Source organism: Stegodyphus dumicola, chromosome 11 (genome assembly GCF_044657685.1).
Source record: "Stegodyphus dumicola isolate Sdum_Otavi_A_Nest chromosome 11, ASM4465768v1".
Taxonomy (NCBI): Eukaryota; Metazoa; Arthropoda; class Arachnida; order Araneae; family Eresidae; genus Stegodyphus; species Stegodyphus dumicola.
In genome coordinates, this window is record NC_140778.1 from 101,852,144 (window position 1) to 101,924,232 (window position 72,089).

The following is a 72,089-nucleotide window of genomic DNA, read 5'->3' on the forward strand; positions in this document are numbered from 1 at the left end:
TGCCACTGCAGAAATCTTAAGTGCTTTGAAACGGGTTTTTCATTATCTGGCAACTTCCGTTCCTCGATATGGTCATTAATTTGCTGTCGTCATTGCTGGGAAATTGTCTTAATTTCCGTGCCCTGAATGTTTTGCAGTTCCTTCGTACGTGGTTTTCAGCTCCGCAATTAAAGCACTTTTGTTTCTGGTCACGCCTTTTTCGTTTCATGGCGTTTAATTGTCTTTTTAACTAGTGTATCTTATTTTCCGCGCTCCTTGGTGTTTTTCAGTTACTTCGTATATGGCCTTCAACTCCGCAGTTCCAGCACTTTAGTTTCTTTTCTCTCTCCTGTTCTCTCTCAACACACTGACTTGTCTGGTCAAATCATGTGTTTAATTTTCCGTGTCCTGGATTGTTCTGGAATGCCGTCGTATGTGGTCTTCAGTACCCCATTTCCAACACTTTAGAGCTAGTTTGTTCTCATTCCTACTCCATATCAAAGCTTTTACTTGTCTGGATAAATTATCTAAACGAGCCATCACTTGATCCACTGGTTCGTGGACTTGCTCATAGCTGATAGTATTCAATTTGCATTTGATAATGTAAATTAATTATTTAAAAAAAATTATATCCTTAATTGCTTGGTTAATAATATATCAATTTTCGAAGCTACCAACTGTTCTACAAGGGGTGCAGCCTTGGCTCAGGCACTCTGGTGTAGCAAGCACCGTTCCACAGCGAGGTCGAATTAAAAAAAAATTAACCAATTTGTTACTTACTAGTTTTTTCGTACGCTTTGCGCTATATAAATTTTAAACTACAAACTGTTATACAGATGAGCTTGCTCCTGGCTGAAATTTTTAAACGGCGCTTGGTCAATTTGAGGCGAAGCGTTGTGTTTGGAATACAGAGCAAATCTATTTCCTCCTGTGTTTGGCCTTTGCACATTTTTTTCCTCGTCTTCTCAACAGTGCTTTGAAGAACGTTGTTCAGAAATTTGATTTAGAGTTGTGCGTGGCGAAGATTTCACGCTTGATGTAAAACACAGAATTTACACGAAATTTCTAAAATCATTATCTAGGTTTGCCTTTTCGGGAATATACGTAAAGGCCCATTCTTTCTAGAAAAGCAAAAGTAACAATTTGAAGGTTTTACAATTTTTGGACAAAAAATTGATTTAAGTTTTAGAAAGCTAAATTATGTTTCATTCATGATAATTTTTGCAAAAGCCTCACGAAAAGGGTTTATAAACTAAAATATTTACTTAGCAGTAAATTCTTTCCGCTAAAATTCCAAATGTTAAAACATATTTGGAGTCTAACATGTTCAGTATTAATATAATTTTGTCAGGAAATTTTCTACATTTTTTTTAACTTCTCAGTCTTAGTTTCAGTAGTTTCAGATAATTTTGCATAGTAAATTCCATCAGCTATTAGATGGAAACTCTGTTAAGAACTAGCATTTCATAGCCCGAATAAAACACTAAGCCTGTAAACCAGTGATCTGAAACTAGAGGCCGGCGAAGAAAAGTTACGCTGCCAGGTAATATTTTCCATTCAGTTAATTAGCATTAATCTCATATTAATTATTTTGGCAAGGATTTGTAGGCATTTTAATCGTTTTAAATGTAATTTTACATTATTTTGGCTACCAAATAACTGAACATGAGTAACTCATTTAGAAATATAGAAATTGTGATAGAAATCTTATTGAAAGATTTGAGGATACAATTGCGATTAATTTATATGACTTAGGTTTACAATCGTTGTTAGAATATTTTATTTACATTAATTATGTTTTTACATTTTCTACAGTTTGTATAAAGATGAGTGAAGTGTTTGGGAACTTCGGGCATTAAATCTGTGCAAACATTAATTACAGACATGCTAATTAAAAGAAACTAAATTTAAGAAACAATCTGGTATAGTTCGACCGTCTGGTCCGTCAACCCTGGTTGGTATTCTGCCAAAACACATAGACTCGTCCAAAAGGGGCGGTATTACTTGCTGCGACGTTAAAGGTCTTCCCTTCTTCGGAAAGGATTGGATTGGATTATTCAGTTATGGCAAAGCACACGAGGGCTATCTACCTAAAGGGAGGGATGTTTTTTGTGGAGGACTTTCTAAGGGAAACTGGCTCGTATACACGTTACACATGGGGAAAACCACGAAAACACCCATGCAGCCAGCCCGTTCGCGGGATTCGAACTTCGGACCGAAGTGTTCAGCGACTTTACCGCTCGGCTGCTGGTGGGCCCCTGTACCTAGATGAATCATGTAATTTATGTCAGTCTTGTAGAGATAGATATAAAAATTATAAATTGAGATTGGGTCGTCCTGGAAATCACATACTTCGTTTGTGTTTCTAAAAAAATGCCTCATATTCTCGTTCGGAGCTATCAATCAATATTATCTTTTATCTGTGATAACTTTTTAAGAAAACCCGTCATAAGGCGTTACTAATTTCCAAACAAATGAATGCAGATTATACTGGTTCTTGCGGGATATAGCCTTTTGTTAAATGAAACTGTGGCAGAGCGGTGGCTTCGTATAAGTTGTAGCTGTCTTAATTCTGTTTTGTTTTGTACTTAAATTATTTCTTCAGCATGTTTTTCGTCTCGAAAGCTTTCTGGAACGTAATTCAAATAATTTGATTTAGAAGTTGTGTGACGAGGATTCAACACTTGATATACAATTGAGGAAATTTTATCGAAATTCCAAAATCTCTGTCCAGAAATGCGTTCCCAAATAAGACATACAAAAATACACATTTTTCAACTATTCAAGTGAGCAGTTTGAAAATTTGAAAATTTTTCAAAAGAATAAAGTTGATTTTGGCTTAAAAAAGCTGAATTCTGTTTCATCAGGAGAACGTTTCTAAATCACTACAGGAAGTTTTTACGATTAAAGTACCAAAATTCACTTCAAAGTAATTTCAAATTTTAAAACGTATGTAAAGCTAATGTGTAAGTTTTGTCAGAAGATTTACTACATTATTTAACTTCATGAAGATCCGTCCTTTATTTGTGATTCGACCTGGACCAAACTGAAGGTGTTCGGAAATTTTACGCCTCGGTTGCTGGTGGGTTCCACACTATAAGCGAAATAAGAACTAACATTAATTTTCCTTTTGCTCCAGTAATACAGGAATTTTCATATTTATTTTGAGAAATAATCGAAGAGATGGTAACTAGTCATACACTCGGATATTCGTTTGAATGTAGGACATTCAGCAGTTATATCATAGAGGGTGGTTTTTCTTTAATGCTTTACTGCAGAGGAGGGCAGACGTTTTGCTTCCCTGCACCAGACACTTAAGAAGATGAGATAATTTTTCTTACACAAATATTTTCTACCATTAGTGGCAACGCGTATGCTCCAAAATAAGCAAATCATACAACTGTGTACCTTTCATTCAAAATTCTCGGCTTTGCTGAGGTTTTGAGGGTTGAAAGAAATATTTGAATTTCCCCTCTATGAGAGAAATATATGGGTTTGACAGCGTTATTTCAAAATCTCCTCAATCTGTACTACATATAAGTGTATATATAGAAAATTTCAGTGAATCAGTGATTTATTAGATTTAGATGACGAGTCGTCACTGCCTAAAAATAAAGATGGTTGATGACAAAAAAATAACTTAAAAATATATTAAAATAATTTACAAACTTTACAATTTATGATTTTTTTAATGCAATGACAGCAACATAGAATTATTTTGATGTCTTATTTGACATTTTATGCATAAAATTTCATTTAAATTTTGGTTGTAATTGCATTCCACCGTAAATTTGAGAAATAAATGCATTTGTTCGATGTTATGCAAATTGTATTTCTTTCTTTGTACCGAGGAGCGGCGCAGACGCAAATTTGTTAGGTTTTTAAAGCTCGCGTTTAGAGCTTTGAGGTTGCTGTGAATTACTGGAGTTTCAACTAGGCAGAGGTTCTTCTGAGTTTGTGTTGGTAAGCCGCCACTGAAGTCGGAGTTTGTGTGGTCTTCGCCGTTCCTCAACTAACTTACTATTTGAAAGTCAATAAAGAAGTTTCGGTCAACGTTAGGAGTCTGAGGTTTTTTGAGTTCTATACTGAAGTAATATCAAGTTAATTTACAGTCCACTATTTTTAAACAACGGAACGTACATGTTTTATGGTCCGTCGAGCCGGAGTCACAGTAAATTTGGTGAGTCAGTGTGTTTTTTTATCTTTCTTATTAGATAATGGAATTTACAACGCTTAAGACTAAAAAGCGTGTAGCTAAAGCTAAGTTAAGTAAACTGAAAGAGAAAATTGCAGTGACTTACGATTCTGCTGATGTTGATCAGTTGGAACTTTTTAAATCTAGATTAAATGACTTAATGATCGAACTTTCGGATATTTTTAGTAACATATTTGTAGTGTGTGAAGAAAAAGATATTGATGTATTTATAGAAGAACAACAGGTCATACAAGATACTGTTGATGAGTTAATTTTAATGCTAACCAGAGCTAAGAATGTTAAAGACATTAGTGTGGAAACTAAATCTTGTGAAATAGCGAGTATACGCTTACCTAAGCTAACTCTTCCTGTATTTAGTGGCAGTACTGAAGAATGGTTATCATTTTTTGATTTATTTAAAACGGCGATAGTGGATAATGACCGTTTATCAGGTGCACAAAAGCTACAATATTTAAAGGGTTCTTTAAAAGGAGATGCTTTGCGGATTGTTCAAGCTTTAACTATTTGTGACAGGAATTTCGAAATAGCGTGGCATTTATTGTGTCAAAGATTTTCACATAAGAGAGAATTACTTTCATCGTTATTAAAGAAAATCTTGTATTTATCAAATTTACAATCTGAAATTCCTAGTCAGATATTAGCGTTAGTAGACACTGTAAGAGAGTGTGTATGTTCGTTTGAAAATCTAGGATTCAAAGTGGAGCAATTCGCGGATACTATTTTAATGTTAATAGTTCAGTTTAAATTGGATTCTTCGACGAGTGGATGGTGGGAAAGAACGTTAAAGAGTGAGGAAATACCAACACTTAATAATCTGCTAGAGTTCTTGAAATCTCATGCCAGAACCGTGCAAGCAGGTAAAACGCAAGGTGTTAAAAAACAAGTTACAAAAGACAAATTAACTTCATTGGCTTCAGAGATTCGCGCGCAGTGTACGTATTGTAAAGCCGGTCATTCAGTTTTTAAATGTAATAAGTTTTTAAATCTGAATGTTCAGGAACGCGTTAATCTTGTCAAGAGAAATAATGTTTGTTTTAATTGTTTGGTTTCAAACCATAAAGCTTTCGAGTGTAGAAGTACACATAAATGTAAAAAGTGCTTTAAAAATCATCACACACTACTGCATTTCGAAAGAGTTCAAAATGAACCAAAGGCACGTAAAGGAGTTACAAACAGTTCGAATGAATTATCAGTGACGGCTAAGCCTTTTTTCCCCGGGCCAGAACTTCGCGCTCAATCGGCTGGGTCAGGGGAGAATATCGCAAGTTCTAGTCCAGTAATTAAATCTTGTGTTTCAGACTTTAATTTTCAGAGTGAAGTTTTATTATGTACGGCTGTTATTAAAGTGTTAGATTCATCGGGTGAATACCAATTGTGTAGAGCCCTCCTTGACCCTGGCAGTCAAGCAAGCCTGATTTCAGAAGATTGTGTACAAAGGCTAGGGTTAGCAAGAAGAAATGCCAAAGTTTTTATTTCATGTTTAGGGTCTTTGGATACGAAAACTAATGGGATTACGGAAATAAAGTTCGTTCCGCATTTTCCGGCGAAAGTGTCATTTAAAACACCAGTATTTATCATCAATAGAATTATTGGAACTTTGCCGCATTTTACATTGGATAAGAAGTACGTTGAGGAATATAATGATTTAATGTTAGCAGATCCAACATTTTACAAAAGTGGGCCTGTTGATATACTTTTAGGCGTAGATATTGCCTTACCTCTTTTAAAGGGAGAAATAATTAAATGCGAAGAAGGTAAACCGGTAGCTTCTCGTTCTGAACTAGGATGGATTATTTCAGGTAGTGTGAATAATTCAACAGAAATTAATCCTACTATCTATGTTAGTAATATACAAGTGGAAACTGATCAGATGCTGTCTGACTTTTGGAAATTGGATGCTGTACCTACGTTTGACATGCTTACTAAATCGGAGAGAGCATGTGAAGATTATTTCAAATCTACATATACGAGAGAGGAAAGTGGGGTACTGTGAAATTACCGTTTCACTCTCCGCCTTCTCAGCTTGGAGATTCCAGACAATTAGCTATGCGTAGATAACAATCTTTAGAAAATTCACTTCTAAAAAGGCCTCAGATATATGAACAGTATAAGGATTTCATGAGGGAATACCTTGAGCTGAGACATATGGAGGGAGTGCCTGAGGGAGAGATTCTTATTGACTGTACGTATTACATGCCTCATCATGCCGTATTAAAGGAATCAAGTACTACGACTAAACTGAGAGTTGTTTTCGATGCTTCAGCTAAAACGACATCGGGTATTTCATTGAATGATATTTTGATGGTTGGGCCAAGAGTTCAGCAAGAGCTGTTTCTAATTCTTCTACGGTTTACAACTCACAAAATTGCAGTATGTGCCGATGTAGAGAAGATGTTCAGACAAATTCGTGTCCACCCAGAAGATACAAATTGGCAACGAATGCTTCGGAGGGATAGTCCTAGTGAGCCCTTGAGTACATTTAGATTAGTGACAGTTACATATGGGACTGCCTGTGCGCCATATTTGTCTACTAGAGTAATGAAACAACTTGCATTAGATGAACAAGTGAGATTTCCTTTAGCATCAAAAATTGCCCTTCGTGATTTTTATGTTGATGATTTGCTTTCAGGGGCAAAAAATGAAGAGGAAGCGAATGTTCTAGTTCTAGATGAAAAGAGGTGGATTTCGCTTAAGGAAGTGGATTTCAAACAGTTCAGCTATTTTAGAGAATATTCCCGAGTGCTAACGAGAATCCAATATTTCTCTTGAAATAAACAGTGACAAGAAAGTAAAAGTATTGGGAACAACTCTAGTGATACGTTTCACTTTTCGGTATGCATAAGTGATAAAGAGTTTACTAAGAGGACTATTTTATCAGAAGTAGCCAAAATCTTTGATCCAATGGGATGGTTAGCGCCAACAATAATATACGTGAAAATATTATTGCAAGAGCTGGGTTGGAATGAACTCGTTGATAAGAGAATAAGTAGGAAATGGAAGCGTTTCTATCTAGAATTGCCCTTACTTTCAAGCTTACAATTTCCGAGGTATGTCTTGTGTCCGAAGGCAGTAGTGATTGATATCCATGCTTTCTGCGACGCTTCAGAAAAGGCTTATTGTGCAGTCATCTATCTCCGAACAATCAACCTTGATTCGTCAGCCAAAGTCAGCCTTCTGACATCGAAAACCAGAGTAGCGCCCTTAAAAACCCAGTCTCTTCCGAGACTAGAGTTGTGTGCTGCGTTACTTTTAACCAACCTCTTACATGCAGTATTATCATGCATAGAACTGCCTATTAACAATATTTACGCATGGACCGACTCGCGGGTTACATTGGCATGGGTTTCGTCCGAACCTCGCCGTTGGCTACCTTTTGTGGCAAATCGAGTTGCAAAAATCCAGGAAGCTGTTCCAGGTATTCAATGGAATTATGTTGCTGGGAAAGAAAATCCTGCAGACTGTGGGACCAGAGGTTTTATTCCATCAGAATTCTTACAATGTGAGTTATGGATGAAGGGACCGCAGTGGTTAAACGAATCCCTAATTCATGTACAGCAAAATTCAAGTGTAGAATTAGAGAGTGAAGTTATGTTGAAGGAATTGAAAAAGAGTTTCAGTTCAAATGCTTCCAAATTTGAAGAGCCTAGTGTGTTTTCAAGATTTTCATCATGGTTAAAGTTATGTCGAGTGTTAGCGTGGTGTTTAAGATTTAGAAATAATTGTAGTAAGTTACCTACAGAGCGTATAAAGGGTTATTTATCTACTGAAGAATTCTGTGAAGTTACTTCTATGATTGTTAGGATTGTGCAAAGAGCCGAATTTCCAGAATAATTATTCTGTTTAGAATCTGGTAAACCCTTGAAGACATCAAGTAAATTACTGTCTTTAGTCCTTTCTTGGATTCCGCGGGAGTAATGCGTGTAGGCGGAAGGCTCAGAAACTCTGCAGTTTCAAATAATCAGAAACATCCTATGATTTTACCTAAGAACCACAATATTACGCGTTTAATTATTAAGCATTATCATGACACGTATCTTCACGCAGGTACGCAGCTACTCACTTCTGTCGTACGACATAGATTTTGGATTGTGAATACTAGAGATATTATAAGAAAGTGTATAAACCAATGTGTTATCTGCCGCAGAGTTAGAGCGCAAACTGCAACTCAGCTAATGGCAGATTTACCCGCTTCAAGAGTTACTCAAAGTAGAGCTTTTTCTCGTGTAGGGATTGATTTAGCAGGACCATTTAACGTAAAATAACGTCCGGGTAGAGGAGTCAAAATCTTTAAGTGTTACGTATGTCTATTTATTTGTTTTACTACAAGAGCAGTACACTTAGAATTAGTTGGAGATCTTTCAACAAAATCATTCCTCGCAACACTTAAGCGGTTTATAGCTCGTAGAGGCAAACCGTGTGAAATTCACAGTGATTGTGCAACGAATTTTATAGGAGCTAATAAAGAATTAAGGAAAGCCTTTTCTATTGTTCAACGTGATGAACAGCTACAGGGTTATATTTCTTCAGAAAATATTAAATGGTTGTTTAATCCTCCCTATGCCCCTCATTTTGGAGGGCTTTGGGAAGCGGGTATCAAGTCTATGAAACATCACTTAAAAAGATGTTTAGGAACACTTATTTTAACATACGAGGAATTTTTGACATTAATAACCCAAATTGAATCATGTCTTAATTCTAGGCCTTTAGTACCAGCTTCAAGTGATTGTAGCGACTTGGAGGCGATAACACCAGGACACTTTTTAACCGGTGCAGCTTTAAGCGCTATTCCAGAATCTAACCAAATTCAAGAAACCATGAGCTGCAGTGACCGTTGGAGGAACGTGCAAAGGTTATTTCAACATTTCTGGAATCGTTGGAGCAGTGAGTATTTATCTGGATTGCAGCAGAGACCCAAGTGGTGCACGTTACAACAAGATCTGAAGATTGGTGATATGGTTCTTATTAAGAACGAAAATCTACCTCCGCTACGTTGGAAATTGGGTAGAATTACTAAAGTATATCCTGGTTTGGATGAGAAAGTTCGAGTGGTGAGTTTACGCACGTCTAATGGTGAAATAAAACGACCTATAGCAAAGCTATGTGCTTTGCCGTTTAATTCCTGATTTAGAGACTTTAATTTTTATTTTTCAGGTTTATGCAGTTCAACAGTTTAAATTTATTGTTTGAACCCCCTTGGGACTTCAAGGCAGGGGGTATGTTCGATGTTATGCAAATTGTATTTCTTTCTTTGTACCGAGGAGCGGCGCAGACGCAAATTTGTTAGGTTTTTAAAGCTCGCGTTTAGAGCTTTGAGGTTGCTGTGAATTACTGGAGTTTCAACTAGGCAGAGGTTCTTCTGAGTTTGTGTTGGTAAGCCGCCACTGAAGTCGGAGTTTGTGTGGTCTTCGCCGTTCCTCAACTAACTTACTATTTGAAAGTCAATAAAGAAGTTTCGGTCAACGTTAGGAGTCTGAGGGTTTTTGAGTTCTATACTGAAGTAATATCAAGTTAATTTACAGTCCACTATTTTTAAACAACGGAACGTACAGCATTCAATATTAGTTCGATTGAAGAGGTTGCAACTCTGAGGGATTTCAAGATATTCAGCCGATGTTCTGGTACTAATTTGACTATACGTAGTAAGAAATTCAAGCTTTAATTAAATTTTAAAGATTTTATACTAAGAGTTTAAAGTTTTATTTCAAAGGTTCACTATTGGAATATACTTACTGCAAAATAATGATGGCAATGAATAACGCATGACTATACAGCGAGGAATATTTAGCTTTCGATAGGCATGATTTATAAAAGTCAAAAAAAAAAAAAAAAAAAAAAAAAAAAAAAAAAAAAACATGATCATTTTTTGCCCCGAGTTGCAAACTTACAAAAAATTTGACCTCTTTTACGAAAATATTGAGATCTGTTTTCATATACTTGTTTCAAATCTAAAACTAAGGCTGCTTATTGTTACCCATTTTTAGCTTATGTTTGTCTAGGGTGTTGAAATGTAAATAATTATACGTACTTATTTGAGCTTGCCTTATATGGCTATTCAAAATCGATTTTATTTCAATTCACTTCGAAGCGTGAAATAGTCCATCCGTCCATGTTGAAGTCCAGGCCTGAATCCCGACCGCAACTGTAAGATTAATATTTGTATTACGCCTCTGTTTTAACGCTCCATTGTTAATTCAGAAATTCAGTGGCAATCTACACGCTGTTGGATGTCCCATATTATTAATATTTTATATTAGTACTTTACTAATGAAATTGCTCGATAGTTTTCTAAACTGTTTGATAGTTTTATTTTTCCAAGTCTGAAAACTGAGGCCTTCTGCATTTTCAGGCTGTCTTTAACCCAGCCGATTTTAAAGAGGAAAATATGTTCGATACTTCATAAACGCTTCACAAATTCGCCCTTATTTATAGAATACATATCCCTTTTGGTATTTGGAAACAAATTCAAAATTTGAATCGGATTAGCGCATTGCATTCAGCAGATATAAAATGTTTTACATATCAGTAATATTCAAACTTTGTGGCAAAGGGACCACATATAAATGCAAACAACACCGAAAAACAATTTTAAGGCTACAAACAGAGATAATTCACCCTTAATTATATAACATTCAATTCAAATTTTTTAGGACTTTTAATCCACCTTGCAATCCTAACATAAATTTTCCGTAGTGCAAATGGGGTTCCAATACGACTGTTTCAAGCAATTTTTATTTGCAGCTTTGACAGAAGTGAAATCTCAATACTTGCAAAATGTTGTGTGGTCCTGTATAGAAGATATAAAAATTTATGAATGTAGGAATGGAAATTAAATTAGATAAGGCAACAATAAATACGTCAGACTCCTATAAATGTTTAGGCATAGTTAGTGGATAAAAAGCTTTCTTTCAAAGAACAATATCTTTTACATCAATGATAAGGCAAATTCGGCTTTCATGGATGGCTTTATACAATCTGATAGTTAGAAAATCAAATTTAAGTATTAAATTTAAAAGGCAGTCTGCATAACCTTTATTTTACCATCTTTCTTTATGCAATATCATCATGGGCCTAGAAAATAAAATTTTGCGAACAGTTGTAAACACACCGTGGTACGTCCGAAGTTCTTATAAATCATGACCCCACGACCATGGACCTTATAAGAAATAGACTTTATCAATCGGATTTATTCCCTCGTCTGAGGCTTTGCCGGCTGTCACCTTGATCACATCCGGAGGAGTAGGGACGACTTCAGAAATTAAACATTGGTTGCCTATTGCAGCCTGTATAATTGTCAAGAAGAAGCTGGTTGTAGCTTCTCATTTCACAAATTAGAATTTCTACATATTTTTATTTTTTAAATTGAGATTGATTTTTAAAAATTTAGCATATTTATCAAGCAAAATTAACATTCCAAATAATTATAAAGCTATTGCATGCTTTCAGGACTGGATATCTTTTAAGCTTTTCCTATGCTGTAAGGAAATTTGTAACTACTTCTTTTAGAAAATAATATTTTAATTCTGAACTAATAAAAATTTCAAACAAGCAATTTTCTCTTGTAATTTTTATGCTTTTTATTGGTGTAAATAAGTAAAAAATACTAAAATATTTAAAAACGAATTTTCGAAAGTTTTGTTTAAAATTCTAAATTGTGCTGCTTTTTTAAAATTATAGATGAGTATTATAGCACAATTTCTATAAAGGAATTTTATTTCAATTATATTTCATAATACATCATATTTGACTCCTTAACAAATTTTACACATTTAATTCTAATATTGAAATTGTACTTAACCATAATAATTAATTTTGTTAGTATTTTAATGTGATTATTTTTTTAAATTTAGTTTTAGTTCTGCATAAGATTTTTTTTATTTACTGTTAATTTAATTTATTAGCCCAAAGGGACGGTAGCCTGGAAATTCTGTTAGTTTCGAAGCGGCATTTTGCGCTGTTTTAATATAAATGTCCGTGTCTCCTTGCAAATTGTTGTTACCAAATATTATCGCCCTGTATTATATGTAAAGAAATTAAATAATCAAGAATCTGCATGAATACATGTATGTTTCTCGCACTGTGACAAAAACGACGGTATCTAGAGCCATCAAATTTTGAATAATGTAATCCTCTACCCGAACATGGGCATCTGGACGGCCGAATTTCGAATTTGTTTTAATCTATTTCATATTTTGTAAAACTTTAACGAATTTTTGATTAACAATTCGACGAGTTCAGAGCGAGCACTGTGGGGAAAATAACAGTTTTATCTCCAGTGCGGAAATTCTAAAGATATGCTGTTTTCAAATGTATGTGGTTTACGGGCGAAGAACATGATATTCAATAAATATAGGTAACACACAAAACGTTAATAAAATCTTCCTTTTGGGCGTAATATAAAATCTGAGTGCTTCTAGATTTTATTTTATCCTTTTTTCCCCCTTCATTACACTCAGAAAATTCTATGCTCTGAATTTTATAAATTACTAAAATAAATAATCCACTTTAATGTTAATAATTTAATGATGATATAATCAAATAAATGATCATTTTGTGATGTTATAGTTTTGAAAATGCTGTTTTCAAATGTATGTGGTTTACGGGCGAAGAACATGGTGTGGTGTTGTGGTATATTTAATTATGGCAAAGCACCTTAGGGCTATCTGCCTAAGGGAAGGGATGCCTTCGTGGAGGACTTTTTAAGGGAAACTGGCTCGTATACACGTTACGCATGGGGAAAACCACGAAAACGCCCATGCAGCCAGCCCGTTCTCAGGATTCGAACCTCGGACCGAACTACCAGTGTTCAGCGACTTTACCGCTCGGCCGCTGGTGGGCGGGCGAAGAACATGATATTCAATAAATATAGGTAACACACAAAACTTTAAAAAAAACAGTGCTTCTAGATTTTATTTTATCTTTTTTTTTCCTTCATTACACTCAGAAAATTTTATGCTTCGAATTTTATGACTTATTAAAATAACTAATCCATTTTAATGTTAATAATTTAATGATCATGTAATCAAATAAATATGATCGTTTTGTAATGTAACTATAGTTTGGAAAATCACTGCCTGAAAATGTTCATTAAATTAAAAAAAAATTATCAGATCTTGTTTAATTTTACCTTATTTATTTCAAAACATTGCGTACTATCAATCTTATTTAATTTTATTTTATTTATACGCAAAATTAAGTTCATAAATTTTGTGCTCAGAGTTTTTACCGTTTTACCATAGTAAAGATGTTGTACAAGAAAATTACACGTGAAAAAACGCGCGAAATGCAGTAAAAAGTGCTTTAATGAGCTATATTAAATCCTATTTGGAAAAAACTGTGGCTTTCATACTGTCATCACTATACAACGTATCACATTTAATAATTAAAAAGAGTTATGTGATACAAACGCCATAGGTTTCAGTCTTAAAGTAAACCAGATCATCCCTACTCTTTCTTGCCGACATGTCGGTGACGCGCGCTCCGCCCACTGGGTTAATCTATCTCTTATAAGGCCCACTACAGAAAGTGTCGTAAAATGACTAAAATTAATCCACATAATTCGTTATAATGGTGAATGTTAAGTATGTATATATTCATTTTTTCGTTTTATTCAAGATTCACTTATCTGTGCTTTAGTATTTTCTGACAAAGCAGAATTACAGACTTTATTTTTCCCCTGGAAAAGCAGGGATTTCTGAAGTTTCAAAATTATAACAAATTCATTGTGTACATTAAGACTTTATTACTTGGCAAAGCATGTTATGGATTACCTTGAGAGAAGGTTATTGATTTACTTGACAAGGGAGTTTTAGTGATGAGATCGTATGTTGGATTAAAATGTCAGTGCGCAAGGTTTCTTCTACTGTGTTTCGGTTGATGTATCTAGACAGAGAGATAATCAATGTGCTGTTCGAGGCTGGTGAGTCGGCAGTGTAACTTGCAGCCATCCATCAATCGGCGAGGCTTTAGTAGCGCACGTTATAACGTGGTAACCACGCACGCTATAACAGCAATTTATTTGTTTCTTTTTAATACCTATTTAATATATATAAATAAAAGGTTAACTTAGCACTAAAGTTACTTGTCATGGTGGCATCCGTGTAGTGACCGGTGCTAAGGCATGAAAGTGGGAGCTGGGTACTTCTTTTGATCAAGGGGGAAGGAAGGAAAGTAGCGAAGATTGAAGATTTTTGCGTTGTGGATGAAATTCTACCAAACGAAGAAATTTGTAGCAAGTCTATGTCTATAATTCAGTGCGTCAATGTTGGTTTGGTTTATTAGATTACGGCAAAGCACTCGAGGGCTATCTGCCTTAAGGGAGGGAGGCCTTCGTGGACGACTTTCTAAGGAAAACTGGCTCGTATACACGTTACACATGGGAAAAACCACGAAAACACCCATGCAGTCAGCCCGTTCGCGGGATTCGAACCTCGGACCGAACTACCAGTGTTCAGCGACGTTACCGCTCGGCCGCTGGTGGGCCGCGTCAATGTTGAGATTTATGTTTATAGTGTTCTTTGGGATTTACCATGATGCATTAACTTCACGCAGAAGTTTATTTTGCAAAATTTGAATTTTTTTGGATGCTTTTTTTGTTTCGTTTCCCCAAATAGGACTATTACATAATGGGGTTGGACGTAGAATCGCTTTGTACAGAATCGCTTCGGTAAACGTAGAATCGCTTTGCGATGCGAAGTACACTGTGTCGACTTAAAAGCATTGAGGCTGTTGTGGTTTAAAATTGTCTGCTGTTTCTGAAAGTTAATTTGCTATCCAGTGAGACACCAAGATATTTTACATCGGTAACCCACTGGATGTTATCGTCAAATAGTTAGGTAATGTGGTGGGGCGTAATTTGAGTTTCCTTTTCAAAATATAACTGCTTTTGTATGTGTTAATTCTGCTTTTTATATTTGTTAATTCTTATCCTCCAGACGGTTGGCCAGAATTCAAGTGGCATGACGTAGGTTTGTAGTTGGAGACGAATATGATTTGTGTGAATTGGCCCAATTAAGCTGGCTGTATTTGGAACAATTCACCCAAATAGAGCTAGAATAATTGTGGGATCTTTAGGAATGTCATGAGTGTAAATGTTGTAAATTGGCCGAAAAACCAGAGCTTGGAGGTCACCTGCGCTAATGGGCCTGGCAAAAGAAGAGTGAGTGTTACGAATTTTTACTGTGAACGACCGGCTATTGAGACAGGATGCAATTAATACATTATTATAATTAGGGAAATTTAATTTAATTAGACTGAATATAAGGCCATTGTGCCGTACTCTATCAAATGCCTTAGAGACATGTAAAAAAATCGTTCCTGTGGGAGCTTTTGCATTGTAACCGTCTAAGTAGTTGATGTAGTGTACTATGTGAGTAGGGAAATCCGATCTGCACTGGTGGTGGGCAAACATCAAATGGAATTTAATTGTGTATGAAATAAAGGATGATTTTTAAAATGATTTTGAAAGGTTACTGAGCAAGCTTGTGGGCTATTAAGCTGTTAATTTTGGAGAAAGGTATGTTTTGGTTTTGATTTCTGAAAGGCATGTAGCTTGATACTCGCTCTGAAATCTGTGCAATCTGTACGAAGATAATATATACCAAATCTTCTATAATTCAAAGTCTGAACCTTAACTTCGATCATCCTTTACCTCAAATTTGAATGAAAGAAACTAATTTAAGTGTCAAGTGAATTCCCTAATCTTATACGTATTAAACATTTACATCAGTCCATTATTTTCTTGAACGCCATGCACGCCATTATTTTCGTGAACGACTTCAGTCTAAGTAAAAGGATTACTTCGATTTCCTGTCCCTGAAATCTCACAGAAGGGGGATTTGTCCACTGGTACACAAATAAAAATTAAGCGTTCTTGTTGCAAATTTAAGGTGTATCTCTTCAAATCCCACCTCCTCCGCTCTTTCTGGGATATTACGGGCAGATAGTACCATGTGATGAGTCCATGTGACAAATTTGATTGAGCCGGAAAACTGAACAGGTAGTCTGGCAATAAATTAATCGGTCAGTTATCTCTTCAAACAATTTTATCGAGAGCCAGTTTCGAAAATTTAAGATTTCTCTAATATAACGTTTTTTGAGGTTACAAACTTCCTTCACAAATTTCAGACACATTTCTCATTGCTTTTTAGTTTCCAACATACCTGCTCCCTTACATTTTATATTTAAAACTTATGTTTACGGAGGTAGTACAGTTCTAAGCTTTTGTACTCCAAAGCCTGAACCATAACTCTGATTAACATTTACCTTAATATTGAATCACAAAGATAAGCAGAATTATTATGTGAACTCCATTATCTTCTGTGTATGTAGACATTTGCATGACTCTAATTTGCGCGAGCCATTACTTTCTCAAAAATTTTCATCTTAGTAGAATGATTAATTCGTTTGCCTGGGAGTAAAGTCTTATACAAGGGGGATCTGTTCTCTTCTTGGCAGATTAAAAATTAAGCGTTTTTTTTTTTTTTTTTTTTTTTGCAAATTAAAGGTGAAACTCTTGTCACGTAGATAAAAATTCTTTCAATGAATATCGAGATCAATTCAAGTCCTTGAGCTCTTTAAATAACAAACACACATTCGTTTATTTCCAGCGGAAACCTTGAGTTCAAATATTAAAACGAATTCCAAGTTCCGGACGAGAACAAAAGAATTTCACATTTAGGAAGTTTGTCATAACTATTCACAAGTTTTACTAATTTCTACATTTCCAGATGTACTACCCTTCTTTTCTCATGCCACAATTTTTGCTCAGATCAGAAATTTACGCAAATTTAAACACTGTACGGCAGGGCTAAAACGTTGGAATTCAGCTCGGTTAGTGATGTCTTCGTGACTACCTCGGTAAAAGATAGGTAGTTCCTGCAAACTCCATCTGAACGTAAAAATTAGATACTGGGCAAGCTGCTTAAGAGTTTAACTGTACTGTAGACCTATCAGATATTTAACTTTGAATTAAGATTTGTGTTTGTCAGTATTTGAAATATAACTGGAAGGGAAAAACAGACTCGTCTTTGTTGTAATGTTTTTATTACAACAAGTCATCTTTTATGATTTATGTTGTGTTTTCAGTTAGGAACCACAAGAACGATTTAATCGGCTTCTATTTGGATTTGCACCTAACATGCTTTTTGATTACAATTAAGTATGTGGTTAAGGACACTAATTCGTCAACAGGTTAAGATAATTTGGAATGTTAGCGGTTAGGTTGAGTGTTCAAAGGGAGTTTAGCTTTGTTATAAAGTTCCCCCAAATCAACCGAACATGGTTTGCAAATTGGACTACCGTGTGGTTTTCGCTATCTCGCATTAAAAATAACAATATGATTTCCAAGCTGTTCATACAACGTTGTCGAACGTAGTTCATACAACGCAGTCGAACGTAGTTAATACAACGTAGTCGAATCCCTGGCCTATTAGACTGAAATTCTGTACAGTTCTGCTTAGTTTATTTTAGTACGGGGAGAAGCACAATAGGGCTGTCTGCTTAAGTAAAGGCACGGTTTCGTGGAGCACTTTCTGAAAAAACAGTGGTTCCCATACACGTTACGAAAACGCCCATGCAGCCAGACCGTTCGAATGGATTCGAATCCACGGAGCTACCAGTTTTTGGCGATTTAACGGCTCGGCCACTGATGGTCCTGAAACGCTGTTAAGAATTAGCATTTTATTGGTACCAAAAAACACTTAATACTAAAAGCTAGTTGTTTGTATCTAGAGGTATTTAAGCAAACTTACGCGGCCTGCGAATACATTTTCCATTCCGTTAATTATCATTATTACGACATTAATATTTATGGCAAGAATTTGCAGATATTTGAAGATGTTAGCGATTTTTAACCCAGTTTCACACTATTTTGATTGCCACTAAATTAATTGCTTCTGATAATCTACAAACTTTGATACAAATCTCATTCAAAGATTTCATGATACAGATTTAATTATTCATATGACCTGGCATTACGATAGTTGTCAGAATATTTTATTTTCTTAAATATATTTTACATTTACAAGAGTTTGTATGAAGATGATTGAAGTCTGGGGGAACTTCCGTCATTAAATCAGTGCGCACATCGATTACAGATTTGTTGTTAAAAGAAGTTAAGTTTAAAAAGAAAACCATAAAACGAAATGCAGATGAATTCTTTTACAGACTGAATCAATTTTTCGTACCTAAAGACACGTAAATTATATCAGTCTTGTAGAGATTAATATAAAAGTAATAAATTGAGACTTGGTCATGCAGGAAATCTGACAAACACTTCGTTTCTGTTTCGGAATAAATGCATGATATTCTCGTTCATTGCTATCCATCCATCCCTGCATTATTGCCGGGAAATCGCTGCAATCTCGCGGCGTATCCTACACAATGATATATTTGCCACAAGGGCGCGGAAATTTAGACCTTGAAAGTAAAAATAAATTTCTGTGTAAAATACATCTGTCATGGAAACAGTTTTAGATTCGATGGCGCTATGGATTTTCAAAATTATGTCTACTGTTTAAGATTATACTTATTATGAAAGAATTATAACTAATTTTTTACTCACTAGTTTTTTCGTATACTATTGCACTATATGTTACTTAAATTATGATAAAATATACATTGGGATAACAGATTTTTCCAATTATTTGAAACCAAACCGCTTCGCTTACATTAGGCAAAGCGGTGGATTTGTAGTAAGTAGTCATATCTCCCTTTCACCTCCTTCTTCTGGGTCACCCGAGCGGTAAAGTCGCTGACCACTGGTAGTTCGGTTCGAGGTTCAAATCCCGCGGACGGGCAGGGGCGTTTTCGTGGTTTTCCCCATGTGTAACGTGTGTACGAGCCAGTTTTCCTTAGAAAGTCCTTCACGAAGGCATCCCTTCCCTTAGGCATATAGCCCTCGGGGCTTTGCCGTAATTAAATAACCTAACCACTCCCTCTTCTGATCTCGATTTAGAAACAGCCGTTTTAAAACGTAATTATATTACATTATTACCCATTCCACCTCACCTGTAATAACACATTTCAGGAAAATTAAATTTCTTTCAACTGCGATTATATAGATATATATAGCCAACCCGATTTATCTCAAGCTATAACATAAATTTCCAGATATATGAATTTGATTGCGAATGCTCATCAAGAAATAGAGTTGTGACATACGAATATGTTTGCTCTAAAACAACTACCCAAAATTATGAAAATGTTAGAAAATTTTCATCAGTCCGTGCAATTAAACCAGTCGTTACTCTTTCATTAAATATTTAAAAATTCTTTGTAATCCGCAGCTGCATCGTTGCGTTGCTACATATCTTCCTCTCATGCAATTATTAATATAAAATAACCGCAACATAATTTAGGAGAATTCGAAGAAATTAAAATCCCCAAACTGGCCAGGCTGTATGCATAAATCCAAGAACATTTTTAACGAAACGTTTTAAATATTATCGAGCACGTGAGTCTTAAAATGTGGCCAAACAACGAAGAATGGTTATTTATTAGGAGAAAACAATAACAAAATGGAAAAATAGAGAGATAGAGAAATAGAAGCAGCATTTTGGAATTATGATCATCGTCTTTTTCGATGGCATTTTTGGAAGCTTTGAGACCTTCGGAGCCAAACAACGGTTGGAGGGTTTAAGTGAATATTTAGTGCTTTAATTTGCATGCGGCTACCAACGTCTTTATTTCAGTTAGGAGCTCATTAATGTTTTATTTCCTTGAGGGCAAAGTGAAATGTGTAAAATATCCTCTACGCAGTTTTATTTTCTTGCTACACTGCTTGCCAGTGACGGTAGAGGAACGATTTCTGGGGGTACCTTCTGGATACCAGGCTCCTGCTGCTACACTTCCACCCCATCATATATGCCATGGAAACATTTTATTGGAAATTTCAACTAAGTGTAATCAAGCTAGATATCGTAGTAATTGGAAAACTTGTTTTACCCCATTTTATCTGTATAAATTAAATATTTCAAATATATTAGGTTCCTTTTTGAGAGCTTTTTATTAATACTTTTAAATATAATTTACTCATTTTCGAAATGATTATGGATTTAGAATTGAAGACGTTCTTTGCTACAATATGTTGAAATATAATCACTAACGCTCTAGTTTTGTGCAGAAAAGTATTGTAGTAAACTGAAAGTTTTTTTGGGGGAACTAAATTTACTTCTTTGTTTTTATTATATTTTGTCTATTTTTCATTTCATACACATGTAAATATGCAATTTCATTACAATATAAATATATCACTCAGTTTTTAATAAAAATTTATACTTTAAAATTCTTTGTTGTGAATTTCGATTATGCGATATTTAAATAAATTGTTGTTGTACTGTTAGAAGATCACGTTTTTAATATTCCAGACTTAAAAGAAATCAACAAATCTGAAATGCAAATTTTTACCTTGGTGAAGTTACTGACTTTAGAAAAAGTAAGCATCATAGAATTTGATTTCTTCAATTTATTTCTAGTTGCGCAGACTTAGAATATACTTACAAGGGTGTTTTTATTAAGTTATTGTAAAGGATCCTTCAATGACAACAGTGTTGCCTTCGAAATTGTATAAAGCAAAGAAAGTCCAAAACATTGAAGGATAATTTCAAATATTGGTCATATTTACATCTTACAACTTATATTATCGTCTCATCCTGATTATAATATAACTTCAGACATAATCTATAAATTTTTTCGCCTACTGACCCAAAAAATGTTTCAAATATTTTCTGTTCAGCAGTTTTATGGCATGCAAATAGGAAGCGATTGTCACAGACTCCTGAATTCTGAAGAAGGCATTAGACGGTCATTAAGTGTATAGTCTCTTTGTGCCGTGGGGGCCCTTGTATCCAAGGAGGTTAGAATACATGGAGATGACGTCTCTGCTATTGCAATACGAAGAAAGTGAAGCCAGGGGAAGGAAATAAGCCACGCCACGTGAGGGCAAGAAAACGATTACCTTACTAAGCGAAGTGAGGTAAAACGCCAGCTGGTTTCAAATTCTCAGTGGGTTTTCTGATTTTGTGTGCGTAGATGTGAAAGGCACTGAACTGTTACAGCGAAATAATGGCTTCATGTCTATGTGAAAGAATGTTTTAGAACGTGCATAAAAAAGTGGAATATTCGAAATGTCTGTTTGAATTGCTTTCAAGAGAGAGTTTGAGCATTTTCTTTGCGTAAAGTACACGAAGAAACATATATAGTTCTCAGATATACCCTTTCATAATAATAATAAAAGTGATATTCGTAATTAAATTATATGTGATGGCAAAACGATAAGTAAACAAGGGAAAGGGGAGTGGCTAGCTCTCAATAGAAAAGAAAACACTTTAATGTCTGATCATAATTACACTACAGGTCTTACCTTTTATGTGTTTAACTACATTTTATTTTGTGCTCAAGTAAATATATAATAACCGGATTTGATTTTTAGTCACATTTGTTGTGTGAGTTTTAAAATAACAACGTAAAGTTTACATATTTCTATCATTGTTTATTAAAATTAAGTTTTTTCGAAACATAAGTAATATTTATAACATGAAAAATTTGAGAATTATATATACTTAGAATAAGAAATTATAATCAAATAATAGTTTGAGTACATATTTACTGTTCTGTGTTCACAATACTTTTAATGCTAGCATTCATTAATTACAGGATGCAATTACATAATGTAGAAATTATTGCAATTACATAATGTAGAAATAAAATGAAATGGCGAGAAGAGTAAGGGAAAGAGGACGTGAAGAATCTGCGATCCTTTACGACTACCAGGAATAAAATTGGGTGTGGTTAGAGCATGTCAATCTTTCTAAGCCACGACTACTAAGGGCATGCTTCCCCCCTTTTTTGGCTTTACTTGGACTGCGTGGAGGGCAACTCCATGAGTTCTAACCTCCTTGCTTGTATCGTTTGGTTTGGTTTTGCTCACTTGATTACGTCCAAGCACACTATCTGCCAAAGGGGAAGGATACCTTAGGTGTAGGACGTTCTACGGGAAACTGGGTCATACACACGTTACACATGGGGAAAAGCCCAAAAAAGCGACGTGGCAAGCTCGGTTACCTGGAATCGAACTCAGGTCGGAACTGACAGTGTTCAATGGTTTTACATCTCTCCCGTTTGCGGACGCGAACTACTATCGAGTCGAAATTCTTCTAGAAAGTGTAATATTAGGCAAGGGGCTGTCAGACATTTGGATGCGTCAACTAAGATGTCCTTAACAAAACTGGAGCAGAACATTTCCTTTATTGCTAGTGTAATTCACCACTTCTGGTGCTCCTTAGACAATGTTGTCGGTGAAGACCACAAGATGACAGCTAGGTTCGACTACAGTCCTTCAACGCTTCAGAAGCAAAGTGCATGGATATTGAAGTAAGCATCTTTTGAAATTTCGCAAAACACAAAAGAAAAGTCCAACAAAGACTCTCTGTTTGATATGGAATTTGTTGAAAACAGATATTATAAAATGCATCGAAGTATTGTTCCCGTTACAGTGAACGTTCTTAATGTGATTACTTGAATATCAGCTTCATTGCAGCACTAACTTTGGAATTATTTCAGTCACTGTTTCATACATTTCATTTTACTTCGTTTCAGCTGCAAAAGCTTTTTAAAAAAGAGGTTTAAATAACGAAGTTCAGATGGATGTTATAGTTATTCACGCCTTTTTAAACATTTGCCGTTAAGTTCAGGTAAACGACTGCAAAATTAAGAAAAATTTAATATAAAGTTTTATTACGTTGATGACAAATCTCGTTTTGAACGAGACTGTAGCGCTTGACCAATCGCGTTGCTTTAGTTTAAGCTCTAGCTTTGTGTCACCCTAAAGAGAATGTAACAGAAAAAACAGCAATTTTATCGAGAATTCTCTCTGAACCAAATTTATGGATTCCTATTCTCTCTGAACCAAATTAATTCACCTCCAAATTCTCTCTGAACCAACTTTATAAAGAAATTGCTTCGCAAGTTTCAGAAAAATTAATGAGATTTTCCAATATAAATTTTTTTAGCCTCTTCGAAATCAGTTCACAAATTTCAGATATATTTTTTCTAATTTTTTTATTTTCTTTACACATGCTGCCTTACGGCTATTCAAATAAATTTAAAACTTATATTAATAAAATTTACGGGGATAATATATTTCTGAGATTGTCTACTCCAAACTACCTACTACATGATCCTTCAATCTGATCCACAATTACCTTAATCTTGAACCACAGTTAAAGCTAAATTATTAAGCGAACTCCATAATCTTATACCCAAGTAGATATTATTTTAGTTCAAATTGCGCGAGCCATTGCTTCATCGAAGAACTTGTTTCTGGGTAGAACGATTATTTTGATTGCTTGCGAGTGAAGTCTTACGGAAGAGGTATCTATATAGTTTTTGAGGAATAAAAATTAATTATTCTTTTTGCAAATTAAAGCCGTCATGCAGATACAAATTTTTTCGAAGCATATCGTGAGTGATCAATCTGTATCTGAATAAGTTTGTCCATAGATATATTTCATTAAAAATCTATTAATCTATCAATTATATTTTCTATTTTCTCTATTATGGTCTTAATCAGGTCAAATGGAACTTTTTAAGTTTTTAAATATTCACTAACTCCTAAGCACTCGAGCACCCCCTTGTATACATACATTCAGCAGCTACAACATACAGACTCTTTTCTATTCGATGCTGTAAGCAGAGAAGTTTAAGCATTTAACCACCAATGACCGCACTGGAAAATGAAAATATATTTCGGGTTATAATTCAAATTCGCATTCTGAGTTGGAATTTGCTTTGAGCTGGTTGCCTCTTTAATCGCGTCCAGATCGGGTTTTTCAACGCATCGTCTGCGCATCCATTTGGATATTTTTGCTTTTCTTTGGAGTACGCTTTTCGGTATTTCACCGAAGCTGCTGCTCTGGATTTAGGTAAGATATTTTTGCTTTTTGATTCCCTCGCTATGCTTTACCTCGGTGAAATATCAGTGAGTGTCAGCCATCCGAAAATTTAGATAATGAAATCTCAGCCGCCGAACAAGCCTTCGGTAGAATTCATATCCATTTAGAGAGAGCTAATCTCCCACCCAATGTTAGCTCTTACATAACCCTAAAACAGCAAGCTATTGCTGATCTCCTTAAATTCAACTCAGTTGAAAACAAAACTAGCGATGATCTCAAACGTATAGCGGAACTTGAACGCATCATTCAAGATTACGACGCATTCTTAAATCTGGCCGTCATGCATAAAAATCAAACAAACAATTCCATTATGGAAAATAACAACGAAAGCGATGCTATGTTAAAGGCAAAAGCATTTAATAAAACACAAAAAAGCGATGCAAAAAATATAGAGCGTTCGACTATATCTAAGAATAAGAAAAAGAAAATTACTACTGACAGCGACGGGTTTAAAACCCCCCGCATCACGCATAAACGAACGCATTCAAATTCATCGGAAGCTGAACTACCCGTACAGAAAAATAAGTTCAATGACCTACAGGACGATGACCGCATGGAGCAGGAATTGAACTCGGAGTCCGCAGGATTTACTCTCGCCAAAAAAAGCACTGGACATATTCCCCCAATTGTTCTCTCAGATTTTACAGCCAACTGGGATACGTTAAAAGAGGAAATTGAAAATTTAGGAGTAAAAAATGTCAAAGGCAATCTCACAGGAGATACACTCAACATCAAAGTCTGGGATAAAGATGACTATCGCGCAATCACGGAGTTTCTGGCCAAACGAGGTGTGCAATTCCACACATACAAAATTAATTCCGAAAAACCAATCAAAGTGGTAATTAAGAAACTGCCTAGAAACTCAAACGTGGAAATAATTCACAAAGAACTCACTGAACACGGAATTTCTGTAGAAAAGATACGTCAGCTCGAAAGATTCCGAGAAGGAAAAATTGTTAAACTACCTATATTCTTAGTCGAGGTCAAAAGAAACGAAAAGGGTAAACAAATCTACCAAATAAAGCAACTTCGTGGATTAGACGTCATAGTCCGTGCTTACAAATCCAGACCTGGCCCTGTGCAATGCCACAGGTGCCAGAGATACGGACACACTCGAGATCTATGTCATTACAAACCTAGGTGTCTTAAATGCGCCGAACCGCACGAAACTTACGCCTGTAACAAGAACAAGGACAAACTACCAGCGCTCTGCGTTCTGTGCGGCGATTGCCACCCGAGCAACTCGAAGGAATGTAAATACCATCCGGATAAAGAGTCTTCAATAAGAGCAATCAAAACGAGAAAAAGCATGAACAGAAACAATTTCAATTAAATAAAGATTTTCCTACTCTCCCTGGAGCTACGGAAAACGAAAATACTAAAAATAAACCTAGCTGGACAACTCAAAAGGAAAACAAAAATAAACAAGAAAGCGAAGCTAAAGAAGTTTCATTTTTTGAGTGGATAAAAACCCAACTCCTAAAAGCGAAAGAATTCTTTGCAGAATTTAAAAAAGCAAAAAACATCATGGGTAAACTCGAGGTCGGAATGGCCGCAATTGAATATTTCACTTCTTTAGACTATGACTTTTAGACCTCATAGCAATATAAACGCGATGATTTCAGCTACCAATAGCTTCTTAAAAATTTTCTATTTCAATGCGAACGGTGTCATAAAACAATATCAAGAAATTAAAGATTACTTGGATAAGTACAACATTGATGTCATGATGATAGGTGAAACTCACCTTAAAGCTTGCGATAAATTTAAAATAAACGGCTACAATATTATAAGGAAAGACGGAACCCGAAGTAGATGGGGTGGTACTGCAATTATCATTAAAAATCACTTAAAGCATACTGAATATGATCTTCCTCACAATAGTCTGCTCGAATTTACTTCAGCTATCATTTATACTGCTTTAAATGAAGCCTACCTATTTATTTCTATTTACAATCCTCCTAATAATCTGATGAGTAATAATGACCTGGATATCTTAACCTCCACCAACTTCCCGACTATCATCGCAGGGGACTTGAACGCAAAGCATAATGCTTGGAATTCTAGAGGATCTAATAGCAATGGAAACATTTTACATAACTATTTAATTAGCAACGACCTCAATTTTGCTGCTCCCACTTCTCCAACAAGATTTGGTGCTAACGGAAAGGGCGAAGTTTTGGACATTGTACTTCTTAAAAATATTCCTCATACCCCTCTCTTAGAAGTAATAACGGACTTAAATTCTGATCATCTTCCAGTGAACTTCGACTTTTATGGCTTTTATCCCCCGTTGAAGAAACACAGAACTAAGATAAATTGGACCCAATTCTCTGATACTATGAAAGACTATAATTGCAGAAATAATTATAATCATTGCGGTGATATCGAAGATGAAATTTATAAATTCACCACTAAAATGAAAGATGCAATCAATAATGCGACTTATCCCTGCAAAAGCACTAATTTTCTCTCCCTTCCTAAATATATAAAAGATATTATTACAGAGAAGAATAGAAAACATAAGGAATGGCAGCGGTCCGCAGACCCTCGTGCCAAAAGGCACATCAACTTTTTAAACAGGAAAATCAAGCAAGAAATTATGGAATTCAGAAACAAAAAATGGGACTTTCTCCTATCAAACCTGGATCCTCAAGATCAAGCAGTATGGAAAACTGCTAAATCTCTAAGAAATAGCAGACCAAATCAAACTCATGCAATTCATCACATGGGAATCTCCTATCAATCTGAGGACGAGATTGCTAATATAATGTCTAATGAATTAGAGAAAATATTTCAACCTCACCCGCCTGAGAATAACTCCCAAGAAGAAGAAGTTAATTTTACCATTGACAGTATTAACAATTATCCTATAACAAATTTCATTCCCTTTACTTCACCAAGAGAAGTAAGAGAAATTATTCACAAACTCAAGCCAAGGAAAGCCAAAGGCTATGATCAGATTAGCAATGAAGCACTTAAAGCTATTCCTAGACGTTGTATTACTAACATAGTCAATATTTTTAATGCCTGCATCCGAAATAATTATTTCCCTCAGCAATGGAAACACTCCATAATAGTCAATATCTTAAAACCAAAGAAAGATCCTAAACTCGTCACTTCCTACAGACCTATCAGTCTTTTACCTTCATTAGGAAAAGTATTTGAGAAAATCCTCTGCTCAAGGCTCACTAACCATCTCGAAAGACTCAATTTAATAGATGATCTGCAATTCGGCTTCCGCAGTGGACACTGCACGACTCATCAAATTCTCAATTTGGAGGAATTTGTTTCGCAAGCCTTTACTAAGAAAAACGGGGTGGCTGCATGCTATCTCGACTTCGAAAAGGCTAGAGTGTGGCATGCAGGCCTCCTGCATAAATTGAATAATTTTATGCTTCCAAACAGTTTCGTAAAACTCATTAGTTCCTATCTGAAAAACAGGACTTTTCAAGTTCGCTGCGGTGACGCCTTATCTGTCAGAAAAAGAATTCATAGCGGGGTGCCGCAAGGATCCGTTCTTCCCCCCGGCTCTATAATGTTTATATCAATGATTTCCCGCACCCATTCAACACGAAAATACTGAAATATGCTGACGACACTGTAGTATTGACTGAATCCAGAAGTCCCCAGCTCGCTCTAAGTAATTTACAAATGCATCTGAATATGATCAATCAATGGTGCAAGACTTGGAAAATTAAGCTCAACGCCTCTAAATGTTGTATTGTGCTCTATCGGAGATACAAAACAAGATTAAGAGTTAATACTGATATCTACTTAGATAGAACTCTAATCCCTGTAGCTAATTCCTATAAATATTTAGGTGTTTACATAGATAAATCTCTCAACTTCAAAGATCATATTTCTTATATCTTAAACAAAGCAAATGCAGCCTACATGGCAATTTATCCTATTATCGGCAAAAAATCGAAGCTCAGTCTAAAAATAAAGAAAATGCTTTACATATCTCTCATTCGACCGATCATGCTATATGCAGTGCCGGCATGGGCAATCGCCAATAAAACTGAGCGCAAAAAATTGGATATACTTCAAAATAAAATTCTACGTAGCATTGTGAATGCACCTTGGTACGTAAGAAACTGTATAATTCATAACGACCTGGATATTCCATCTGTGCATAACTTTATACTCATGACAGCTCACAACTTCTTCGAGAAGATGAAGCATAGTCAGTATAACGCAATTAAACAAATGTTGGATTATGATCCAACCATTGAATATACTGTCAAACGCCCAAGGACAATTCATCACAATTCGTTATGGTGGTAACTTGTAAATTTTAATTTTAAAATTTACTTGAACTCTAATTGGACTCTATCCTATTATTTGTGTTGCATCTTATACTTATGTTAATCAAGAAAATTTTTTATTCAAGATTTTTATGTTACTATTTCATTCTTTAAAATTATTTTGTATGAATTTTTACTTTATCGTATGATTCTACGAACTTTTGAACTTTTACTGCCTATCTAACTACTGCATACTTCTGAAGGACTTTGAACTCTTATGCCATTCACAGCTTCAAACTGTCTTCGCGCCATTTTCATGATGTCTCACTATTGCTTATCCTGCACTCTTACTAGCTATATTGAGCTCACCACCTGCATTTGTCATACAACTCACTAAACCTGCCTACATGCTTCAATTTAATGCCATTGCTTACCACTGCACAATTTTTATGATGAACGCCTACTTTCGTAAGTATTAAGATATGCCTGCTCACGCAGCTGAATTTTCTTTGCTCACGGGTGTTGGTACTTCCCTAGTACCATTTATTTGAAAATATCTTTGCCTAGTGCACTTTAATGCGATCTACTGGCAAAAGCTCTTTAGTAGTTAATGACCAGAAAAAAGTAAGTCATAAGACATAAATTTGAGTGACAACTTGTGAGCTCTAAAAAATAACCATATAAGATAATTATGTAGGTCCATTGAAAGTTCTGCGATCTGCTCAGGTTTGACTACTGACAGAAATTTTTGAATTTCCCCTCTAACAGAGAAATGTACTCGTTTGACTGTATTGTTTCTAGTTTGCTTAATGTGTGCTTTATATAGACTATATCGCAGATCTAGAAAATGTAAGTGAATCTCTCATTCACTTGATTCATTCGGCGAGCCGTCACTGCAAAATACTAATGATGGCTGATGGTAAAGAACAACTATTTCTTACTATACTATAAATAATTATTAGTTACATATTTAAGTAATTAAATAATATTAATAATTCATGATTTTTGAATATATTGATAGCAAAAGAGAAATATTTTCACATTTTAATAGAGATTTTATACATAAAATTTTATTTTAAATTTTGGTTGTAATTGCAAAAACTCTTAGAAATAATATACTATTCGACCTTAAGTTTTAGAAACTAATACTTTAATGTCTGGTTCGAGCGAAGTGGTTAAAATTCTTAGGCAGTTCTCAAGGTGGTCATCCGATGTTCCGGTTCTAATTTTAGTCTCAGTTTGCTTCACTATTGAAAATATTCGCTCACAAACATACGTACTTTCAAATAGCGAGGACAATAAATAACGCGTAGCTATGCAGTAAGGCATAGATATCTCCTCCTAGGTCTGATTTATAGAATGCAGCAAAAGGACGTCGTCGATGATCCTTGAACTAAATATAAAAGAGAAAATCTGTGTTTTCTATTCGAAGATTTGTTGAGGAAACCTATATTGTAAGTAGAGTAAAAAAAGATAATTTTTTTTTAAATTTCTTTTCCAAAAATCTTGAAATTTATTTTCGTATTCTTCTACAAAATCAAAAAGGAAGGCTTTTTCCGTGATTATCAAGCAAAATACATGATTTGTAAAAAGGAAGGCTACGTCCCATTTTCACTGTTACGTTTGTCAAATGTGTTGAAATGCGTAATTATTTGCGTTTATTTGGGCTTGCTTTATCTGGCCATTCAGAATGCATATTTTTTAATTCATTTCGGAGAGCCAAAGAGTTGTTCTGTTAAAAGCCAACCGTAAGTCCCGATCGTAATTGTAAATTACGTCATCAGAGATGGGTTTTAGTGTTTCTCTTTCGCTTCGCACTCTGTTCTTGGGTTTCATTCGTACTTGCTTTGGTCCACCCATTGGATGCCCCTGTTTTGGTTCTCTACAATTTGCATCTAGCGGAAGATAGGAAGGAGACCGTCTGAGAAATTTCCCTGGGGTACTCACGTTCAAAATTAAGCGCCGAAATGGATAAAGTCGTACGGTCACCTGTATGGTGCCAATGGTTCTTGCCAGAGACGGGCGCAATCTTGAATCCTTGCCAGGAGGGATTTCGTGGGCTTGATGTGATTCTGACAAGCGAGATTAGTAACAACAACAACTATTTTATACAACAAGTCCTCGTTTTAGATTTTTGTTATAATTTCGATTATAAATAACAAGAATGACTCAATCAACACTTATTTGGTTTTTACAAAACTTGCTTTGTGATTACTCTTAAATAGTTGTTAAGGACAATATTTCTTCACTTTGAAAAATTTTAAGAAAATCTGTGAGAAGACTTTACTGACTTTTAAACAAATGAATGCAGCATATGCAGGTTGGACTGTCAAATACTTCGGAAATTTAGATCTTCAAATTAAAAAAAAATTGTATTTCTTCGTAAAATGCGTCTGACATGGGAACAAATTACGTCCGATAACGCCATAAATTTTTAAAATTATACTTAGGGTTTGAGATTATATTTATTATGAGTTTTATAACCAATTTGTTTTCGCTGCTAAAGGAAGTGTTAAATCAAACTGCTTTACGTATTTCAGTCAGAGTGGTGGTTTTTGCTTAAATTGAGTTTTTGCTGTTTTATTTATTTTACGGTACCGCAAAATCTTTTAAAAATTTAATTAGGAAATTCGATTTAAAGCATGTGTGTTGATGATTCAACATCTGACGAAAAATTGAAATAATTTTAATGAAATTCTATAATCTTTATGTAGGGATACATTCATTAATATTTCATTCAGGATCACTTTCCTTAAGACCCTCAGGAAGGGTTAAGCCATTAAAAATATTTAAATAACAGTTTAGGCTTTCTACTAAACTCTCAAATCGGTACTATTCCGTTTTGCCGGCGTAGACGTTAAAGTCGCCAATAATGGTACAACTGATGCCAAACGTAATATCCTCTCTGGTAACCTTTTACGCCTCATTTTCAAAACAATTCGCAGCCATTTCTTATCAGATCGATTGTTTCTTTCAATACTGGGATCCAATTACATAGAATTTTTACCAGATAGTTTAATTTTAAGCCGTAAGGCCATTCGCGGTAATTAAGTCAATTAGGATGCAATATAATAGATACCGGCTCATGTAAATATTTTTAGTAATGAGAAGGCCGATGAGCTTGCAAAGGCATTCCATGATTCTCCTCAGCCATCCAACTGCCTAACCCTCGTTGATGCCAATGCAGTTGCCAGCCAAAGACTAATCGGTCAAGTTAAAGGAAACTCCATCCCGGAATTGAACTGTGACAGAGCCATATCGACTATCATAACCAGACTTTGAACACATCACTTAAAAGGGATGAGGATTTCTGCAGACGGACAGCGTAGTTACACCAACATTTGTCCTCATTGCCCAGATGACATCCCACTGTCTCGCCATCACATCTTCAGCTGCCCAGCAATCCAGGCCAGACTGTTTAACATCGGCATTGAAGACCCAGTGGACCTACTTTATACTGATAGAGCTGCCGAGATTGCAAAAGCTGTCTTTGACAGCTTCGTAGCTATATAATTGCACTTTGTCATAGACACGACAACATCAGGATGCAATATAAGGAGAAAATATAGAAAAGGCAAAGTCAAATTCATTAATTCTAATGAAAATGCACTAGCGAAGTAAAGCAGAAAATGCACTAGGACTGCAGATTTACATAATTTCTGAGTAAGCTCGTACGAATTAACATAATTCTTGCATTTAAACTTGTATTCCAAATTAAGATTCAACTTGAAATTTATAGAGGTAGATAATTACTGAGAGAGATTTTGTAGTTTACGTGAGACTCGAGGTTATGTGATATGACAAGGCGAATCAGGATGTTGAACCATGTAAATTCTTAAATTAAACCATACTAAATTCTTAAATTAATATATTTTTACAAATTTATTGCCTTTATTTATTGGCCTTTTTTTTCAATAATTTTAAACGATATTAAAATGCTTATACCTTCAAAATAAAAAATTCTTAGAACTAACATTTGTTAACTTATTTTATTTGTATACTGTATGTTGTCGCCAATAAAGTCTACTTGGCGAGATTTGCGCCGGCGAAACGGAAAAGTACCCTCAAATCTTAAAATGTATTGCAGGTTTAATGTAGTAAGTATTAATAGACTTGTTAGCAATGTTCGTACATTTTATCTTCACGAAATTACGTCCTATTTCTTTCTGTGATTCGATCTGGATCAAACTACTAGTATTCAGCAATTTTAAACAATGCTACTGGTGGGTTCGTTTCTATAAGCGAAAAAAACAAAATATTTAATTTTCCACCTTCTCTAATAATACAAGAAACTGCTCATTTATCCTATCAAATAATCCGAACACACAGAAACCATACTCGGACACTCTCTTAAATACAAGCATTCAGCAGCTACAGCATACAGATGCTTTTCTGTTTGGTATTTTAAGCAGAGAATTCCAAGCATTTAGCCACTAAAGACCACACTTGAAAAAGATGATATGTTTCGGGCTGCACAAATAATTTCGAATGTCAGTGGCACGTCGTAAGCTCCGAAGTGAGCAAATTAAATAATTACGTATGTTTCATTGAAAATTCTGCTGACTGTTCTGGTGTGACTGCTGAAAGAAATTTTTGAACTTCCCCTTTAGGAGAGAAATTTACGCGTTTGACGGCGTTATTTCTAGTTTTCTTAATGTGTGCTTTACATAAGAAAGCGCATATTCTATATCGCAGATATAGAAAATGTAAGTTAATCTCTCATTTACTTAATTGTTTCAGCGAGCTGGCACTGCGTAATAATACTAATGTTGGCTGATGGTGGAAAAATAACTTTAAAGCATATTAAAGTGATTAAATAATATTATTAACTTCAGATTTTTTAATATAGTGATAGGGAAAGAGAATTATTTCCACACTTTACTAGACATTTATGCATAAACTTTCATTGTAAATTTTGTTGTAATTACAACAAATCATAAATTTAAGGTACTACTGAATCTTAAATTTGTGAAACTAATACTTTAATGTCTAGCCTACGATTCTCATATAGCTGGTGTAGTTCTTCAACCTAATAAGAATACAAATTAAAATTAAAAAAGCAGTAATATTTATATCATTAGTGTATATTATAATAACATGCTTGGTTATGTCAGTGGATATACCGTGCTTAAACATATAGGAAATCAAAACCATACAAAATTTTTTGCAATAGAATACATTTTTGTTAAATCATTAAAATTCCATTGATCCAGAGACAAGACATCATATATTTAAAATAATTTACTAAATTTTTGTTCTAGGTAGCCTCTTAAACTATTGTTTTTGTTTTGCTTGCTGAAATAACAGTGACATGACAAGAGGACCATTGGTGACAATAGAATCATGAATCATGATATTTATTATAATCACGAATTATGGCATTATTCGTCGACAGGTAGCAGAAAAAATAATGTTTTTGCAAATTGAAAGGATTTTGAAATATTTTGAAGGATTTTGTAACCTTTTGTTTATTACGTTTTTCATGTTTTTAGTTTTAGTCTGTGTTTATGGTGTTTAGTTATTAACTTAAGAATAAATATTTTTTAATTTTTGCATTGCATTTTTGTACAAATTTCATTAAAATATTCCCACCACATGTTTGAAATTCTTCGATCGTTATTTTAATTGCTAATCAAGAATGTAAAAGAAAATTTTAGTACTAAAGAAATAAGAAAAAAAAAAAAAAAAATCTGTTTGTAACATTCCATTGTTGTAGCATGTACAAACCCGCAAACTGCAAACTTTCAAGATAATCGTTTCGTCGGCCAGTGATCAAAATTTTATTTCAAATTTTCGCCCAAATGAATCAAGAAACAAACTAAAACAGTATATGTATGTTATTACAATATACTGTTTTAGTTTCTTTCTTGATTCAGGAGCAGGAAGAGGAATTTTGATGGCGAATAATAATTCTAATTATTATTTAAAGTTTGTTTCAGTTACAACAATTAGTTCAGATGAAAAAACATATATTTCTATACATTTGGAATAAAAATTATCTCAAAATTTTTAAATACAATTGCATAAATTTATTGAGAGTAATTTTAAAATTCTTAATAAAATTATGCAATTTCATATTACTATTATATCTGTATTTGGCATCTGCGCGAAGAAAAAGCATTTAATCCAGATTTATTTAATTATTCAGGCTTAAATATAATACTTAAAATATTATGAATGCTGTTATTTTGCAGAGAGAGAAGCTATTAAAAAAATAAAATGCAACAAATAAAAAAGAAAAGCAAATTTAAAATGTTACTAATATTTAAGCAGAATTATAGCTGTACTAAAAATACGAACATTTTGTAAATAGAATTTTATTTTATTTAAAATTACTCATGGTTCATCAGAATTAGTTTGATGTTGTGAATACTATGTCAGACTGAAAAAAACTTGAAATACATATCCACAGATCAAAATATAGTTTCTCAGTGCCTTTTAGGAACTTCATTCGTGGTGCTACAATTGCATACTGTTATTTAAAACTTTACTTCTATTCTTGTGTATTAACTTCTGTTAAGCAATTTTAATTTAACATTAAACTACCTTTTGAAACGGTACACATCTTAAAAATTATGCTGCCTAGACAGAGAACTACAGTCTAACTTACTTTCAGATTACTAAGGTAAAAACTGCGATACTACTATCATATTAAATGCGTAATGAATATTCATTTGCATTCCTATACATTTAGTGCATTAAATTTCACATTTAATAACTGTTCACTCTTCAATGCATTGTCTGCACAAGACACGTAACGCCCATTTGGGCTGAGGAGTACGTGTATTAAAAATTCCGCGGCTGTAGGTGCCATTGTTTTCTCACATCACGAGGAGTTTACCTACATATACATTCTTCATTACTCATTTTTTTTTAAATAATGACATCTCGACAAATCATTTTGTAAAGTGAAGCACCCAAAAACCGACTTTGAATACTGATAGCACATTTCAAGCCACTAGATTCGATTATCAAATCCCACACCTCAGTAACAAACGCTAAATCTTTATTTCGACAAAGCGTTATTTGGAGAAAGAAGTGGAGAAACAAAGACGATTACAGTTAGGAGTAACAATTTTAAAGAGTGGCAAATTCAGTATAAGAAATGGTGAGTAAATGATCAGCTATATTACTTTTAAATACACCTTACAAAATCATTATTCAGCCGAATACTTCGTACATCCAGAATGAGTCTTAAAATTTACCAATGTTTATTTCCAATTTTTACTATATTTGTAAATATTAATTTTTAAAATGTTATTTTTATTAAGTTTAGGAGAACGTAATAAGATGTCTCATATCTAAAATCTGGAGTATGTGGAATCCTCAGAAGAGCTCCAGTACCAGATAAAGGAAAATTCTGAATAGTTGAGGAGGAAAACAATGCAAACTTTGTTAGAGACTCATAATTAATGGGGAAAGAAATTTCCGATCTAAACTATGAAAAGGTTTTCTATCCACTTTAACATGAAAATACTACATAAAATATTAGAAAAAATTTCGGAAAATGGATCTTAGACAACGTAATTTGCATGTATTAAATTAACAGAAATTAAAATATTTTACCTGTTTATAAAATTCCATCCAGTTATGAATGTTCGCGAACATACCTCCAAACGTTGCCCCAGTGAATCCTGTAATTGTAGTAGAGTGACACATCGTTGTCTGTTTATTTACATAATTAACAGCTTCGTATTATGGATAGAGAGCATGTACGAAACATAAAACGCTTTTAATAATTTTTCAGTTTGCATAGCCTTTTTTGTCACATTAAAAATATAATTTCATGATACCCACGTTACGTACTCATTTCTATATACCAAGATCCCGTAATTCTAAAAATAGTGTACTGAGTGGTGGACTAGGGAATGGAAGGTCATAAATGAAAATTCTGGAATTTCAATTAATTTTTCAAAACGGATGGAATAAGCAGATAAATACCAAGTAACTTATTTCTTACTGTGTGTGTGTGTGTGATTATGGCAAAGCCTCGAGGGCTATCTGCCTAAGAGGAGGGATGCCTTCGTGGAGGACTTTCTAAGGCAAACTGGCTCGTATACACGTTACACATGGGGAAAACCACGAAAACGCCCATGCAGCCAGCCCGTTCGCGAGACTCGAACCTCGGACCGAACTACCAGTGTTCAGCGACTTTACCGCTCGGCCGCTGGTGGGCCCACTTATTTCTTACATTTTAAATTTTAAACCGGCGTACCAAGAAATAAGGCGTTTATTTATTTATTTTTAATAAAACGTAAAGCCTCTGATGAGAGTCCTCTCCTGCCTTTCAGAGATGTCTTCCTTTTCAATAAACTGCAATTAGTATCGACTATTATGCTATATGAAGTAGATTGTTATAGAATAGTGTATTTATAACCTTTTCCACTACCTAAAACGGAAACATATCCAGCAAAAGGCGGTTATGTTTAGAACAAGACGCTATCAGTCACAAGTTATAGACTGTTGTGCAGAGTAATATAGGTTGAAATAATTTATGCTACACAATTTAATATCTGAGCTCAAATTCTACTGAGCAGGAAACAGAAGCTGACTAGAAGATCTTGAACTTAAATTTTCCTGCTGAAGAGAAATGGCGAATAACTTATTTGATTGAACTACGTGAGTGGGAAGATACGGATTTAAGCCCCTCCCTCGTGATATCTAAAGCACATAATTGGTATAAATGTCTAGAAAGGCTTGGTAACATGCTGTGCACTGTTGCCTAGGTAAATTGGATCCGTTTGCATAACAGCTGTTCTAGCTTTGCAAATATTCTCTTTGCTTCAGCTGTGTTTATCGATTGTAAAAAACCGAAATTATACTCTGCACATTGAGCGTTCTACCACCTAATACTGGGTACTATCTACAACAACGATTACGCCTGTTGCATGTTCTCTTGACGGGAGTGATGACTACTTAATAAATTAATATATACATATCCATATTCCATCATACACATTTGTGACTAGCAATTTATTAATATGCGCGGTGTTAGAAATTATCTCATTTAGAACAGAGTTGTCATAGACTTTGAGTTCTGGCAAAAGTGGTGTATCATTCTTTGGTGTCCTTGTACCGAGAAATTGAAGTAAAAATATCTTAAATCTGAGGGTTAAGTTAGAACCTTACTTTACATTCGGCAGTTATTGGCAATACGGAGAAGTGGCGGAGATTAAATTATTTTCATTATTTTTAAGTTAAGGCTTGTATATCAACAACTACATTAATATAATTAAAAACTTGGGTTCGTGTAGCAATATGACAATATACTCAAACGATATAAGACACCGAATATATTTAAACAATATAAGCCCTTTTTAATCTTAATGCGCATATTTTAAAAAGAAGCTAATTCCATGTATTTTTACCATTTCTTTCTTTCATTTTCCTTTTTTTCCCCTTTGTGTTTGATTTCTTTACTTTTTTCCGTTTCGTTTTTCTTTTCCATCCTTTGCCTTTTTTCTTTTGCATAATATTTAATACATAGCCAATCATTTCATCTCCTGGAAAAGTCAAAAAATGCGTTGACATTGTATTTATGTAGCGTGGTAAACCAAGTTAAAGAATTACATAGCAAAATATCAGTTTTGAGAACTTCAGAAGAATCTCATTTAATACTGATAAACTTATACCTTGCTCTCATTACTTTTCCTTAAATATGATTTCGGTTGCATTATTTTTTCCAAATAATGAAACTTATATTTAAACGAGAATTGTTTAAAAAATACTCTTCTGATCTTTAATTCACAGTCACAAGGATGTTATTTCTTAAAAATGAACAAGAAATTTTTAAAATTAGAAATATATTGCTACAGACATTTTATTTAAAATTCTTCTTCTATATTTTAGTTCAAATTAATAACATCGATATGTTTCTAATCCAGAGCATTCAGCCACAGAACAGTATTTCCTTTACATTAAACCAATCAAATATTTAATTGGTTTTTAATGAGGTTTTGTAATTTTATACATATACGTTACGGAAAGAAATGATGAAACCTGGTTTCATACTTTGTGTTTTACAAATGGCAGTCAAGTGAATAATAAGGTTGACCAGGTATTTCTTCGTTTTAAAGACGAGCCCGAGATTGGCTATTTTAAGCAGCCTAGTCGACCTTAATACGTAGTCATCCAAGCAGCACTTTCAAATCTGACGCTTAAGGTGCTTATATGAAGTCTTTATGAATAATCTTCTAGAAACTCTAATCGAAGCTAAACAACAAAAACAAAGTTAAAAAAACATCTAAGAGAAAGTTAGAGAAAAGGGCAAGACTTATTGTTAGAATTCATTTGTCTAAATTTAAATCCGGCAGCTGATGCCTCGAACCCTAATTGAAGCGATTTTGCTTCAAATGTACCGATCGAACTAAATATACAACACGCAATGCTGAAGTTTACAGAAACTTCTGACATTGCAGTTTTCCTTCAAATTTTTTAAAGATAGTGTAAGTTTACGTAAAAGAAATACATGACTCACATCTTACATCTTTTGCCTAACAACATTTAAAGTATTATTTCACGGGAACCGAAGAACAAATAAGAAGATTACTCGTACATAAAGAAGATTCTGCTCCAAAGATTCGAATCGAATGCTGATTCATTTCGACTCAAATTTAGAATACAAGAGACAGCCTCGGACCTTATGGAAAGACGTTGCTTACGAATTAAGCAATTATCTTGAATAGTAGTTACATATCGTCGGTGTTACAGACTTTGAATCACTCAAAGACTTGGCAATTATGGATCAGATTAAAAGAAGACTCAATGATTATGTTAACGAGCACTTTGTTGAAGGTTGTGGGAAAATAAAGAGTTCATTTGAATTAATTCAGGAATTGGATAATTGTGAAGCTGTACGTGTTAAAAATACGAACTACAAAAGGAAACTATTCTTTGAAAGCGACTAATCCATCCAAAGTCAAAGAAGCGATGTACAGAGAAACTACTAACAGCTTTTGAACTCGTGTCTGTTTAACCTTTTCATATTTACGTTCCAGCTTGTAATCTCCAAAGCCTTCATCTAGTTTTAGACCTGTACAAGTGCGATAATGTTTATCGTCTTCACGAGCTCCGAAAATGATACCTAAGACGAGCGCTTATGTCACCTCAGTTTGGAACGAACCTTGCGCATGAAATGCTATTTTCCTTTATCCTAATTTTCTAAAACGAAGTGCATTATACTACGCTCAGAGTTGATCAGTTGAGTGTAGTCGAAATTAACCATTATAAACGGAACATGAGTTTTTGAGATAGTTGTTAATGTTGATGTGAATTAAAGATTACATTAACTTAATAATGTTAATGTAAATTAAAAATTTATTTTATTCAAATATGCCTGGTATTTGCAGAGTTCTCACGGTTAACTGCCACAAGAGGGTAAGCTGTTGCATTTTATACCGTTCTTGAATGTTTTTCACGCAAGATGTAACCCCAATAAACGTAGGTAGATTGCCTGTCACAGAATGCATGTATATTTATTCAGTACTTCAATAATTTTGTTTCGTTTTCTGAGTGGATTCTTAATTTGTGCGAGTTACTAGTGCACTCTCGGACTCGGGCATCAGTTTATCTGATAACTGTAAATTCATCGCGGCTTGTTTTATGTTATTAAATGTGGCTTATGTTCAATTTTGAGCCTATTTGTTGACTTTCTATCTGAGCTTTATCTAGCATTACAAAAGCATTAAACGAACACAGCAGATACAAAATAATTAAACGCTTATTGTTGACGTCAACTTGAAATGAAGATATAAATGAACATAAATTTAATGCCGCTTCAATCGGGAATAATATGCAACCAAAATTACTAACGGATCCGGTCTTTTAAATGACATCACAGGTCTTATTTATAAATTACGACATAATTTCCAAATCAAAGGCAAACTCACCAACTAATAAGAATGTCACATACATAACATAGCAGGGTAACTCGAACACAAAATGGAGTAATTCTTGTACAGCAGGCTGAAGCTGCCAATCCTTTGTCTGTCTCAAATCTCGATTCTTATTCCTATATAAAATTCTATCATTTACACATTCAGGAATAGAAAAAGTAATGGAAAAAGTATAGCAGAGATTTTAACATGTGCGGAAAAGTGTTAACTAAAGGAAATCTTATAAATTACAATAATTTTCCTTGTTTTTTTCGATAACAATCGCCACGTGGCATTTTGGACTCAAAAGAGAATTTTAATTTTTAAATCCTTTTAACATTAGTGCTTTTTAACACTATAGCTTTAGAATTTATTAAGACCTTGGATTTTAAAACGTTCACATTTTTTGGTAACATTGTCCTACACGTGATTTCCGAGTCCTTTACAATTTTGTTGCAAGTTTTCTCAAGTATCGCTTCGAACGTTTAGTTGAATCCCGGATACAAGGACCAAAAATAAATTATTTCTCAGCGCCCAGGGTTGCGTATCCTCTGCTTCCACATTTGTAATGATGATGTCATGAGACAAGAGAATTCGTTCGGAAACCATTACTATCGCTTTCAAAATTCAAAGAACACTTGGCTGATGGAAATAATCATCAATGCCGATTAAAATCTTAGATAATAAACTGAACAGCACAAAACAGCACTTTATTAACGAAACACAATATATTTATAAAATTTCCGCATCTAGTAGAGGCCATGAAAATCATAGCGAGTATTTCACATTTGAAGACTCAAGTATCTGAAATTCTGCTAAGTGCAAGTATCAAGAGAGTTCTAAATATTAATTTTTGGGGGCTTATCTGCTAAAAGAAAAGCAACATTATAAAAATAAAAATAAAAATAGAGAACGGAACTAAGAAATAATACAGATAATAAGGACAGATAATAAGGAAAGCTATTTAAAAAGAAATAAACCTGACTTGAAAACGTTTAAGAAGAAAAACTGAAATTTCAAGATCAGTAAAACGCTGGATGAATTGATAGTGATTATGGAGATTTTATTCTGAGCCTTGTCAATAGCGAGTATAACGAGTCAGTGGGGGATTTACAGTATTACATTTGCATTCTAGAGTCATATACTGCTCTGTATACAGGCATTCAGCCGCTATGCTTATAAGCGCACTGTACTGTTATCGGCTTGAAATACTAAGTTCTTGAATTTTGGTTCTTTTGGAGAGTCGAAATTTCCTCATTTGCTCTGATTCTCGTCCCCTATTCAAGATTATTACGTGCAGTGTTAGTAGTAATCCAACATCTGTTAGCTGTCACAACATTTAGATATAACGGAATAGATATTCGTTTTGGTTATATGAGTAGTGATTACCACATTTACCACATTTATGGAAATACACTCATGTGAATAAATTAAGGATAATGCAAAATCAGGCAAAGGAAGAGTTAGAAGCAAAACATATTTGACTTATTTGTAAAGCTTATTTATTAAACAAAAGGTAAAGAGCAAAAAAAGATACTATATGTTTGATATTATTAAAAAAATTACCGATTTTTTCTTCCTGGAGCAAATTACAAAAAAACCTATTTACAAAAAACCAATATTACATGGTTGGTATGATTGTTAATACATTGTATGTCTCCCAGACGATGCAATATAGTCCGTACAACGCCTAGACATGCTGAGTATCAAATTATCGATCTGATCTTGGGGGATGTTACACCACTCAAAAAGCAATGCTCTTTCGAAATTCCGGTAGACATGTCGGAGGAGGTTGACGGGCTGCAACTCGTCGGCCACGCATGTCCCACACGTGCTCTACTGGATTCAAGTCCGGTGAGAATGCTGGCCAGTCCATACGTGTGATATCCTCCGATTGAAGGCATTCGCATACGATGTTTGCACGGTGAAGACGGGCGTTGTCATCCATAAACACAAATTGTGCGCCCATGGCGCCCCGAAACAAACGTACATGTTGTTTCAGAATGACGTCCCGATAGATTTGGCTTGTCATGGTTCCAATTTGAACATGCGGGTCAGTTCTGGAACCCAGAATAATTCCACCACAAACGAGCACTCCTGCACCACCGTAACGGTGTCGTTCAATGATATTTTCTTGGTGGTAGCGGGTACCTGGAGCTCTCCATATGAAAGTCGGTGATAATCAGACTGCAAGCTAAACCTGGACTCGTCGGAAAACATCACACAAGCCCACTGTTGCGGTGTCCACAATGCATGCTTTCTACTCCAGGCTAACCGCAGGCGACAGTGAGTTGCAGTAAGTGAAACGCATTTGACAGGTTTACGAGCATATAGACCAATCTGCCCAATGTGTAGTGATTTTACAAGTGATATATTTATTTTAGAGTTCGATTTCCGCGTGACTCCGAATTATCCTTAATTTATGGACATGAGTGTAAAATGGCTGATTTCTTAAATATATATATACTTTTTATTGTAACTTGCTTTTATCTGACCCCCCCCCCCAAAAAAAAAGAATAACCAATCTTTTAAAATTGGACAGCCAAACAAAATCGTTTCCTTCTGTTAAAGATAGACTCCTTTCTGAGGTTTTATTCTTTTCAAATTTTAAAATATCTCGGTTTTAATCTGTTGATGACAATTCTGAAAATTAGCTTTCTGTTTTCACTTGAAGATCAAGTAATTTGTGTAATTCTTGGAAAACAGAATATCTCAAGTTAAAGAATGTATTTGGCTTTCTCCTGTCTTTATATCTAGTGGCCTTGATTATGTCGATGAGACGAGTTAAAATATGCAGGTGTGACCTGGAGTAGTAAACGATTCTGTTCTTTGAAGAAGGTAATTTGCATATGATTCTTGAAGATATTGATGATTGATTTTACATTTTATAAACTTAATTACCGTATTTACGCGAATCTAATGCGCATCGTTTTTGGCCAAATGTAGTATTCAAAATTGGGGTGCGCATTAGATTCGATGGCGCATTAGATTCGAGTGCAAAGTTCGCCGATGACCGTGAATTGACCCCGACAGGAAAAATTAAGCGTGCTGCACCGCACATTGTTGCACTGAGTTTCTGCTGCCTGGAAAAGCATCGAAGAACCAAAGATTGTGAAATCTTTCAAGAAATGCTGCATTTCAAATTCATTGAATGGCAGTGAAGATGACGAGCTCTAGAACGCCGAGGATGACTATGATGATGATGATGAGGAAAGAAGAAATGAATCTGCGACACAGGCGACTGCGACCGCGATATCGGTCGTCCAGTCGCCTGTGTCGTGTGTCTAGCGATTTCTCCCACTGTTTGCCGCCTGTTTCTTCTGGCCTGTAAGGTAATATACCGGTCATCTGCGGGTGTGGTTTCTCGTGGACGACCAGTACTAAACCCCCCGGATAGCTGTTCCTGTAGTTTGAAATTGTCTCCAAAGTCGTGAACCAATGCTGTGAGCAATTCCGAACTCTGCAGCCACACTTGTCACACTGCGGCCTTCTTCCAACTTCCCAATGATTCGACCTCGGGTAAAAGCATCCAGATGTCGTCTAACAGATTGATTATTCGCCATTTTTCGCTGAGGCAGTAACTCGGTGTGATTTTAACTGCTATACGGCGTGCAATCTCTTTGCCAGAAATACTCATCTTACACCGACAACATGCTTTATACTACTCAGACACTCCCCCATTACGTCTACCTGCATATCTGCGCATGTGCTACCGTACATCACCTTACTTAATCTCCTGATTGGTCTTTCTGTCCGCCCTGCCTCTTCTTTCAGCTGATATGCTAATTTTTTGACTTCGTCCTTAATTTTTGCACACCAGTGTATATTTAATTTGTTAGTTATAATTTCAGTTATTTGTTTTGTATTCAATGTTTGATTATAATGTTGAAGAATTAAAATAAAATTTTGTTCTACCTATTTTTGGATATACGAATGTGATCCATCGGTGAGTCCTGACGTCCCGTGGAATAAGCAAGCATGACCCACCGGTGGGTCATGTCGCCGCACGGAACCGGCAAGTATGACCCATCGGTGTTGGTGGTCCGCAGCGCAAGAATTGAATATTATAATTTGCCGCTGCGGAGCTCTACGAAACATACTGCTAATTGAAGCGCCGCCGCACGAAAAGAACATTGAACGTCCGCGCCGCCGTCAACTTATTAAACGAATGCTCTAAAGTACAGGGTGTTATGTTCTTAATTAAAGTTGCGCTTTCAAAACCATCTAACTTTAAAACTACTGGTCAGAATGACTTGATATTGTACCAGAGCAATCGTGAGGCTATGGAATTTTGTTTAGGGAAGGAAAAAATAGTTCCAAGATGTGCCGATAAATGGCGCTATAAGGGTAAGACCCAACCGTTAAATACACGAATGTTGTTAGCCAAAAGGAGTTAGCCAAGTGTTTACGACAGGCGTAAAAAAGTATTCACAGCGAACAGTTTAAAGAAGACGTGTGTACAACGAAAACAACAATAGTGACAAAAGAAAGAGAGGATCTTCATGAAAGAAACACCTTACGGATGATTAACGCGTAAGTTTTTCCATATGGGTCTCCGCCTTATTCCGCTACTAGTAGGATTCGTAAAACGGCATGCTCCATAACAGTTAGAAGTGCTGATGCTGTGAATGTGGTGCGTGATGCTTGCCTTTACGTCAGCCAGATTTCCAAACCACCCACAGTAAACAACATTTTTCAGGTATCCCGAAAGCTAAAAATAACACGGGCTTAGTTGGACGAACGTCGAAGCCGCCCTGCTGGAAAATGGCGGCTTATGATTTTATGAGCGATCAGCAGCTGCTTCACACAAGTAGCAATGTCCGGAGGAGCGCTATGTTTGCATGAATATTGTGCGATACACATAATGACGCTGCGGAATTCCCGGAAGGACATGGTTAAGTAAAAATACTTTATACAGCTTCACGGGACCCGCAGGTGTGATCTCGAAGAACAGACCGATGATAAACGCTGCCATTATTCCGCTCCATACAGTGAGTGACCTTTTTAGACTAAAGAGGTAATAGCTGTAGCGGGAACGTATTTTCAGATCGCTGATATCCTGCAATTTTGAGTATTTACAGAACCTTGCAATTGGAAATGGGCTTTGCCAGACCACAGATGTTCCAGACCATCCATTGCCCAATTCCATCCGTGCAAAAAATCATTGTGCAAACGATTCACGTGTTCCCAAGCCAGCAAGTAGCAACTTCTGCACACGAGTTATCTTGCATGGATACCAGCGAAAGTGTTCCACGAGATATTACGCAGCTTGCTGGTAGCCATATTCAAAATTCGTATAATTCCCTATGCACTGCTGATTCCGGCATCACTGTTCGTGTATTCTTGTAACGTTGTGGCCACATCTTCCACTACCGCTACCGTAACTGATTTTGTCCTCTACCTGGTTTCATGTCAAATAAACCTCTCTCTTCGAATTTATCTATAATTTTTCGCAGGCCATACGTGGTCATGTGGCCGGGTTTTAATGTCCAGAACTTTCAGATAGCTATTAAAGCAGAGGCAAAGTTCCGATCGAAAAGTTTCACGAACAGAGCGCGATCCGTCTTTTTCAGTCATGATATCATGAGTCTCAGTCATGATTTCAGTACCGCAAGTGTTCTGCATTTTTATCACAGCTATGTCTGCGGTGCGCATGTCAAGCCTTAGGAATGTGCATACCTACACAAAAGTCATGCGATCCTTCAAATGCTATCTATCGGCCCATTTTGGAACTATTGTTTTCTTCACCAAACAAAATTCCATTCCCTCACAATTATCCTGTTAAAATATCAAGTCATTCTGACGGGTACTTTCAACGTTAGAGCGTTTTGAAATCTCAACTTTGATTACAATCACCCTGTACGCAGGTTCTATTATTCGATTTTTATTTGAGATCGTTTCAGTTTTGTGGAGCTCACATAACATCCAAAATGTGTAAATAAACAGTAGCAACATGGGTAATACAAGCATTTTATTCAATTAAAATGCAAAATTCCATTTTCCCTATTCACTGTCATCATTGAGCAAATCTGCAGCCTTTTGTCAACCTGTAGGTGAGGTCGAATACCGTCCACGTTGTGGTTTCTTTAGATCACAGGCATGGGGCTAATTGCGCAAAACAATTCACGTTGAAATAATACATGCGACGCGATATGACCACTGAGCTCAGCTTCTGATTACTCTCGGGCAGACATTACGCTTAATTTTCCTGCTGAAAAAGAGTGAACGAACAATTTATTCCGGTCAAACATAGTGACCTTCCTGACCAGAAAAAAAAAAAAAAAACCGCACTTAACCATCTTTCGATATCTATACCACATACTTGGAACAAACTTCTGGTCACTCGTTGGGACATTTCCGTGATTTTTAGCCTAGTGTAAGTTGGTTCCGTTTTTATAACGGTTCTTCAAGCTTTGCAAATACAGTAAGACCTCGCTTAACGCGGGGGATACGTTCCATCAAAGTAGAGCGTAATGCGAAACAGCGCTAAACGAGGCTATCTTTACATGTAAATATTGGGGTTAGGGGAAGATGGCTAGGAAATTGGTTAGGTATTAAATTTAAAAAGTTTGTTTTTTTAATAAAAATAAAACCAAGCATTTATTTCTTAAAGCCCAAATTAATACCACATTATTATTTCTTGCAAAAATAAAAACAAAATATAAATAACAAAACAAATATTCTTAAAAAAACAAATAAAATTCTCAGTCATATTTAGTTAGCCTTACGCGTTTTCAGTGTTCTTTCTTTTTGTGACAAAAGCATCTAATGTTTGCCTTTTTCTTTTGCGTTGTTCTCTTAAAAGTTCTTCATAAACGGATAGAGCATCTCTAACACCACGCCTTACTTTTGAGCTCCTGTCAAAATTCGGATCATTTTCAATGAATTGATCCATTATTTCAGTTATGGTAGACAAACTCCTTTTTACAACGCCATCGAAAGGTCTTTTTGCTCTTCTTCTGAATCACTGCTGTCAACATTTTTGTTTTCTTCTTGTTCAAATTTTTTCAATGAAAAAATGTTTTGTCGTTAATATTAAACTGATTATATTGTGTCCACGCACTTTTTAAAAGTAGAATTCCATAACTTTGAAAATAAGTAACTGCTTGCTATTTTATACATGGGACCAGATTTTAATTTTTTCAAAACGAAAGAAACAATTAGTACACCCTCTTTCATAAAAGCAAAGTGTGGCTTACAGATAATGAATTAGAGTTGCATCAAATTAAAGCACATATGTTTTGAGTGTATTATCACGTCATAATTATCCAATATCGGCGTTGAATTCCTCTCCTTGGAGACTGTTTTAGGGCTGACGATATTATACGATACTACCCAATTCTTTCTGTCTTTTTAGCTTTATTATTAAGCATCCCTTTCATCGAATGTATACCGCATACATTTCAGTGCCAATATCAAAAATATTTAAAACAGCATATGTTTAAAATTTTCGATAGATTCTTAGGGATTATCATATACTTTCTTTTAATTTGGTATAATAGGTCTTTGAAAACTAATCGCTCTAGATGTCAGCCGTTTAAGAATAAACGGCTTTAAACTTATGATAAAGGAGAAATAATGTATAATGATTTTAACTAGAGAATCTCTTTAAAATTTGTTGCTTTCAAGTAGGTTGGAAACAAATTCCTTTTAAATAGCCCATTTTGTGAATAGAATTGAAAGAGATATTGTGCCAAATATAATAAATAATATCTCTCATGGTAGTTCATTTTTTTAAAACAGTGTTGCTGCTACTCGGAATTAAAGCCCTGAAAAAATTGTTAAATTTTACAAAATATGAAATAAATTAAAAACAAATGAAGATGCTAATATTTCGACTGAAGAATGCGTGTATTAAAAAAGTGCGTGGCTGTACGTCCCGTCATATTCTGACAGTATGAGGAGCATATATCTCTACATATAACAAAAGAAAGAGTCTGTCTGTGTGTGTGTGTGTCTTTCGTTCGCGTTGCGCGTAAGCTAATAGACCCACCCGCTATGAAATTTGGTACATAGGTGCATCTAGACAAGAGCCAGTGCACCTCGAAGCGATTTTTTCGAAATTCGAATTTTTTTATTTTATGTTTTTGTGACGAAATCGCGTCATTTTGAGACATAATGGGCTATACGAAAGCGAGATTTTACTCTACACACTCCATTTTCACATAGTTATGAAACGTAGGCACTTAGCTATTTTACAAACTTAAAATAAATGTCGTATTCCAATAAATTGATTAAATACGAATTTATTCAACAAAAGGAGCTTAACACCTTTTCAACGGGATTTTTTCTAAAAACGTTTATTTTTAAAAATATATAGCTTATTTTTCTTTGATTTTTGGACACGTTAAACTTTTATCCTTGCGACTGCTTTTACAAAGAGAATTTTGGAAAAATGATAATATTTTGTATTTAAAACAAATTTAAATGAAGTTTCCGAGTGCACTTCTCACATCTTTAAAAATGTGATTTTGGCAACAATTTTCCTGTCTTATTGTTGTTGATACATTTTTGATGAAATCGCATCATTTTGAATAGTTTCATTCTTTTAGAACTATGGGTTTGGCAACAATTTTTCATCGTATTTCTTATGTCACTGTTTTTAAGAGATTGGCATATTTCATTGTCATTCATATATATATAATACATTTTTACGGACTTTTGTTGATAAACTTGTTCTGCTGAGCAAAATTCTGCTCGGAATTTTATGTTTTTTGAGTTGCTTTCATGTTATTTTTTGCTCATATTACTGTTTGTAAGATATTGAAAAGTTTTGCATGATCTTTTTTTCTTCAACGTAACGTTGGTTAATTTTTTTATTAGGATAATTAATATTTGTATTAAGGGATATAGCTTATTTCATTGTAATTTTTTTTCTCTTGAAAGTATAAGATAAAATATCATTAATTATACTTTGCTCTTCAGAATTTTTTGTATTCTTTTTAAGTTATTTATTGCTCATTTCAGTGTTTTTAAGATATTGAAAAATTTTGAGTGATTTTTTTAGGAAACAAAATTCTTAAGCTTATTTATACCATTTGAGTTCTTATGATTTTGAAATTGTAATTTTGTTATACGTAATATTTTTTTTTTTTTTATGAAGATGTTCTGCAGTTAAAATTCTACGCAGTTTTTAAATTTAACGTTTGGTGTTACCCTTCAGCCATTTTTCCGCTACATTTAAAAGCCAGACGAAGGCCAGTGTATATATATATATATATATATACATATTGTTCATTACTAATCTTTTTAAATAATACATCTCGATAATATTGCTGCAAACAATCTAAATGGACAAAACGCGATTTCTCATACTTAAAGCATATCAAGAGCTACAGCTGCCCTTTTGCAAAAGCTTCATACTCCACTTAAATAACAAACGCTAAGTCTTTATGTGAGACTACGCGCTACTTTAAACAAAATTACGTTTTATGTGTACAGTCAAACGAAGTTTATGAATGAAAACTTTAGAAAGCTGCAGAATTATACCGAGAGCGGTGACTAACTGTTTAAATATACTACTTTTGTATTACCCTTATAAGACCCTATTCGGCCTGATACGTCGTACATCCAGAATGTGTTTATAAAATTTACTAACATTTATTTCCAATTTTTTCTATATTCGTAAGTATTAATTTTTAAAATATCATTTTCATTAAGTGCAGGAGAAAGTGGCAAGATGTTTAATATGTAAAATCTCGAGTATGCGGACTCCTCAGGAAAGACCGAATACCAGATAAGTCAAAAATTCTGAATAGTTGAGGAGATAAAAATTACAATTCATGTTAGAAAATCTTTATTAATGGAGGAAGAAATTTCCGTTCTAAACAGTAAAAATGATCTTAAATGATCAGCTGAAATATGAAAACTCAACATGAAACATTATATGAAATATCCAAAAATTGATCCCAGTTACCGTAGTGTGCAGTTCTTAATTTTACGAAATTAAAATATATTATCCAATTACGAATCATAATTTTTCAGACTGCATCACCATTTTTTATCCGTTTTAAAGCACATTCGCATGATGCGCCCGTTAACGTACTCATTTCTAAATGAGTCCCGTAGGTGAAATCCCGTAGGTCTGAAAACATTCCACTGAATGGTGGACTATGGAATTAAAGGTCATAAGTTTACGGTCATAAATAGAAAAATCTGAAATTTTAATTATTTTTTCAAAATGCATACGATAAACAGATAACATCACGTAAGTTGTATCTTACATTTTAAAGCTTAAAGGTGCTTATCAAGATGTAAAATGGTTTTTGTAAAACCTCTGATGAGAGTCCGCTCCTGCCTTCATAAGAGCCCGCCGCTGGTTTCCTTTTCAATGGCCTTGCTGCAGTTAGCATCGATTATATAGTATGAAGCAAAATATTGTAGAATAGCGTATTTTTAACACTTCACACTACGTAAAAATGAAACATGCTCAGTTAACAGCGATTATTTTTGAAAGAATGAAACACAATCGATAAATGTTATGGACTACTGGACAAGCAATATGGGTTGAAATAATATATATTACTCAATTTAACGACTGAGCTGAACTTCTACTGATGGATCTCGGGCAGGACAAGGAAGCTGACGAGATCCTCTTACACTTATTTTCAAGCTGACAAGAAATGGGAATTCTGTTCAAGTATGTGAGTGACGGTAAAGAAACGCCCTCAACTATCATCTGACATCAGTAACACGTTGTCGGTATAAATTGTTGACATTTCCGTGCATTTTTCCTAAGGCAAGTTGGATCCCGTTACGTTACGGTGTTGTTCAAGCTTTGTATTGTGAAATGAACTGGAGTAATAACTAAAGCGAGGCGTCTTTGTTTTTGTTTTTTGGATGGTTCGGAAGCAATTAGCAGCCTCTGCTGCTTTAACCACCGCTTTTGAAAAAAATGCCCTTAGGTGTTGGTATATATAATTGAAAAAATGGGCGTGTAACGCCGCCCCTATTAGGCGAAGCTGAAGCAAATACAAAGGTATGTAGAGTGCAAAAGCATCTGGGAGCTGTTCGAGCTGTGACAAAAGATATAACTAACTGAAAATGTTTGCTTAATAAAGCATTTGAAAAAATAAACATTAAGTAATTTAACTTAAGTATGGTTTTGAAACAGGTTCAGAATGAAATGGATCAAAATTATACTGGTGGGAGTGGTTCAAATGAGGAATAAGTCAACAGTAATAGATTTCTGGTGAGTTCTAGTATGAGAAATGTTAAAGTCATATAAATTAACAATATTCACAAACAGTTCACACTGTACAAAGTTCTGGAATAAACACACTTTTTAAGAAACACTTGTAATTTTTAAAAACACAATATTTCAGCATAAGTCACAGTTCAGAAGGCGGGATGGTGAAACACACATAATTAATTCAGTTTGTGTGTCCTGAAAGAGCTTATAAGTCCAAAGTTCAATAGTTCTAACAAAGTATCTATAGGAACACTAATAAAATATAAAATTCTTGAAAATAATGATATAAAGTAGTAACCCACTGAGCTTTTTTCAAGTCCTAAATAAGTTGAAAAAAAAAACACAAAAGTCTCTAGTGGGGAAATATTTACAGTATGTACATGAAAAATGCTCCTAGGACGCTTAGCAGCATTTTCAAGTGTTGGATCATAATTGATTAGTTCTTTAATATGATCATATTTGAGACTCTTCAATTTTACTATAAAAGTTGTGGTAGGTTGAAATAATTTGGTCAGCAATTGGTCTGATTTTTAATTCTTTGTGTATTTGCATATTTCTAATGAACCAAGGAGAATTAACTATTTCTCTTAGAATCTTGTTTTGAAAGACTTGTAACTTGTGTCTGTACGTTTTGAACACTGTAGGCCATATGGGAATTGCGTAAAGTAGTGTCGGTCTAATCAGCATCATGTAAACTCTTTTCTTAAATTGAATGTTTAATTTTGAGTCTCTTTTGATGAGAGGGTACAGAGCCATTTTTGCGGCTGTAGCTTTCCGTAAGGCATATGCAGTCTGTTCCTTGAGGAGGACTTGTGAATCGAAAATGACACCTGGGTATTTAGTACTATTGACGACGGAGTGGCTGATCTTCTATCTTTATATTTACGTTTACTGGAGCAAATTTTCGATACCTTCTAATGAGCAGAATTCGACATTTAGCCGGATTGACTTAAGTTTCCAAGATTTGAGGTAATGTGCGATGATGTTAACTGCTTCTTCTAATTTGTCTACAGCAAACTGTGGTTTTAAAGATTTTGTAAAAATAGCGGAGTCATCTGAATATTTCGCAAGTTTTGAATTTAGTGGGATTGGCATATCATTAGTAAACATATTAAAGAGAATTGGCCCCCAAACACTTCCCTGGGCGACGCGGCTTTTGATTCTTTTTCTTGAGGATAAAATATTATTGATTTTGACATGAAAATTGCGATTTTTTAGATAACTTTGCATTAGTTTGATAAAATTTATAGGTAGATGAGCAAGGTGCAGTTTAAAGAGGAGTCCCTCATGCCACACCTTGTCAAATGCCTTTTCTAAATGTAGGAAACAGCTTGCAATAGTATTCTTTTTGGAAAAGGAATCGGCAATAAATTCAGTAACATTGAGAAGTTGATGTACTGTGCTATGCTGTGGGCGAAAACCAAACTGTTCATTTTGAATTATCCCTCTATCTTCCAAATGTCTGGTCAGCCGTTTCTGTAGAACTCGCTCAAAAACTTTGCTAAGGCTTGGAAGCAGGCTAATTGGGCGATAAGAGTTAACATTTTTTGGATCTTTGCCGGGTTTAACAAAAGTAATGATATGTGCCATTTTCCACTGCTGCGGAAAATAGTTAAGCCTTATGCAGGCATTAATTATGTTGGTAATTAAGACAATATATCTCTTGGGGAGAATTTTGAGCACTTTATTTGTTATCCCGTCGTAGCCGGGGTCCTTTCTATTTTTCAGATTTTTTATAATGTTTTGAGTTTCAATGGGTGAGGTGTTACCAATATGCTGTCCATCCGTTCTATCAGGAAGCTGAATAATGAAATTAAAAACTTCTTCTTCTGTATCTTCATCTTGTGAGTTATTTGTCATGAAGGTTTTTTCAAGATGTGTTGCAAGAACTTCTGCCATACCTTTTTCAGAATATGCGATTCCAGTATCGGTGTGCAACGGTCCAATGTTGATGTTGTCGCTATGAGTTTTTCTGAGCGCTTTCCCAATACGCCACACTGTATCAGTGTTGAAGTCCATTGAGTCTAATAAATTATTCCAACTATCAGATCTGTATTCACTTAGAAGATTTTTAATACTCCTATTTTTTCTGTTAAGAATTCTTTTGATATTAGGATCAGCAGTACGGTGCCAAATTTTAGCGGTGCGATTTTTGTCCTTAATTTTGTCAATAATGTTATCCGGAAGTTTTTCTTTTTTATATTCTTCCTATTTAGTAGATTTGTCAAGAGCACTTTTTATACAATTATTGACCTTAGTGATTTGATGCTCAATGTCACTAATATCGGCTAAAGCTGGATGCGCTGGTAGTTTTCCCAGAGAATGAATGAATTCTCCCAGTTTGTGATTTTTCGAAGTGAAATATTTTTTTCAAAGCCGTAATAAGTAAACCTGACAGGCAGATGATCGGAAGTTAGCTGGTGTGAAACTTGTAGGAAGTCGAATTTGTGCAATATTTTTTGTGATAACAATATCAATAACTTCAGCACTGCCAGTATGGCTGTATCTGGTGGGATCCGTTGGTCCAAAGATACTTAAATCGTTTGTAAGGGCATAATTATGAAGGAAGTTCCCGTTTGCATTTGTACGTCGAGAGATCCAGGAGTGATGCTTCGCGTTTAAGTCTCCAGCTTATTGTAGGAAGCGTAATGCCGTTAAAGATGCTCATGTCACTGTTGCTGATATTATGTCCCGGAGGATTATAAGCAGAAATAATCACAATAGGTTCATTAGGGCGAGAGTGAGCTATGATGGCAGTAGTTTCAATATTACTAGAACTTGGGAGATTAAAATAGGTGGCCTGCAAGTGTCTTCTGATGAGAATCAGGGTGCCACCGCCCCTGTTATTTTCTCTGTCTTTTCTAAAGGTTCTATAACCTTGGATGTTAAATTTATCACTAGCTCGAAGATGTGTCTCGTTAATTAAGAAAATATCAATGTCATGGCAATTAAGAAAGTTTATGATCTCAGTGTTCTTGCCGCGAACTCTTGGCATTAAAGAAGGCGATATTTAAACTGCTGGAGGCAGTAAGTTGGATGCTTGCATAGTTATTTACAATATTAACATTCATAATTTAAATTTGCTAAAAGTTCAAAGGCTTCCCACCCTATTTGGAGCTTTTCCATTATTGACTTGGCTTTAAAAAAGCGTTCAAATAGCGCTTTGCCTTGGGTAAATAGATTTTTGATCCATTTCCGGAAATCCGGGGCGGAGCCTGATTGTTCTCTTTCGTGAGCTTCATTCTGGTTGGTTGATGAGGGACTGGCTTCATTAACATTTTCGTTAGTGTTTCTTCTATTCGGTAATAGGGGGAATTTCTCCAAGTGTTTTCTAGAGGATTTGTTCTTGTCTTTCTCCAGGCATGTCTTTGATTTTTTTTTTTCAGTAATCTTACGTTTAATATTGTCAGGGTGCATTTCGCAACCTCTGTAAGAACTGACGGGGGGTCCCGCACAAAGGTAACACTTTCCTGGAAGATTTCTATCTTTTGTACAGCTAATGGTGATATGGTTTAATCCGCACTTTAAGCATCTTGGTTTATGTTTGCAGTGGGAGCGACTATGTCCATATCTCTGACAGTTATGGCACTGTTTGTGCCCTGGAGTTGGTTGGAAAGAGGTAAGTTTGACCGCAAGGTTACCTGAAATATCTTTTTTCCTTCAACAGTTCGTGGGACTTCTACAAGGAAAGCTGGGAATTTGACAATTTCATTGTCAATCCTTTTGGTTATCTGTCTAACCGTTTTAACTGGAATTTTTAATTGTTGGAGTTCTTCTAATATTTCTTCAGGTTTAGTATGCACTGAAAGCTTCTTTATTACTACTCTGATGGGCTTATCCCTTGGTAGGGGAAATGTGTGATAAGGTATTACCTTATTATCCAAAAATTTGGTGACTGAGCGATAGTCATCGTCAGATTTGACTTTTATGTGGATGTCTCCACCTTTTTGTACGCACTCCATAGCTGTGGTAAATTTTTTAATTTCATCTCTAAGGGGCTTTCAAGACGTAACGTCAGATATTATAATCGGCGGTACACGGTTTGCAGTTTTTCTGGGGGCTATGAATTCGCCTTCTTCTGATTGGTCCATATCCTGAGGGTTTTTGTTGGGCGTTTGATTGACTTCCATGCCGTCATCTATTCTAAGGGTAGAATATATATTTTTTATTGTTGTAACAGATGAGTTACTGCTCTCACTTAAAGTACGCTTGTGCGTTTTTTTTTTGGTTTAATCCAAGTTTCGCCCTGCTTAAGAGAGTTATTGTCTTGCACATTGACATTATTCATGTTTTGTTGGGTCAGAATCTGACCAATTCCTACAATCTCATCAATTTTCTTTGAAGATTTAATATTTTTTAATTGCCGTTTACTGAACAGTTTGTCTACCATAACCTGAAACAATTTTTCAACTTCTGGATCAACTATTTTTCACCACTATAAATAAGATTTTTTTGGATTTGCGAATAGGTAGATATAGCATCTAATTCCTCTGTTGAACCACTTTCCATAAGATTTTCAATAACATTTTTATCATTAAGTTTAAGGTCTGAATGTACTCTAAATTTGGATTCATTACAACAGTCCAAGAAACCTACCGTCCCTAACGAAAAGGCAAGTCCATCAAGAAAACACATGCAAAAAATAAAGGCTAAATCGCAGAATAGGCTGCATTAGTCGATGCTGTGTTTACTTCTCTTATGCTTGGACACGCCTTTTTATGACGTAATATTGGTTACGCCTCTTCTTCAAAACAAGTTATAAGTATGCTATAGCTTCGTATTTAAAGAAAACTTATATTATATTTTAACTGAGTTGAAATAGTAGGTTTATAATGTTCTGTGCGAGATTTTTTAAATTGTAAATCTACTTTTGTGTGTTGTGTGGTATTGTTAGCATTTAACGCAACGAATTATCTCTCACAAATGTATTATTAAGATACCAAACGATTGAAAACGATCATTAGCAAACGATTGAAAATATTGAATGCATGAATTAAAAATTATAACCGTAACTTCTGAAAATACAGAAAAGAATTCTTTTGCTTAAAGAATGTTTTGATTATTCATGAGTGTGTTTAATTCGGTGCTTACTGCAGAATGGATGAGTATTTGAATCTGGATTTCTTTTATCAGTTGGAGCGAAGAGATAAAAAATGTGTTATTGAGTGGTGCATGGAGAAAGGTTTGATTGCAATATCGTATAAGTGCCCGATTTGTGGAACAAATATGAAACTAGTAGAGCGAAAAAACCGTATAGACGGTTTTGAGTGGATGTGCAGAGTTACTGGAGGTGAATGTATGCATTGAATTTCAAGGTATGTCCGAAAGAACTGGTTTGCGAAGAGTAAATTGAGCATGTGTGACGTTTTGCGAGTTACTTATATTTAGTCGGGTAAGTGCGGGAATGATTTTATACGAACGGAATTACGTATTGCTAAAAATACGGTGACAGATTGGAAACGTTTTTGTAGAGAAGTATGCATGGAGTTATGTTTGAAGGAGAATGTCAAGTTGGGTGGGGAAGGTGTCATTGTCGAAATCGACGAAAGCAAGTTTGGCAAGCAAAAGTATCATAGAGGGAAAAGAGTCGAAGGAAAATGGGTTTTTGGTTTGGTTGAGAGAGGAACAGATAAATGCGTCTTTAGAGTTGTTGAAAACAGAGGTGCCGAAACATTGCTAGAAATCATTAAAGAGAATGTTCTACCAGGATCGATTATTATATCCGATTGTTGGAAAGCGTACGACTGTCTCGAGTTCGAAGGGTATGCGCACCTGAAAGTCAATCATAGCTTGAGTTTTAAAGATCCAGAAATGTGGTGCGCAATGCCGAGTTTGTGCAATTCTGGGATGTTTTTTTAAGTGAAAATAGATCGATGTGCACATGGGCAAAGCCAATGTGGTGCGCTATGCCGAGTTTGTGCAATTCTGGGATGTTTTTTTAAGTGAAAATAGATCGATGTGCACATGGGCAAAGCCATGTGGTGCGCAATGCAGAGTTTGTGCAACCCTGGGATGTTTTTTTAAGTGAAAATAGTTCGATGTGCACATGGGCAAAGCCAATGTGGTGCGCAATGCCGAGTTTGTGCGCGATGCCGAGTTTGTGCAATTCTGGGATGTTTTTTAAGTGAAAATAGGTCGATGTGCACATGGGCAAATCCAATGTGGTGCGCAATGCCGAGTTTGTGCAACTCTGGGATGTTTTTTTAAGTGAAAATAGATCGATGTGCACATGGGAAAAGCCAATGTGGTGCGCAATGCCGAGTTTGTGCAAGTCAGTGATGTTTTTTTAAGTGAAAATAGATCGATGTGCACATGGTCAAAGCCAATGTGGTGCGCGATGCCGAGTTGTGCAACTCTGGGATTTTTTTTAAGTGAAAATAGGTCGATGTGCACATGGGCAAATCCAATGTGGTGCGCAATGCCGAGTTTGTGCAACTCTGGGATGTTTTTTTAAGTGAAAATAGATCGATGTGCACATGGGAAAAGCCAATGTGGTGCGCAATGCCGAGTTTGTGCAATTCTGGGATTTTTTCAAGTGAAAACAGATCGATGTGCACATGGGCAAATCCAATGTGGTGCGCAATGCCGAGGTTGTGCAATTCTGGGATGTTTTAAGTGAAAACAGATCGATGAGCACATGGGCAAAGCCAATGTGGTGCGCAATGCCGAGTTTGTGCAACTCTATGATGTTTTTTTAAGTGAAAATAGATCGATGTGCACATGGGAAAAGCCGATGTGGTGCGCAATGCCGAGTTTCTGCGCGATGCCGAGTTTGTGCAATTCTGGGATGTTTTTTTAAGTGAAAATAGATGGATGTGCACATGGGCAAAGCCAATGTGGTGCGCGATGCCGAGTTTGTGCAATTCTGGGATTTTTTTTAATTGAAAATAGGTCGATGTGCACATGGGCAAATCCAATGTGGTGCGCAAAGCCGAGTTTGTGCAACTCTGGGATGTTTTTTTAAGTGAAAATAGATCGATGTGCACATGGGAAAAGCCAATGTGGTGCGCAATGCCGAGTTTGTGCGCGATGCCGAGTTTGTGCAATTCTGGGATGTTTTTTTAAGTGAAAATAGATCGATGTGCACATGGGCAAAGCCAATGTGGTGCGCAGTGCCGAGTTTGAGCAATTGTCTGATTTTTCTTTAAGTGAAAATAGATAAATGAGCACAAGGACACCGAGTTTGTGGAATTCTTTAATGTTTTTCGAGCGAATACTGATCGTTGTGTAAAAGGGAAAACGAGGTTGTGCGTGATGTCGAGGAGTAATGTGACTTTATTTATGTGCAATGTTTAACATATCGTTTGTGTATTTTAAATTTGTATTGTTGTTTTAGTTGTGAATTATATTTAAGACATAATTTTTCATTTAATTTGTAATTTTAATTTTTTGTTTTTTGATATGTTTATAACGCTTTCCGATTTACGATATATATGGATAGTCCGACGATCAACTCAACAGCAGCAAAACTGTAAACTTTAACCCTTGAAGTAACGTTTACCTCATATTTTAATACGTAGTGTTTGGTATCGTAATTGCAAATAATATGTGTGTGTGTGCGTATGTGAAGCATTGCTTAGCGTTCCAAGTTTGTAGTATTTATTTTATTATATTATTTTCTTTCATTCTGAGAAATTAGATTTTTTTATTTATTAATGCGTAGAATTCTAGCATGCCTGCACAGAATATAGCGTGATTTAGGAATTTTAGAAACTGATATGAAAGCTGTGTAATGATGTTCATATGCAATAAAAAATATTCTTTTTTTATTAACGTAACGTTTAAAATTTTTAAAAAATAATGAAAATTGTCTAATTATTGGTATGTAAGGAATTATGTCGTTACGTAGCAAGAAGGTAATTTGTAAAAATGATAAAATTGAAATGTTCCACAATATGAATTTAAATTTAAAAAAAATAGTTTATTTGTATAAATAAAAAAAATTAATAAAAAAAAATAATAATTTAATATTGAAGCTCTACAACTATTAAAGACTGCGACGTTGTTTATCGTTTTAATAATTGGTAGAATTCGCTCACTGTATCATGGTAATTTTATAAACGATTTATTATACTTATTATCAGTAACGCCTAAACTTAAATGTTATAAATGTAAATTAAAAGTGAAGAATTTGATATTAATTTACAATAATAAACAATTTATTATTGTTATTTTTAAGAGAAAATAGAAAGTACACGTAGTGTAAATGCGAGACTACATTGTGACGTCATAAGCTTAGTCCCACCCATTTAATGACGTCACGCAGCTTCTCATACTGAACTTTGTTGATGCAGCCTATTCTGCGCTTTTACCAAAATAAAAACCAAACTCGGAAACTACTTACGCGCACGATCGATCAGGAACACTTCACCAAGCGACGAGCTCGCAGTAACTCCATAGCTCCAATGCGGCGCGAGGCGCTGCTGCATGGACCTTATAAGAGATAGACTAACTCAGTGGGCAGGGCGCGCGCACCGACATGTAGGCAAGAAAGAGTAGGAAGAAAGTCCGCAAGTAGAGTAGTTTCTTATAAGGTCTATGTTGACCCGAGGCTTTCCCCACTAGGCCATCCTTCGTCTTAGGTCTTAGGTCTCCGCTTATTCAATAGGTATACGACCCTGAAGTCTTTACCTATCTATAACTGTCCTTAGTACGAATCCTAAAAGTGAAAAAAAAATTCCAACTATTGAAATAAACCTGTACACTTGAAGTGTTGAATGACATCCAATGTGGCAGTAGGTAACAGTGGCAAAACTTGGGCAAAATAGCGATTTAACATCTCAAGCATAACTTTCACATCGTAAAAGAAATTTAACACACCTGTAGCATAAAAACTTTGGCATAACGTTTTCCTTGTAGGTACTACACCTGGGTGTCCTCATTCCTCCGTGTCTTGGAGCAACAGAATAGCGTAGGCATAATAGTTGAGGCATATAACAGTAGTGGGCGGAGCATAGTTGCACTGACCAAAAGTTGAAATTTTATACACATAATACAAATCAAAGTCCTGCCTCCGGGGGCCCAAAGTCCATATTGCTTTGCAATAATTAAGTAAAGAAAAATAAGAGTAAACAATGAAAAGTAGAAAAAACATTAAATTCACTATGTATATCGATCACCATAACGTTCTTGGTCTTTTGCAGCGTTGAATGACTGTATAGTCATAATCTCCTACGCTACGTACAGCTTTATTTTCGTGATTATCACATTTGGTGTAGAAATTATGTGAGGCAATTAAGATCTCGCTATCTAATGGTTTGATTTTCATTCCACGATGTATTGCAGTGTTTCTTACAAACCACGGTGAATCTGTGATGTTTCTAAGAAATTTATTTTGCAATCTTTGCAAAATCTGGCGATTTGATCTGGCTGTAGCGGCCCATGCTGGTGCTGCGTACAATAAAATCGGTCCTTTGCTTGAAGATAGAGAATTCTCTTAGTACTTAGTTGTAATTTTGAATGTCTGCCTATTAAGGTATAAATAGACTTAAAAGCTTTGTGGGCCTTTTTCACGAGTGTACATAATATGCGGCCTGAATGTAAGGCTTATCGTCAAGAATTACACCCAAGTACTTAATATTTTTAACTGTGGGTACTGTGGCGCCATCTAGTGTTATGTGTTTTACTTCTTTGAGGTTATATCTCGGACGCGGTGCATTAAGATGCACCCTTGATTTATTTAAAAACTCATGAGCGGCCAATGGCCTACCTGAATTATTGATGAAAACTCTTAGTTGTTGGGACTATTGATTGAAACTGACGATTACAGATTCCGTGACAGCCGGGAACGCGTCATACGAGGGAGAAAACCCGTTTGAGTTGGTCTATTATAAGGTCCATGGGAAACAACGTAAACATCGATCCAGTCAACCCGTTAGCTTGAAATCGAACTCAGATGAGAAAGCCTACCAGCGGCCGAGCGGTAAAGTCGCTGAACACTGGTAGTTCGGTCCGAGGTTCGAATCCCGCGAACGGGCTGGCTGCATGGGCGTTTTCGTGGTTTTCCCCATGTGTAACGTGTATACGAGCCAGTTTACCTTAGAACGTCCTCCACGAAGGCATCCCTCCCTTAGGCAGATAGCCCTAGTGTGCTTTGTCATAATTAAATACACCATACACACACACACATCGAACTCAGATGAAAATATCAGTGCTCAGCGAAAGGTCGCTGAGGGGGGACATTCTTAGAAATTCTTCTGTTATTTGCAATCCTATGATATTCGAAAAACCAATAAGAGTAAGATGGAGGCCTTGCTTTAGTACTAATCGTTACGTTAGTATTTGTTAGTCGAATGGAGGATACAAAGAACAAAAATGAATTGTTTTCAAGTGCTTGGGGATACATATTATCAGCCTCCACATCATAAAAAAATAGAGAGCAGAATTAAGAAATAGTACATGGCAGATGAGTTGGCAAGGTATTTAAGAAGTGAACTTTACTTGAAAAAGTTTCAGATGAAAAACGCAACTTAAAGAATATTAAGAGTTTGTGAAAATTAAGATTTTGCAAGATTTGATTCCGTGGCCTGTCAATAACGAGAATAACAAGCTAGCCGGACGTTTATTGTTTTACATTTACATTTATATTGTTTTACATCATAGTCCGATACTGGTATGTTTACAGGCATTTAGCTAGTATAGCACATGAGCTTTATCCTGTTACAGGTCTAAAATCCCAAGTTCCTCAATTTTGGTTCCTTTGGAGAGACGAAATTTCCTACCTTGTTCTGATTCTCACTGTCTATTCAACATTGTTACGTTCAGTGTAAGAGGTAATCTAACTTGTGTTAGCTATCAGTACATTTGGGAGATAAGAAATAGATATTCGTTTTGGTTATGTGATTAGTCATTACGACATTTACGAAAGTGAAATTGCTAATTTTTAGCTATAGGTACTTTTTATTCTAACAAACTTCCATCCTACTAAAACCAAGAATAAGCGTCAATTTAGAATGCTGAACAGCAAAAAAAAAAAAAAAAAAAAAAAAAAAAAAAAAAAAAATTTTTCCATTCTATTATCTACAGACTACTTTCCAAGTTTTTTTCTTTACAAATTTTAATGTATCTCGCTTTTCGTCTGCGCATGACTATTTCGAAAATCATTTGTTTGTTTTCAGTTGAAGATCAAATAATTTGTGAAATTCTTCTAAAAAGTATGGAATGTATTACATTTTTTCCTGTCTTTATTTCAGAAGTTCCTAAATTATGGCGATAAAAGAAATTAAAAAGTCTACATATGAACTGGACCGTTAAATGATTATCTTTTGTGAAGAAGAATTCTTTGTTGTTGGAAACTTATCTGCTGCTGTCTGGTTTCGTTTGCTATGTAAAAATGCTTCGGTATTTTGGAAAATATAGAAAAAAGAAAAGAAAAGTAACGGAAGAAAGGAATTCTAAAATTACTCAGATTTTAACCTCGCATCGCTGGCTTTGCTAAAGTTTTTTTATTCTTTCGCTGAATATGTCAATTTACAAATGTGCTCTTTAACACTCTCGCTAAAACAATTTTTAGCATAACATTCGTTAAATTTGCACAATATATGAAATAAAAGTGAAATTTTCGGATTGAGGCAAGCTTGTATTAAAAATTCAGTATGTCTGGGTGCCATCTTTTTAACATAACACGAGGAAACATATACACACACATCCTTAATTTTTTAAATAATATATCGCCATAATATTTGGCCGAGAAAATTGGAGAACTGAGTTGGACAAAAAGGGAATTTCAACACTAAAATCACATCTAATTCTAAAACGGAACACGTATCATTTCTGACACGCTGCCTTTACTCAATAAGTTTCCTCATAAATTCTCATTCCTTCATGTCCCTTTCTTCAAGTGTACAACAGCGTTTACTCTTATGTAGGGATTAAGCGTCGCTTTAAACACAGTAAATAAGCAGCCAAGCATCACTTAGCGAAGTCGAATCGAATCGAACTCTAATATTCCGCGAATAACGAGCAGAGCGTGTCGTGTCCGGTTCAATGACACACATTGCCATTAAGGCACATAACATGAATGCAGTCGTGATAGGTAGGACTTGAAGGGAGAGACAGTGGGTAGAGGCAAAGGGGGGGAGCAAGAGCATCATAAAATGACCCGACAAAACCGCAAATAAGAGGCTGGAGTGTATGAAAAAGGAAGTCAATAAGTGTAGTAAAATTAACTGACTCTTAAATTAAGTGATTTACGAGGATCATTCCTCTAGTTCCCTGGCACATCCGGCGGACATATATTATGATGATAAAGTCACCAGAGAGCCCTTAATTCCGGCTAGGCACGAAATTTGTCTTTATACGGATGGTTCCAAAACGGAGCTTGGCACAGGTAGCGTCTTCTGCGTCATGCGAGGCAATACTATCAACTACACCTGGTCACGGAGGCTGTCAGACTACAATACTGTATTTCAGGCGGAATTTGTAGCAATTAAGGCAGCATTAGATTATATTAAGCAAAATGTAACAGGACCAGTCAGAATACTGAGTGAATCAGCATCGAGCCTACTGGCCATTAAAGAACTCAGAAGCAAAGCGGATTCTGTCCACATTATTAAGGATACTCTACTTCAAATCCCTGAGTCCCAACTACCGAACCTGAGCTAGGTTCTAGCGCATGTAGGTATTGCTGGAAACGAAGAGGCCGATAGGCTTGCTAAGCTAGCAGCTAACGACTCGAATATGCCTGAAAAAAACACCCCTAAAAGCACCAGTTTCCTATTTAAAAAAGATTACCAAACTCAAAATGTTAGAAGTTTGGTAATAGAGATAGAACAACTTCAACACATGCCACAGAACCTTTCGTTTTTCCCCCAAAGCTGGTCTGAATCTGGTCACCAGTATTACATATGAGTGGACTGTACGCCCGGTACCTCGAGTTTGTGTTCCTCTATCCACCAATCAAGAGGGACACGATTACAGTGGTACCGGGAATATGTCTGACTGGGGCAATGTCATGTTTACTGATGAGTCAAGATTTGATATAAGGATATGGCGCGAACAACGAACACGCAATCAGTCCCAAAACATCACTGAAGATCACACATTCCGAGGCGGAAGCATTACTGTGTAGGCAGGGATTTCATTAGGATACCGCACCGACCTGCAGAACTTTAAAAGGGATTCTTTGACGGCTTTCAGGTATCGAGATGAAGTCCTAGAACCTATTGTGAGATTGTACGCTGCAGCAGTTGGCCCTACTTTTATTTTAATGGACAATGAAGCACGTCTCCATAGAGTTGACATCGTCGATGACTACCTGTAGAGTGAAGGGATTGCGCGTATGGAGTGGCCAGCCTATTCGCCCAACCTTAATCCCATTGAAAATCTTTGGGATGCTCTCGGCCGGGCTGTACGTTCACTTTTCCCACCTCCAGCCACTCTTATTGAGCTAGAAACCGCTCTACAAGAAGAATGGCGATTGCTTAGCTCTGCGGTGGTTGATCACCTAATTGAAAGCATGGTCACAAGGTGTAAACTTTGTATACAGATGAGGGGGGATCACATACCCTATTAATGTCCTTTTTTTCATTTTATGCTGTTTACTTTCACTTTATACATAATTTTGTTTTAAGTCTCCAGTATGTCATGATCTGATAACTTACAAAAATTTAATATTGTTTTCATTTCTGTATATAATTATTGATTTTGTTTTATGCATAAATATATATGCTACTTTCCTGCCGAATTTTGTGTCAATGAAAGCAGTATTTGTTGATTAGTTTGCATTTTACATCTTCGTGCTTAACTTTTGGAAGCGAATGTATATATATATATAGGTTACTTTGAAAGGAGCAGCCTTATAACAAAAAGAAGAAATAATTAAGAAAATACAAACAATGAAATTTAGTATTTTCATTTCATTAGTACTCTTTGTTCCAAATTTTCAAACGTAATCATAACTTCCGGCTTCAAATTTGAAACAATTTTCTATTTCTCTCTCAGTAGGTCATGTCGTGGAGTTTAGAAATAAAAGTAGGTGTGGCTAGATTTTGGTACTCTACATTCTTAATATAATATTCCAGAAGTCATTTTCCTGATACTACGTTCAGATTACATGACAATTTACTTCTCTCAGTACTTATTTTCAGTCATGCCTCAAGGGAGCAGATCATGCATACAACGGCAGTTTTCTTGAACACCGAATGACTTACAGGCGAAGCAACTGCTACTGGTAAGCATTTAGCATAAATATGAAATGCCCCATGACTTCCTCAGATGTACCAACTGACCATCTAAATAGCACTTATCAAACAATCCCACTCCAGAATATGTAGTACTCCAGGAGATTATTACTGTTGTAAGCCCTTGTTAACATAATATTTTTCCTAATTAAAGTATATGTATTTATTAGTATATATAGTTATATACTTTAATTAAGAAAAAAGTATATATATATATATATATATATATATATACTTTAATTAGAAAAAAGTATATATATACTTTAATGAAAATTACAATTAAAGTTTATATATATACGTACAATACTTTTATGAAACGTATAGAAGTAGATCGTGTTCCATTATTCACATTTCTGGCTAGTAGGTTATTAATATGTGTGGTATTAGAAAATATCTGATCTGGAATAGAGTTGACTTCAACTTTGATTTTTGGCAAAAATGTGTTTCCCTGTCAACTTTAAGCAAAAATATCTGTTCAATCTGATAGTACTAAGTTAGAACTAGACAGCTATTGGTTGGACACCTATTGGACAGGTGCCTGAGATTAAATGTTTTTCATTATTTTAAATTTAGTAATTGGATTTCGAAAGATACAGTGGATGGACAAAAATATGGAAACACCTTGTGAAATGCATGTTTGAAAAGAAAGATTGATTTTAATGAAATATTTAGGTGGCGCTAGCGTTTTGACTACTGATGCCACCTATAGAACTTCGTAAATGTGATAAACAGTTCAGTTGTTGTCGGAGTACTGTTATGTGAGGTTGTCATTGCATTATGTCAGAGTTAAGAGACTTCGAACGTGGGCAAATTGTCGGAGCACGTATGGTAGGTGCTTCCGTAAGCAAGGTAGCCGAGGTGTTTAGTGTTTCAAGAGGTACTGTATCGAAGATTTATTCCGCATATTTGAAAAGCGGAAAAACATCATCTGCTAAATCACAGCGCGGACGAAAGTGTGTCCTGAGTGATCGTGACAGACGATCATTAAGGGCAATTGTGAGGAAAATTAAGAAGACCACAGCTGCAAAAGTTACTGCTGAAATGAATGATGTGTTACCGAACCCTGTGAGTACCAAAACAATTAGAAGGAAGCTTCATAAACAGGGAATTGCTGGCCCTGCTGCAATTGAGAAGCCACTTATTAATGATGCTAATGCCCGTAACAGGAAAAGGTGGTGTTTAAGTCATAAAGCCTGGACTATAGAGCAGTGGAAGCGAGTAATATGGTCTGACGAGTCGTCTTTCACATTGTTTCCCACTTCTGGCCGAGTTTACGTCTGGAGAACGCCATCTCAAGCCTATAATACAGACTGCTTGTTGCCAAGAGTGAAACATGGCGGGGATTCTGTTATGGTTTGGGCAGCCATATCGTGGTTCTCTGTTAGCCCCATGATAACTGTGTCAGGGCACATGACTGCCAAGACTTATGTGAACATTTTGGCCGATCAAGTTCATCCCATGGTACAAACTTTGTTCCCCGATGGTGATGGTGTCTTCCAAGACGACAAAGCCCCTGTTCACACAGCTCACATTGTCCAGGACTGGTTTTCTGAGTACGAGGATGAGTTGTCCCATCTTCCCTGGCCATCACAGTCACCAGACCTGAATATTATCGAACCTTTGTGGTCTACATTAGAACGGAAAGTGCGTTCTCGTTATCCACTGCCAACATCGTTATCTGAAGTTGCCACCGTTTTGCAGGAAGAATGGTATAATATTCCCTTGGCAAACATACAGGAACTGTATTTATCCATTCCGAGAAGACTGCAAGCTGTTTTGGATACCAACGGGTTTCCTACACCATATTAAGCAAAGAAACATGTTTTTTTAAAGGTGTTTCCATATTTTTGTCCAACCCCTGTATATTAATGTATAGAAAAACCTGCGTTCGTTTACAAACAAAATCACGAGGAAGTAACGTACCTAATATAAGCCTCCTTAAATGATAATGCGCATATTTTAAAAACCGAATAATTTTCTTCTCTCGTTTTTTCCATTGTCTTCTTTCTCTGATTTACTTTTCTTTTCTATGTTTCGTTTCATTTCTTTTTCTTTTTACTTCTTCTTTTATTTCCTTCCATATTCCTCTTTATTTTAATACTTAGGCAATCATTTGACTTACTGGAAATGTCATGAAAGGTGTTGATATTAAAAACGTGAGAATAAACATTGGTAAAGCCAAGTTTCAGGACAAAATAGCAAAGTACGTGTTTGAATAATTTTATAAGAATCTGATTCCCTACTGATAAACTTGTATCCTGGCTTACATTTTGTTTTCTTAAATATAATTTGTGTTGCATTATTTTTTTCCAAGTAATTATACTAGTATTGAATGGAGTTTGTTTGGCAAGTTCTCTTGACGTCATTTTTGCTTTGTAGGAAGAGATTTTGTAAAGCGAAATAAAAATTTCGTAATACTGAGAAATGTTTCGTTAAATTTATGTAATATTGAGAAATACGTTGAGAAATATTAAACTCGGAAATATTTTATTGTTTAACACTCATCATTTGTATCGGTTCAAAGTGCCTTCGATATTTTACTTTTGCAAAATATTCAGACACAGGGCAATATTTCTGTACATTATACACAGGATGAAAAATGCTTTCCCATTTTTTGTTTTAGAAATCTCAATAAAATGAATAATAAGCTTCGTCTGACATATCTTCTGTTTGAAGACCAGCCGGAAGTTTGCTATTTTAACCCCTTAACTGCCGCGGAAAACGTACAAGATTCATTTCCCAATGCCACGGTTTAGGCGCGCGTAGTTATGCGATGTATTAGGGGAAAAGAAGGGAAAGTTTTACTTTCTAAAAACTGTTTACTTTCACAAAATAAAGAATAAAAGTAAAACCATGAATGCACAAAATTTAATGTTTTGAGTAAAAGTATAATAAAAAGATGTAAGTATAATAAGAATGATGTTTTTATAATAAAAAAGGTCCCTAAAATGGAGTTTCGATCAAGTCATTTTTAGACCAGTAAAGTGTAATATCAGGCTTCAGTGTTATTCCTTGTGAAGTCTGTATGCCTAAAAAACATATGTTTCTTCCGAACTGGTTGATTGCCATGATTTTGTTCTTGGTTTTTCGTTTGCAAGGTGTTGGCTCATATACTCGTCTACAAAACGGTTAGTTTCAGTAACAATATGAAGCACGATCAGTTCATCAAAAAATAATTCAAAAAAGATAAATGGGTTTGAAACGTCCGTTATATATTTCTTTATTCCTGCAACCACTGCAGAAAGTAAACGAAAACGGTGGACACAGAATAAAAAAAAATACATTTTACTCAAACAACACCAGCCAGTACCGCGCAGTCATTACTTGCACCTCTTTAGACACATCCCTCTCTCTAATTTCTCCCCACAACTTCTCTGAAATAGTATCGTTCTTCGCATACTTTGTCAAGGTCATTGTGGTGTTGCATTCGAAAGCTTTGCGAATAATTTTGCGGGTAGCAGCACAAAGCAAATGATAGTATTTTGGAAGGGCGTATATATACGCCGGGATCAGTTAACGCATCGGTTGAGCAAGGCGTATATATACGCCCGCAACAGTTGGGTTAAATAACGTACTCGAAATAAATGACAGTTTTGCAAACAGAACTTCCTCATTTCATTAGCAAAGCACCCTACGGCTATTAGCCTAAGGAATAGATGACTTCCTGGTACCTTCCAAGATTAACTGGCTCGTATCTACTATATTACACATTTGGAGAACCCACGAAAACATCGGTTCAGTGAAACCGTTAACCTGAAATAGAACCCAGATCAAAGTATCAGTACTCAGCGATTATAACGATAGGTCCCTGGTGGTCATTCTTAGAAATGCTTCTGTTATTTGCAATACTATGATATTTGAAAAACCACTAAAACTAAACGAAGATCTTACGAAAGTACTGTGAACTCAGGCCTATACATTATTGAATATAAATCACACTCTTGATAACATTGTCCTACACATGATTTCCGAAGCCTTCACTGCAAGATCCCTCAAGTGTTTTCGCTTCGAACGTTTAGTTGAATACCGGATACAAGTTGAATACACAGAGCACGAGGAAAATATCCTCACACATATTCTTTATTATTTAATTTTTATAGAATAATTTATGAGGCTAACATTTTTTGCAAAAATTTGAAAGGTGACTTAAACAAAAAGTGAATTTCGGCGCTAATATCATATCTAACGATAAAACGGAACACCCAGCATTTTTTGGACGCTGCTATTGCTCTGAAAGTTACTAAATGCACCTACTGATATACTATTGAACTGCGGCCACCTAACTGTTATTATTACTCATTACTATCTATAACTAGCGCTTACTCTTAAAAAAAACACTGCAATGAAAATTACGAATTCTAAAACTTTTCTATAAAATTGGTGAATATCTGTTATCAGACATATCGCTTTTCAATTCATCTTGCAAAATCTTATTCACCCGAATACTACCCACAAACAGAAGTAATTCATAAATTTTACTAACGTTAGCTTGCACTTTTTACCGTATACTTAAATTACCATATACTTTCTCGTTAATGTTACAGGAATGTGGTTGGGTGCCTAATTATGCAAACATTCCAGTATCCGGAAGACATGGTAAATGCTGTGTGCCAGAAACTGAGAATTCTGGTTAGTTGAGCACATAAATATTACAGTTCATCTCAGAAAATCTCCCTTTGTGAAGGAAGAAATTTCAGATTGAAACTATAAAAAAGTGAAGAGCTATACATTTAACTATGGAAAGCCTACGTTTACCATTAACATAAGATTTCAGAAAATGAACCTTAGCCGTCGTAATCTGCAGACCTTCAATTTCCGAAAATTTTAAAACCTTATCCGAATTATGAAATTCGGTGCAAGTTGACGGCGGACCGGCTGCCAAACCTGCCCTTGTGAACAAATTGCATTTTATAACTACATCCTTTATAGTTCAGTCTTAGAGCTGTCATATATTAAAAAGGGATCAAGGCATTTTTATCTAGCTTCCCAATTCATACGATTTTTAGATTTTGCACTTATAAATACAGCGTGCACTGCAGTTAACGTCAATTAGCGGAGTTAAGGTATAATAGGAGGTTTAGCTAAAGTGTTACCTAGCCTCTTTAAGAGTGACTTTCAAGCTACGTTCTAAACAAAAATTCTAAAAGTAAAATTTTTAGGTCTAAATTTACATTTTACAACGATTTTCATCTCTGTATATGAACTTTTAAGGTAACACTGCTGGGTTTATAGCGACGTGTATTCTGGTTTCTTGAAAGCTGGGACTATCATACTTCTACGGCAGCTGCAACCTAGCCAACGCTTTCGTCTGGACTCTCATCGTTTGCTCACCCTTACTGCGAACTTTGTTCTCCAGTGGACTTTTAACTTCTTATGTGTGTTTATAAACTTTTCGAACACTCACGGAATTGACAATCGACAATCATTAAGCCGGGTTAGCGTTAAAACGCAGGCACCCTCATCTGCGAAATTTTTCGACTTTGCCTGAGCCGACTTCTAATCTTCCAAAAGCTCTCTCCATAGCAGTTCTGGTGCCTGGAATACCTGGAATATCTGGTACCTGGAATGATACCTGGAAGTCATTATTACAGTTTGACTATCCCAGCATCACAGCGAAATTTGAAAGCTTATTCTGAAACATTCTATTTTATGCTGATAGCAGATGGAGTATTTCGATTGCATTGCCACTGATTTCCATACTGCAGTTTTACTCAGCAATTCTTATTTGACAACATAATCAAATTTCTTACCGATAAACTTATTTTTGAACCCGAGTTATCGTATTTTTATAATTTTTCATCTATTTTTGAAAACCGGTTATTTCATCTGTTATAACATCTCGTAATTCTTCAAAATTTATAAAAGTGCTCATCATTTTTGTTCATTATTGTCTCTAACACGCGATGTCTGACTGGTAAACACGCGATTAGGGAAGTAAGGCCTTGTTAAACTAGGGTATGTACATATCCTAATTTAACAGGCTGTCACTTTCCTAATCACGTGATTACCAGTTTAAGACAATAAAACTACCCCATCTTACCTTAGAATGACTCATTTTCATAAGGCTGGATATACGTCTTGGAAAACATGATTCTACATTTCTGAACACATAAAATGTGCTTAATATATGAAATATGCATAGAATTATATAAAATGTGTTTAACTTTTTTAAACAGTTTAATGTATTCTTTAAGTAGGTCCTTGAGCATTGTAGCCTATGTTCTGTATGTAATATAGATTATGAGATATCACTTTTATTCACAAATTTTCATGAAAGAGGAAAAATATATGATTTTTTTAAATTTTTAGTGTCATTCAGTAAGCACCCGCAATTAAACTTGCATGGCACTCTCTAATTAATGTGATATTATATATATTCTTTGAAAACGATTGGGTTATGTTCTTAGAATCTACGAAATACTGAAATGTTTGGTATGAAACGATAAAAATC